Source organism: Callithrix jacchus, chromosome 8 (genome assembly GCF_049354715.1).
Source record: "Callithrix jacchus isolate 240 chromosome 8, calJac240_pri, whole genome shotgun sequence".
In the NCBI taxonomy this organism is placed as follows: Eukaryota; Metazoa; Chordata; class Mammalia; order Primates; family Cebidae; genus Callithrix; species Callithrix jacchus.
The window spans coordinates 26342938-26415026 of record NC_133509.1 but is presented as its reverse complement, the minus strand read 5'-3'; the positions used below and the strand labels follow the sequence as shown (position 1 = coordinate 26415026).

General features: G+C 43.9%; 2 pseudogenes; one reads left to right on the top strand and one right to left on the bottom strand.

Annotated features, from left to right (window-relative positions):
* The first annotated feature begins 13440 nt into the window (after nt 1–13440).
* Nucleotides 13441–14780, top strand: LOC100407314 (protein O-mannosyl-transferase 1 pseudogene; annotated as a pseudogene).
* A 44418-nt stretch (nt 14781–59198) lies between these two features.
* Nucleotides 59199–64171, bottom strand: LOC100408042 (coiled-coil domain-containing protein 3-like; annotated as a pseudogene).
* Nucleotides 64172–72089: the final 7918 nt, after the last annotated feature.

The following is a 72089-nucleotide window of genomic DNA, read 5'->3' as shown; positions in this document are numbered from 1 at the left end:
CAAGAGATCTGCTGTGAGTCTGATGGGCTTCCCTTTGTGGGTGACCCGACCTTTCTCTCTGGCTGCCCTTAGTATTCTCTCCTTTATTTCAACCCTGTTGAATCTGATGATTATGTGCCTTGGGGTTGCTCTTCTTGCGGAATATCTTTGTGGTGTTCTCTGAATATCCTGCAATTGAGTGTTGGCCTGTCTTTCTAGGTGGGGGAAATTTTCCTGGATGATGTCCTGAAGAGTATTTTCCAGCTTGGATTCATTCTCTTCGTCCCCTTCTGGTACACCTATCAAACGTAGGTTAGGTCTTTTCACATAGTCCCACATTTCTTGGAGACTTTGTTCATTCCTTTTTGCGTTTTTTCCTCTAATCTTGGTTTCTCGTTTTATTTCATTGAGTTGGTCTTCGACTTCAGATATTCTTTCTTCTGCTTGGTCAATTCGGCTATTGAAACTTGTGCATGCTTCGCGAAGTTCTCGTATTGTGTTTCTCAGCTCCTTTAATTCATTCATATTCCTCTCTAAGTTATCCATTCTTGTTATCATTTCCTCAAATCTTTTCTCAAGGTTCTTAGTTTTTTTGCATTGATTTAATACATGATCTTTTAGCTCACCAAAGTTTCTCATTATCCATCTTCTGAAGACTTATTCCATCATTTCGTCACAGTCATTCTCCGTCCAGCTTTGTTCCCTTGCTGGTGAGGAGTTTTGGTCCTTTCTAGGAGGCGAGGTGTTCTGGTTTCGGGTGTTTTCCTCCTTTTTGCGCTGGTTTCTTCCCATCTTTGTGGATTTGTCCGCTGGTCGTCTGCGTAGTTGCTAACTTTTCGATTGGGTCTCTGAGTGGACACCCTGAATGTTGATGATGAAGTATTTCTGTTGCTTGGTTTTCCTTCTACCAGTCTAGCCCCTTCACTGTACGAGTGCGGAGGTCCGCTCCAGACCCTGCTTGTCTGGGGTGCACCTCTAGCAGCTGTGGCACAGCGAGGGATGCTACCAGTTTCTTTTTCTGCTATCTTTGTCCCAGGATGGTGCCTGCCTAATGTCAGTCTTTTGGATATAGAGGGGTCAGGGAGCTGCTTGAGGAGACAGTTCTTACTTTATAGGGGTTTAATTGCTGAGCTGTGAGCTGTGTTGTTCATTCAGGGCTGTTAGGCTGCTATGTTTGATTCTGCTGCAACAGAGCTCATTAAAAAAACCCTTTTTTTTTTCTCAAATGCTCTGTGTTGAGGGGTTTGGGCTTTATTTTTGGATGTCCGTTGAGGTCCTGCCCAGCTAGGATGCAGACTAGCCACTGTTTGCCTGCGGAGGCTCCACCCTGCTGTTGTGAGGCCCGCACTGGCTACGCTGTTCTGCTGTTCTCCGCCATGCCCTGCGGCGGAGTCTCTCTGTTGTAGCGGGTTGCCTCGGCAATGGCTGGCTGCGTCAGCAGTGGGCGTGTATCTCAGTAGGGATGGGTTGCCTCGGCAACGGCTGGCTGCGTCAGCAGTGGGCGTGTATCTCAGTAGGGACGGGTTGCCTCGGCAACGGCTGGCTGCGTCAGCAGTGGGCGTGTATCTCAGTAGGGATGGGTTGCCTCGGCAACGGCTGGCTGTGTAAGCAGTGGGCATGTATCTCAGTAGGGACGGGTTGCCTCGGCAACGGCTGGCTGCGTCAGCAATGGGCGTGTATCTCAGTTGGGGCGGGTTGCCTCGTTAATGGTGGCCGCCCCTCCCCCTCAGAGCGTCTTGGGCCGTCTGCACGGGGCTTGTTTGAAATGGCGGTTTTGTTCGTCCCACTGGGACAATTCTAACGCTCTGTTCCTGCAATCCCCTGGGCTGGCCCACTGTCCAAGTCTAACTCAGTCTCAAGTCCAGCCCTCTCACGTCTCCGGTTGCCAGTTCAACGGGGCACCCGGACAAGTGCGCCCTGTGGGGAGCGCTGGGTAGGGCCGGCCGCCGCCACCCCGGCTGCCGGCTTCGCCAGGCGGAATATCTGCCTGGCGTCCTGCGTCTCCTCTTCACTTGGGAATTTCCCCATTCCGTGGGCAACAAAGATCAGTCTGGAAATGCAGCTCAGACTCACCTCTCCGCAGACACAATGAGAACTCCAATCCTGGGTTGTTCTCACAGCGCCATCTTGAGTCCTCCCCCTGAGCCAAGACATTTTGCATTCCAGCCTCGACAACAAGAGCCAAACTGCATTTCAAAAAAAAAAAAAAACTAAAAGAAAAACTTCAGGCCTGGTCTCCCATTCCCCTCTCACTCCCCTCTTCCTGGGGCCCAACCACCTTGGCTGAGGAGGGGGCTGAGGATATTTTAGCTCCTGACGGGAACCCCCTGCCTGGACCAGGTACTCAGCCCACAGGCCCTTTATGCCCACATCCAGTGAAGCCTCCCTTGGCCTCAGCATGTTCATGTGGAGGAACGTGGAGCCTGGCTCTGTGGCCATGTTCCCCTAGTACTCCGTGCTCTTTCTGACTCCACCCCCTTCCTGGCACCCACCAGTCTGACTCCTCCTGCACTGTGCAAGGCCCAGCAACCTGCTAGCCCCTTGGTGTCCTCCAATCAGAGCAAAGAACCTGCTGAGTCAGCAGCTGTTGCACATGAGCAGCCACCAGGTGGGACAGAGAGTGCTAACCCTGGACAGCCCCTGGATCCACCTTCTCTGAATGCTTAGGGCCAGGACCCCCACATACTTGGGGGTGGTGGAACCTGTAAAGGACTTGCCTCCCACCACAGAGGGAGCGGCCCAGGACCCCCAGGGAAGCCCTGGATAAACAGTGAGATAGAGAATGACAATGATGATGCCTTCTTTGTCATGCTTCCTGACACCACATTGCCTCTACTGCCCAGAAATTGTCAGACCCAGTTCCTCAGTGCCCTGCCCAAGGAACAAGACTCATCTTCTGGGAAGGATGGACACAGCCCTAACAAATGGGACAAGGACTACATCCAGCAGCCCATAAGTGGCAGTCATCATATTCAGCCAGCAGCACCAGGCCCTGGCAGGGGCCACCAGCATCACCCCAACCAGGACAACCAAACTGTCAGCCAGATCCTGGGTGAGTGGTGGACACCCTGGTGTCCAATGAGAAGCAAAAGTGCCACGACCTGCCTCCCAGTTGAAGGTGGCCCACTTGCAACATGGACCAAAAGAAGTCCAGTTTGGAGGCCAATCCCACTAGCCTGGGGCCAGCAGGAGTGCACAAGGGCTTATGGGAGCAGAGCTTGTCAGGGACGGGCACTGCCACTGCCCCTGGGGTGTCTTCTGAGATCCTGTCAGTTGCAGCCCAGACACTCCTGAGCTTGGATACCAAGAAGCAGCTTCTGTGAAAAAGAATGGCTGCACACTGTCAGGGAATCTGGCTCAGCCTGGCCCCAAGCCTTCTCCCACAGTGGGGTACACAGCCTAGATGATGGAAAAGTGGACCATCAGGCATACAGGAGCCGACACAGGTGGTGTCTGGCACTGCATCCTACTCTGGCCCAAAGGCTTCTACCCAGCATGGCACTACAGGCCCCTTTGCAGACCCTTGTGAGGGAGATACCTTGGTGGCCAGCAGGCAGCCCCACTGCTGCCCACCCAAGCTTCTTATTGCCAGCATATGGCCAGAGATGACACAGCCAGTATAAGGAGCACATGGTCATCCATGAAGAGAAAGGGGATGATCATATCTCTGCTGAAAATATGGCACCATTAACAATGAGTTTGTGTCCTTTGTAGGGACATGGATGAACCTGGAAACCATCATACTTAGAAAACTGACACAAAAACAGAAAATCAAACACTGCATGTTCTCACTCATAGGTGAGTGTTGAGCAATGACAACACATGGACACAGGGAGGGGAACACTACACACTGGGGTCTGTTGGGAGAAACTAGGGGAGGGACAGTGGGAGGTGGGGAGTTGAAGGGAGAGAGCATGGGGAGAAATGCCAGATATAGGTGATGGGGAGGAAGGCAGAAAATCACACAGCCATGTGTGTACCTATGCAACAATCTTGCATGTTCTTCACATGTACCCCAAAACCTAAAATGCAATAAAAAAACGATCTACAGTGCAAGGAGAAGGTGACCAACAGTGAGAGTGGGGACAGCTTTGAGGAGGACCCAGAGGGGAACAAGGACTTTTGTGGGAAGATGTTTTTACCTGTCATCTGTTCCTTCTTTACCCCTGCCACCCCTTGCTGGACCTTGAGCCTCCAGGTCCCCTGAATCTATCTGCAGCACTCGGCAACGGCTATGCTTCCACCCTATCTTCCTCCTCCACTCTCTGCCTGCTTCCTCCTCAACCTTGGCAGTCACCTGTTTCTCACTGGGCCCAGGAATCTTCAAGACCCAGGAGTCTGAACATGGCAGCACAGTGAGCCCCCTATGAGCCCACACCCTGGGGCTGGGGCCCAGTGACACCTTCCAAAACAATCTCGCCATGGATCCCTCCATCCTCTTGCTGGAGCAAGAGACCTGAAACTGTGGGCAGCCTGGAGCCACCAGGCCTCTCAGTCACCACAGCCCCTCCAAGCAGGGGAGAAAGTGGGGCAGTAGCACCTTCCTAGGCAGCACCTGGGCTGAGCTGCCCTGGGAGTGGAGCCTGCACCAATGAAAATGAGCTTCTGTGAGTGGGGCAAAGGGAACCCCACAGATCAGGATCCTGCACCCAAGGACCCCACCTCGCCCCAGTGCAGATAAAATGCTCCAGCTGCAGCTTAGAGTCCAACACCCTCAAGAGTGCCAAGTGCAAGGGGGACAGCCTCTTTTTTGCCTCTACAGTTACAGAAGCCAATGATAGGCTGGAAAGCCAGAGTCAGGGAAAGTGACACCCTCCTCACTGCGGGCTCCCTGGACCAGAGCCAGGCCCTGGTCATGCAGCTATTCCAGGACTACAGCATCTTCCTGTCCTCCAGGCCACAGCCACCCTCCCGTCTGCTACACACACATATTCCCCTCCAAGGTTTGTTTGAAGAATACCCTGCCCATGCTTCCCAGCAGCTTTAGGCTGCACCTGCCCCAGCGCCAGCCTCTGGGACCCAGGAAGTGGCTCTCAGCGGCCCTGTACCTGCCACCTGTATCTGTTCCACCTGCAGTTGAAGGCCTCTGGGTTCCCAGAAGATCATGCAGGCCACTCCACGGAGCAGCTCCAGGGCTGAGGCTCCTCTCCCCTAATTGCCTCCCACTGGCACCTCTGCTACCCCTGCCCTGACTTCCAGTTCCATGGGGGTCCTGACCACCTCACCCGGTTTGGACTCTTACACTGACCAGGCTGCCCCACCAGTGCCTCAACCCCAGAGTCCCAGCCTGGACAGCCTGGCTGGAGAGGGGCTACTGAGCACTGCCCCCAACCCCTGGGTCCCTTCACAGCTGCCACAGGCAGGTGAGGGACCCTGGAGAAGATTCCAGGACTCACAGAACCCCCTCAGGAAATGGACAGCATGTGGGGTCGCAATGGAGGGCAGGATGGTTATCTCCTCCTGGGTAAAGCCATTTCATCCTTTCCATTTGGGGCGGAATAAGGCCTGCTCCTCTTATATATCCTCCCACCCCCACAGCTCCCTCCTGGTGCCAGAGGACAGCTGGGGGACTGCAGGGGCAGTCTCCCTCCTCTTAGCTCCTGTACATAACCCAGAGTGTGTGACCTTCAGAGCTACTTACTTTATGCAAAATAAAGTGAGTAAGCTGGAAGGTGGAGTGTGGTGCCAGCCTTGGGCCACAGGGAGGCACCTGTGGAATAGGAGGAGTTCACACATCCCTTCTGTTCTCAGAGGCGCTAGATTCAGGTTAGTTTGGGAAGGGTAGCTCCTGCACTTTGCCACAGGCACTGAAAGGGTTTTCTCCCCACTCCCTCCCCCCCTCCCTTCCCCATCCCAACTTGGGTTGGACTTTCCAAGAAGGTGATTACCCTTGCCCTTGCCCTGTTCCCCAGAACAAACATGTCGATCATGTGAGATATTTATTACTTGGGGGAAAAGCTGTGATGACCCAGATTAAAGTTGTTTAACAAAATAATAAAATAAAATAGGCTGGGCGCAGTGGCTCACGCCTGTAATCTCAGCCCTTAGGGAGGCTGAGGTGGGTGGATCACGAGGTCAGGAGATCTAGACCATCCTGGCTAACACAGTGAAACCCAGTCTGAACTAATAATACAAGAAATTAGCCAGGCATGTTGGCAAGCACCTGTAGTCCCAGCTACTTGGGACACTGAGGCCAGAGAATCACTTGAACCCAGGATACGGAGGTTTCAGTGAGTCAAGACTGCATCAATGCACACCAGCCTGGGTGACAGAGCAAGACTCCATCTCAAAAAAATAAACAAAATAAAATAAAATAAAAACTTGACTTCATGCTGGTTTGGCCTGATCTATTGGGGCCTAGTGCAGAAACCCAGTCAGAAAAAATTACCTCCTACTATTTTATATAATGGTGACAACAATTCCAAAATTCCATACTTTTGGAACTGATACAAAAATGATAAAATCTTAGAGGCCAGGCCTGGTGGCTTACACCTGTAATACTAGCACTTTGGGAAGCCAAGGTGTATGGATCACCTGCGGTCAGAAGTTCAAGACCAGTCTGGCCAACATGGTGAAACACTGTCTCTATTAAAAATACAAAACTTAGCCAGGAATGGTGGTAGGTGAACTGTAATTCCAGTTACTTGGGTGGCTGTGGCAGAAGAATCACTTGAACCTGAGAGGTGAAGTTTGCAGTGAACTGAGCTTTCACCACTGCACCCCAGCCTGGGCACCAGAACAAGATTCCATCCCAAAAAAGTCAAAATTAACCTGGCATGGTGGCACCTCCCTGTAATTCCAGGTATTTGGGAGGCTGAGGCAGGAGAATTGCTTGAACTAGGGAGGTGGAGGTTACAGTTAGTCGAGATTTTATAATTGTACAGCAAAACTCCATGTCAAAAAAAAATCAAAACATATCACTACAAAAATACTAAGAAATCTCAAAGGAAGACAGAAAGAGAACAACAAAGGAACTACAGAACAGTCAGAAAACAATTAATAAAATAATAGTAAGTCCTTACCTTTAAAATTACTTTAAACGTACATAGATTAAACCCACGAATCAAAAGACACAAGATAGCAGAATAAAGAAGGAAACAATTCTCAACAATATGTGGCTGACTAGAGACTCGCTTTTGCTTTAAGGACACACTTAGACTAAAAGTTAAAGAATTGAAAAAGATGGCCAGGTGCAGTGGCTTCTGCCTGTAATCTTAGCAATTTGGAAGGCCAAGGAGAGCTGATTACTTGAGGTCAGAAGTTCAAGACCAGTCTGGCCAAATCTGTGAACCCCGTCTCTACTAAAAATTAAAAAATTTAGCTGGACATGGTGGTGGGTATCTGTAGTCCCAGCTACATGGCAGGCTGAGGGAGGAGAATCTCTTGAATCTCAGAGGTGCAAGTTGCTGTGAGCCAAAATCTCACCACTGCTGTACTCCACCCTATGTGACAGAGTGAGATTCCATCTCCAAAATGAAAGATATTCCAGGCAAATTATAGGCAAAAGAGGACAGGGCAGGTATGCTTATTGCAGACAGTTAGGCTCTTGGTCAAATTTTGTCATCACTATATGATAATTACTGCATAATAATAAAGAGATCAGTTCATGAAAATGTTATAAAAATTGTCAAATATATGACAACATTGGAGCACCTAATATATAAAGCAAATATTAACAGAACTGGAGGAAGAAACTCACAGCAATATACAAACAGTAGGGGACTACTGTATCCCACTTTCAACACCAGATAGTTAATCCCAACAGAAAGTAAGTAGGGAAACAGTAGATGTAATTAACTATTGACCAGATAGACCCAAAAGACATATATAGATTATTTCACCCAACAGCAGAAGAATACATTCTTCTCAAGGGCACAGGAACATTTTCCAACATAGATTACATATTGGGCCACGAAAGACATCTTAACAAATTTTAAATGTTTGAAATCATATTACATATTTATTTCCATGGTATCATACTAGAAATCAATAACAAAAAGAATTATTTTATTAGTGAAGCACTATTAAAATAGCCAAAATTTGGAAGCAACCTAACTGTCCACCAACAGATGAGTGGATAAAAAAGTATATCACTTATTCATAGTGGCCTACTGTCAGACATAAAAAAGAATGAGATCCTGTTACTTGCAACAACATGGATGGAACTGGAGGACCTTGTGATAAGTGAAATAAGCCAGGCATAGAATGATAAACTTCATGTGTTCTCACTTACTTATGGAAGCTAAAAATTAAAACAGTTGAACTCAGCCAGGCGTAGTAGCTCATGCCTGTAATCCCAGCAATTTGGGAGGCTGAGGAAGATGGATCACATAAGGTCGGGAGTTTGATACCGGCCTGGCCAACATGGTAAAACTCCGTATCTGCTAAAAATACAAAAATTATCTGGGTTTGGTGGTGCACACCTGTAATCCCAACTACTTGGGAGGCTGAGGCAGGAGAATCACTTGAAGCTGGGAGGCAGAGGTTGCAGTGAGCTGAGATTCCACTATTGTACACGCCAGCCTGGGGCCAGAGTGACACTTCATTTCAAAAAATAAAAAGGAAAATAATACAACCAATTGAACTCATGGAGATAGAGAAAGTTATGATGATTACCAGAGGCTTGGTAGGGTAGTTGGGGTGGGGGAAAGTGAGGATAGTTAATAGATACAACAATATAGTTAGAATAAATAAGACTGGGTATTTGATAGCACAACAGGGTGACTATATTCAATAATAATTTAATTGTATTTTTAAAAATAACTGAGTATAATTGGATTTCTTGTAACACAAAGGACAAATGCTTGAAGTGATACATACCTCATTTACCCTAATGTGATTATTACACATTGTATGCCTGTATCAAAACATCTAATGTACCCCATAAATAAGTATACCTTCTATGTACCCACAGAAATTAAAAATTAAGATTTAAAAATATACATATCTTGAAACAAATGAAGACAAAAAACCAACATCAATTGTTACTGGATACAGCAAAAGTTGTGTAAGAGTGAAGTTTATTGCAATAAATGCCTATATTAAGAAAAAAGAAATAGAACAAATAATGTAATTTCACACCTCATGGAAAAAGAAAAACCAAATGCAAGGTCAATAAAAGGAAAAACATAGTAAAAATTACAGCAGAAATAAATAAGATATAGACTAGAGGAACAATAGAAAAAAATCAATGAAAGAAGTCAGTTTTTAAAAAAGATAAATGAACAACCCTTAGATAAACTAAGAAAAAAAAGAGAAAACAAAACAAATAAAATCATAAATAAAAGAGGACACATTATCACTGAAACCAAGGAAATACAAATGACCATAATACTACTATGAAAAGTGATAAGCTGCCCAGGTGTGGTGCCTCATGCCTGTAATCCCAGCACTTTGGAAGGCCAAGGTCGGTGGATCACTGCAGGACAGGAGTTGAAGACCAGCCTGGCCAACATAGCAAAACCCTGTCTCTACTAAAAATACAGAAATCAGTTAAATGTGGTAGCATGTGCTTGTAATCCGAGCTACTCAGTAGGCTGAGGCAGGAGAATCACTGAAATCTGGGAGGCAGAGGTTGCAGTGAGTCAAGACCACACCACTGCACTCCAGCCTGGGCAACAGAGCAAGACTCTGCCTCAAAATAAAATAAAAATATTTGCTCTTAACTCTTTAGCAATATTTCCTCCCTCTATGTGGCATTTGAGGTTATTTACTGTCACTGTAGGGTAGGTATGATGTAATTAAATAGCACTGAATGAAAACCAGAAGTCTGTATCCTCCTTTGGCTCAGGATATCAATTTCCTTACCAGAAAACTGTGGATACGAATACCTTGCCCGGCTTACCTGATTGAGTTACTTTAAGGGTTAAATTTAAAAAATCTATGAGAAAATGTCTTGCAAGCTGTGAAGTATGGCATTGTATAATGAGCACATTTTACCTTTCAGCTTTCTGCAACTATGTGTGTGAGCTAATTGTAAAATGGATTATATGCAGATGATTGAAGTGCACTTCAGACCAGAAACTTAGAAGGAAATTTTGTCAGCTTTAAATCTGACCTTTGAATAGAAGATTCCAAGTCCACAGTCCTCATTACTGATTATTGTGGAGTTTTTTCTTTTGAGACAGAGTCTGGCTAGATCACTGAGATTGGAGTGCAGTGGCATGGCCTTGGCTCACTGCAACCTTTGCCCCACCTGCTCAAGTGATTCTTGTGCCTCAGCCTCTGAGCAGCTGGGGTTACATGAGTGCATCATAACAGCCAGCTAATTGTTTTGTACTGTGAGTAGAGACGGGGTTTGACCATGTTGGCCAGGCTGGTATCAAACTCCTGACTTCAAGTGATCCTCCTGCCTCTGCCTCCCAAAGTGCTGGCATTACAGGCATGAGCCACTGTGCCTGGCCACTTGTGGATTTTTTGTTTTGAGATGGAGTCTCCCTCTGTTTCCTGGGCTGAAGTGCAACAGCACCATCTTGGCTCACTGCAACCCCTGCTCCCCAGGTCTCAGCCTCCCAAATAGCTACCACTACAGGTGCATGCCACTATGCCCAGCTAATTTTTTGTATTTTTAGTAGAGACACGGCTTCACCATATTGGCCAGGATGGTGTCAATCTCTTGACTGATCCATCTGCTTCGGCCTCCAACATGTTTGGATTACAGGAGTGAGCCACCACACCCAGCCCACTTGTGGGGTTTTTGAAGGCATCCATTAAAAAGATCTATTCTGGACCAACTAAGGCAATTAAAATTGTCTAGGAGTAGGGCATGCACAGCATTGGTATGTTTCAAAAGTTTTCCCGGTGATTCTCATATACAACCATGACTGAGAACTGCTGTCCTAATTGATCTAAAGTCAGTTCAGTTCCATGGGTGCCCAATGTTACCAGCTTGCATAGACTGCTCATCACCCCCCAAAACTGATGGAGTTGGAATATTTCCATCAGGCAGTGAAGATAGAACAGAAATCTGCTCAGTCAAGCTGTTATGACAGCAGATGATATTGCTGTTTGACTAAATGAAATGGAAGGAAGATCACAGTCAAGGGAAGAATGCAGCAGAAAGGAGTAGCAGCTTGCCATGTGAGGGAAGTAGAAAAGTCCACTTTAAAGTTTTCTTTCTTGTGAAATTATAAACCATAAGTCTGCTAATAGCTCTTTGTTAAGCCCTATCCTATGTAGCTGTTAGACACGCCATGCTTACAGGCACGTAGTACATTCTATGTCCTTGTAATTCAACCAAGACATCTGTGCTGGACATGCTCACAGGCACATCCCAGCTCTCCATTGCTTTTACCTATTTAGAAAAGTATTAAACTGTTAGCCAATCAGGTTTTAGTTTAAATTGTGAGGTCTGGCTCCAGCCAGCGGAGATCAGACATAGCAGTAAGGACAACTTCAAATTCATAAGGGATAAATATGTCTGCTTTTCCTTTGTTCATTGTACTCTCTTGGCAAGATAGCTAGCGAGAGTACCCTTCCTGCAGTCCAGGAAGTAAAAATTGTGTTGCTGGAAGATCCTTTGTCTCAATGCAGGTTTTTTTTTTTGTGACACCAAGCATCTGTTTTCAACACCATGTAATGAGTTATCACTCTGCCATGGTAGAATGCTAGTGTATCAGAGAGGCTGCTCTGAGCTGTTGTTTAAACTCTTGCCTCTGTGTTTCAGTTGATCTTGTCTATCATTTTGTCTAATCTCTGTTGGGCGTCTGGACCTCAGTGCTGGGCAGACAAAAGCAATAACTAAGCTTACAAGTTAGTAAATTAACACTGTTCAAAAACAGGCCACAAAGGCCAAGGATGGTGGCTCATGCCTGTAATCCCAGCACTTTGGGAGGCTGAGGCAAGTGGATCACCTGAGATCAGGAGTTTAAAACTGGCCTGGCCAACATGGTAAAACTCCATCTCTACTAAAAATACAAAAATTAAGTATGTGTGGTGGTGCATATCTGTAATCCCAACTACTTGGGAGGCTGAGGCAAGAGAATGGCTTGAACTCAGGAGGCAGAGGTTGCAGTGAGCTGAGATCCCACTGCTGCACTCCAACTTGGACAACAGAGACTTCATCTCAAAAGGAAAAAAAGAGAGAGGGCAGTGGGCTGTGCGAAGAAGCATCTTGCTCCCTACTGTCGGCCCAGTCTGGCGGTTCCGAGGCCATGCCAGGCTCCGTGTGAGGCTCTGCCTGGACTTGGAGAAATGCGGGGCATCTACCTGAGCCTGCTTTGCTACAAGATGTGGGGATTTTTGAAGCGCCCTGTAGTGATAACCCTGACTGGGATGGGGTTACTGAGCCAGCTGTGGCAACTCACCTACCCGTGGGCTGTGGTAGTCTTTCTCTGGCACCCAGGCCATAGTGCAATGGTGCGATATCAGCTCACTGTGACCTCCACCTGCTGGCTTCAAGCAATTCTCCTGCCTCAGTCCTCTGAGTAACTGGGATTACAGGCACCTGCCACCATGTCTGGCTAATTCTGCTCTCTTTAGTAGAAATAGGGTACCAACATGTGGGCCAGGCTGGTCTCAAATCTCCTAACCTCAGTTTTATGGACCATACATCTCTTTTTACCTGAAACGAATCTTCTTCTTGGACAACAGTGGACCACAATTTGGCCACATGGTGCTGGCCTTGGGAGGTTATTTAGGAGGATTCAATGGCAATTTTTTGTGGAACAGAATTGGAGCAGAATACAGTAGCAACGTGCCTGTGTGGTCTCTGCACCTGCTCCCAGCACTTGCCTGGGCCTTGTCGGTCCCCATGGCCTACCAGATAGTGTTGGAGCTCCACTTTCCTCATTGTGCCACCATGGGAGATGCTTATTGAGAATGCTCTCATCACTCAGTCAAGGCTAATGCTCTTGGAATCAGTGTTAATATATATATATATATATATATTTTTTAAGGGCATTATGTATTTTATTTTTTATTTTTTATTGCATTTTAGGTTTTGGGGTACATGTGCAGAACATGCAAGACAGTTGCATAGGTACACACATGGCAGTGTGTTTTGCTTCCTTTCTCCCCTTCACCCACATTTGGCATTTCTCCCTAGGCTATCCCTCCCCATCTCCCCCTCCCACTGGCCCTCCCCTTTTCCCCCCAGTAGACCCCAGTGTTTAGTACTCTCCTCCCTGTGTCCATGTTTATCTATTGGCCGTGTTGTCCTACCTGAAGTTCTTCAACTGCCAAAAGCAGAGCCCCTTTTCTCTGAGCTGGTGGTTCTGGCTGACACTGACAGGGGTCGCTTGTTCCTGTGCGGTGGGCATCAAGTACATGGGTGTGTTCACGTACATGCTCATGATGGTTGTTGCAGCCGTCCATGCCTGGCACCTGATTGGAGACCAGACTTTGTCCAATGTCCGTGTGTTCTGTCACTTGCTCACCTGAACAGTAGCTTTGCTGGTCATCCCAGCCATCCTGTACTTACTATTTTTCTACATCCACTTGATTCTTCTCTTCGGCTCTGGGCCCCATGACCAAATCATGTCCAGTGCCTTCCAGGCCTGCTTAGAGGGAGGACTAGCTTGGATCACCCAGGGCCAGTCGCTGGAGATGGCCTATGGGTCCCAGGTCACTCTGAGGATAGTCTTTGGCAAACCTATACCATGCAGGCTTCACTCCCACCAGAACACCTACACCATGATATATAAGAACCGCCAAGGCAGCTCCCACCAGCAGTAGGTGACCTGTTACCCCTTCAAAGACATCAATAACTGGTGGATTGAAAAGGATCCCAGGAGGTACCAGCTGGTGGTGAGCAGACCCCCACTTATGTGGCATAGGGACATGGTGCAGCTGGTCCACGGCATGACCACCTGCTCCCTGAACATGCATGATGTTGTGGCTCCCATGAGTCCCCATTCACAGGAGGTCTCCTGCTACATTGACTATAACATCTCCATGCCTGCCCAGAACCTCTGGAGACTGGAAATTGTGAACAGAAGATCCAACACAGAGGTCTGGAAGACCCTCCTCTCAGAGGTCCACTTTGTGCATGTGAACACTTCTGCTGTCTTAAAGCTGAGCGGGGCTCACCTCCCTGACTGGGGGTTTCGGCAGCTGGAGATCATCGGGGAGAAATTGTCCCAGGGCTACCACAAGAGCATGGTGTGGAACATAGAGGAGCACCTCTACAGAGAGACAGCGGGAATGGGAGCTGAACTCACCTGTGCAGGTGGACGCCAGCAGGAACCTGAGCTTCATGGCCATATTCTCAGAGCTGCAGTGGAGAATGCTGGTGCTGAGAAGCGATAACTCAAAACACACGTACAGCTCCAGCCCACTGGAGTGAGTCACCCTGGACACCAATATTGCCTACTGGCTGCACCCTAGGACCAGTGCTCAGATCCACCTACTTGGAAACATAGTGATATGGGTTTCGGGCAGCCTTGCTCTGGCCACCTACATGCTGCTGTTCTTATGTTACCTGCTCTGACAGTGAAGAAACATCTATGACCTCCCCCAGGATGCCTGGCTGCACTGGGTGCTGGTGGGGGCGCTGTGTGCTGGTGGCTGGGCCATGAACTACCTCCCATTATTCCTGATAGAGAAGACACTCTTCCTCTACCACTACCTGCCCACACTCACCTTCCAGATCCTTCTGCTCCCTGTGGTCCTGCAGCACATCAGCAACCATCTGTGCAGGTCCCAGCTCCAAAGGAGTGTCCTCAGTGCCCTGGTGGTGGCCGGATACTCCTCTGCATGCCACGTGTCCAACACCCTGCACCCATTCACCTATGGGGAAGTCACTCTCGCCAGAAGAACTCAAGGCCCTTCCCTGGAAAGACAGCTGGGACATCTTGATCTAAAAACAGTAGAACAAGAGTATGGCAGAGAATGCTTTTGCTGGGATCGAGACGAGGTTTAAGGGTTTTGGTCAGTGTACTCAATGAGCAGGGTGCCCCCATGCTTGGAAGATGTGGGCCGGGCTCAGTAGGGTCTCCACTGGAACGTGTGGTCTCATTCCTGAAAAGCCCTCTTACGAGCACCTCCTTTTGTGCAGTTAATTTTTTCTCGACAGTGAAGAACATGTTCCCTCCTTGTCCTCATTCCTGAGAGGCCCTGAACTAAGACATAGAGAGCATTTCAGTGGCCAGTGTAAGAGTCATCAAGGAAGACAGCTGAGAACCCAGGGCTAGCAGTGGAGCAAGTGACAGCCTCACCAGACCAAGGCTCAGTCCTTCCTAATCACTGCAGACCGGAGTTTGATCTGCTGGCCCAATCTCCTTCATGAATGCCCTGAATGCCCACCAATGGGAGCAAGTCCCACCCTGGCCCTCAGCGAGCCCAGCAGGCATCCCTGGACAGCTCCTTGTCAGAAGAGCTACCTGCATGAGGGCCAGGCTGAGCTTGCGTGTCATTTTCTGACAGCATCGAGGCTGGCCTTCCACACTGTGCTGTGCAGAAACCCTCCCATCTGAGATGTCACTGAGATGTGGCTGAGTAGCATGTTCCTCTTCCATAGCCAAGGTCTGTGTCATCCATACAGCTCCTTGCCCCTATTTTGTCTTTTTTAATGTAATTTAAAAAGGACAAACTGGCAAAAGAAAGAAAAAGAAACCAATCAATTGAACTCTCATGAAGATAGAGAACAGAATGATGATTACCAGAGGCTGGAAGGGTGGTAGGAGTGGGGGACTGAGGATAGCTAATAGATACAAAAATATACTTAGAATGAATAAATATTTCATAGACAATAGAGTGACTATGTTCAATAATAATTTAATTATACTTTTAAAATAACTGAGTATAATTGGATTTCTTGTAATACAAAGGACAAACGCTTGAAGTGATATATACCCCATTTACCCTGATGTGATTCTTACGCATTGTATGCCTGTATCAAAATATCTAACGTACCCCATAAATATGTATACCTACTATGTAACCTAAGAATGTAAAAATTAAAATTAAAAAATATACTTTTCTTGACACAAATGAAGATTAAAAAACAACATATCAATAGTTATGGGATACAGCAAAACAGTTTAAGAGTGAAGTCATTGCAACAAATGCTTGTATTAAGAAACAGGAAACAGATCAAATAATGAAATTTCACACCTCAAGGAAAGGAAAAAAAAGAAGCATAAAGTCAGTAAAAGATAATACTAAAAATTATAGCAGAAATAAATAACACATAGACTAGAGAAACAACCAAAAAAATTGATAAAATAAGTCTTTTTCATTTTTATAAAACATTTATATTTTATTACCCTTTATGTTCTGGGGTACATGTGCAGAACATGCAGGATTATTGCATATGTACACACATGGCAATGTGGTTTGCTGCCTCCATCCCCGTCACCTATATCTGGCATATCTCCCCATGTTATTTCTCCTCAATCTCCCTAACCCCCACTGTTCCTCCTCTAGTCCCCCAGCAACAGATCTCAGTGTGTGATGCTCCCCTCCCTGTGTCCATGTGTTCTCATTGCTCAACACCCATCTGTGAGTGAGAACATGCAGTTTTTGATTTTTTGGTCTTGTGTCAGTTTGCTGAGAATGATAGTTTTCAGGTTCATCCATGTCCCTACAAAGTACACAAACTCATCATTTTTTTATGGCTGCATAGTATTCCATCTTGTATATATGCCACATCTTCCTTGTCCAGTCTATCATCAATGAACATTTGGGTTAGCTCCAGGTCTTTGCTATTGTAAACAGTGCCACAATGAACATATGTGTGCATGTGTCTTTATAATAGAGAGATTTATAATCCTTTGGATATATACCCACTAATGGAATTGCTGGATCAAATGGAATTTCTATTTCTCAGTCCTTGAGGAATCACCACACTGTCTTCCACAATGGTTGAACTAATTTACACTCCCACCAACAGTGTAAAATGTTCCTATTTCTCCACATCCTCTCCAGCATCTGTTGTCTCCAGATTTTTTAAAGATCACCATTCTAACTGGCATGAGATGGTATCTCAATGTGGTTTTGATTTGCATTTCTCTAATGACCAGTGATGATGAGCATTTTTTCTTATGTTGCTGGCATCATACATATCTTCCTTTGAAAAGTGTCTGTCCATGTCCTTGGCCCACTTTCAAATGGGGTTTTTTTTTTGTCTCATAAATCTGTTTTTGTTCTTTGTAGATTCTGGATATTAGCCCTTTTGTCAGATGGGTAGATTGCAATAATTTTTTCCCATTCTGTTGGTTGCTGGTTCACTCTAATGATTCTTTCTTTTGCGGCACAGAAGCTCCGGAGTTTAATTAGAACCCATTTGTCTATTTTGGCTTTTGTTGCCAATGCTTTTGGTGTTTTAGTCATGAAGTCCTTGCCTATGCCTGTGTCCTGAATGGTTTTGCCTAGGTTTTCTTCTAGGGTTTTTGTGGTGTTAGGTCTTATGTTCAAGTCTTTAATCCATCTGGAGTTAATTTTAGTGTAAGGTGTCAGGAAGGGGTCCAGTTTCTGCTTTCTGCACATGGCTAGCCGGTTTTCTTAACACTATTTATCAAACAGAGTCCTTTGCCCATTGCTTGTTTTTGTCAGGTTTGTCATAGATCAGATGGTTGTAGATGTGTGGCATTGTCTTTGTTAAAAGATAAATAAATGAACAATGCTTAGAGAAACTAAGAAAAAGAGAGAAACTCAAACAAATAAAATTAGAAATAAAAGAGGACGCATTATCAATGATACTAAGGAAATACAAATGACCATGAGACTACTATGAAAAATAATAAACCAACGGGCCAGGCACATTGGCTCATGCCTGTAATCCCAGCACTTTGGGAGGCTGAGACAGGCAGATTTCCAGAGTTTGAGGCCAGTCTGGCCAACATGGTGAAACCCAGTATCTACTAAAAACACACAAAAAATTAGCTGGGCATGCTGACATGTGCCTGTAATTTCAGCTACTCAGGAGGCTGAAGCAGAGGAATTGCTTGAACCAGACAGGTGGCAGTTACAGTGAGCCAAGATCACACCATTTCACTCCAGTCCAGGTGACAGAGTGAGACTCCATCTCAGAAAAAAAAAATTATAACCTAAAAAATATAACCTAAAAAAGATATTAGATAACCTTGGTTAATAAATTCCTATAACCACATAATCTTCAAAGACTGGATTGGGAAGAAACCAAGTATCTGAAAAGACTACTAATAGATAAAAAGATTTAATCAGTAACAACAACAACAAAAACCTACCAAAGAAAAGGCAGTACTAGGTGACTTTACTGGGGAAGGCTACAAAACATTTAAAATGGATTTAATAGGCCAGGTGCAGTGGCTCATGCCTGTAATCCCAGCAGTTTAGGAGGCTGAGGTGGGTAGATAACATGAACTCTCAGTTTGAGATCAGCCTGGGAAATATAGTGAGACCCTATCTCTTCTAAAATCACAAAAAATAGCTAGGAATGGTGGTCCATGCTTGTGGTCCTAGCTGAGGTCCCACCCAGAAGCTAGGGTGGGAGGATCACTTGAGCCTGGGAGGTGAAGGTTAAAATGAGCTGAGATCATGCTACTTCATTCCAGCCCGGGTGAAAGAGTGAGATCTTATTTGGATAAATAAATAAAATAAAAATAATACAAAAATACTTTACAAAAATACTTTCCAAACTCTTTTATACAATTAGAGATAAGAGTACACTTTTTTTGAGACAGAGTTTCACTCTGTCTCTAAGGCTGAAGTGCAGTGGCATGATCTTGGCTCACTGCAACCTCTACCTCCCAGGTTAAGGAAAAATCAACAATTATTCTGCCTTAACCTCCTGAGTAGCTGGGAATAGAGATTCACATCATCACACCTTGCTAAATTTCGCTTAGCCATGTGCTATTTAATGTGATGTCTAATTCAGTTTGATAGTATTTTGTGAGTACTTCTGTGCCTCTGCTCATCAAAAATGTTTGTCTATATATTTTTTCCTCATAGTGTCCTCTTCTGGCTGTGGTATCCCAGTAATAGATTAATATAACTCAGTTGTGTTCACAAGACCAGCATGATTCATTTGATGCTGAACTGTACTATAAGTGATAGAATTTTACTCTCCAAATTCAAATATTGGTAAAACAGCATATCAAGGTTGGGAGGAAGTAATATTTACTTTCAGTAAATTAGTCTCAAAGGCAAACAACTAAATTGACTAAAAAGATATGGTTCAATCTGAAGTCTTCATCTTCAGTTATAATACCTCTATTTCCACTTATCACTGTCTGAATTTTATATCAAAAATAATTTGGTATCTTCTCATTCTACCTAGTAGAAGTATATATTCAAAGTATGCAGAAAGGAAAGTATGCCAAAAGGAAGGACATGCACTAAGTTTATAGTTTGTTCTAATGACTACAGGGTGATGATGTTTAAATTAAATGCAGTTCAGCATTTGTAAGCCTCCTTCCTCTCCTCACCAGGCACTGTCGTGAGCAATGGAGGAGAAGCATGCACAGGCAGACATGGAGTTCAGTACACAGATGGCACCAGAATGGGAAACTGGACTTAAATCATTTTAAAATTTTGTGTCTGTGTGTTTTCCTTGTAATCACTTAATTTTGCAATGAATCCACTTTTCAACAATTGCCTAATTTGTCAAGCCTATGACTCTCAGCTGGATTATAGCCTGCTTATAAATAGCTAGTCTAGGCAAGTGAGAAACTTCCACAGAGCCTCCGATTGAAATTGTGTAAGCCAAATGTGGACCCCTCCCAGCCTACATCTATGGGACACACAGGGACTCAGTATCACCCATTCATTTGCCCTCCAAGAGGGACAGACAGACACACAAACACACTCACTGTACCTGTCCTTACATCTTGTACTAAAAAATCCATGTAGACATGAAATAGCTAACTGATTTTAATTTCAATTTGGCTGTCTTAGATACAGGGGAGAAAACACACACACACACACACACACACACACACACACACACACACATGCATGCATGCACACTTGAGTTGTTAGTGGTCCACTGCTGTCTTTCATTGTTGAATTCTACACTCTGAACTGCCACAGTAAAGGAAGCCCAAGTTTAATTTGTCTCATGTTCCTTTCCTCCAGCTTCACAAATTCTTTGTTCACCCCAAAGTATTTAAATATGTACATATAAACACAGGCATGGGCACAGTTTAAGACTAGGTATAGAGAAAGTACAGGTATTGCTGTAAGTAAAGGTAAAAGTATACGTATTGTCATTTGTATGGGGAAAGGTATAGATACAGGTGAAGGTAAAGACTAGGAGTAGGTAGAGATAAAAGTATCTATAGAAGTGGGGCCGGGCACGGTGGCTCACGCCTGTAATCCCAGCACTTTGGGAGGCTGAGGTGGGTGGATCACAAGGTCAAGAGATTGAGACCATCCTGGTCAACATGGTGAAACCCTGTCTCTACTAAAAATACAAAAAATTAGCTGGGCATGGTGGCACGTGCCTGTAATCCCAGCTACTCAGGAGGCTGAAGCAGGAGAATTGCCTGAACCCAGGAGGCAGAGATTGCAGTGAGCTGAGATCGTGCCATTGCACTCCAGCCTGGGTAACAAGAGTGAAACTCCGACTCAAACAAAAAAGTATCTATAGAAGTAAAGGTAAAGTTATAGAGGTAAGTATTGGTATTGGTATAGATAAATGTTTAGGTTACAAACAGGTAAATGTATAGATATAAGCAAAAGCAAATGTATAAGAAAATATATATGTAAAGGTAAAGATATAGGTACAGATACAGGTATACATATAAATATAGCTACAGATATGCAGCTATAGCTTCTTACTTCAAATCTTCAGCAACTACCTTATCAATAATGTGAAAATAATAAACCCAAAATACTCCACTAATTTCACCAAAACTTAGTCTCTCTAAAGGTTTTTGAATAAAAGGGAAATGTAACTTGAAGGCTGCAGAGGTTCTTTAGAAACGTATCTTTTTCATCGGGATCCCGTATGTATCCACAGGCAGTTACCTGTTAAGGTAGCGATTTTCCTTTACAAGTGGACTGTAAAATATACAAACCATTATAAATGGAACTTTATCTGAGTCTATCTTCTTTCAGTTTTTATAATACTGCTAATAAAATGCATTTAAGTAGCACTTGAAATTGTACAGAACATTTAAAACTAGGCATCTCCATCCTTATGCTAGTTCCTGACTCTGCAGGTGAGACGAGTAAGTCTCCAGGGGAAGCCGAGTCTGAGTTACCCACCCTGCACTTCTAAACCCCAGCAAGTCAATGAGACCATCTTTCTTCACTGAACAAGCCAGTTTTTCTACTTGGGATGCTTCTAAATAAGGCAACTCCTTGTGCCCACCCAGAGATGCTCTTTAAAGAAGCACTCTCTATTCTGGACACCATCTTCAGTGACTCTTGCATATTTATTTTTAAAATTATTTCTCCCTTTTCCTTTTGTCACACCAGTCTACTGAAGTTGCTGGTGACAAATTTGGCTAAGTTCAGTACTTTAAGTCCACAAATCTTGGTGCCTCTCACTTATCTTTATGCCTGGATGTACAGAAAATTAGACAACTTGCTAACAACTGAGAAGTTACAATAGGCTCAACAGCTCTGTGCAGAATCAGCAACATTAGACAGCACAGTTATAATCTGTGAGCAATAACTTTGATGGGTCTAAAACTCTGAACAAATCAGTCTTCTTCCATCTGCTCAAGCATAGAACAGGGAATCATAGAGCAAGGGAAGACATAGCAGAAAAATTCCTAGAAGACTTCTTATCTAGAAAAAAATCTATTTTTTCCCTAAATCTCTGAAATGGTTGTGATTACCAGGCTATTACATAATCATGGCCAGAGACGCCCATGGAAACTTCTAGGTCAATCAAGTGTAGGTACAGGTGTAGGCCTAGGTGAACAAAGCAAGTTAAAGAATACTCAAGGGTTCAGGAGCCCTGAAAGTTAATGGTCAGGCCTTGCTCCATCCCCATCATTTCATGAAGGATGGGAGCATGCTCAAGTGGTGCTCTTCTTGGGCCCCAGTCAGTTATGATGGTAACAGCATAATCTTTGAATAATATGTTTTCCACAATAGCAATAGACAATTAATATTTTTATAAGACATTCTTCTGATTAACCTGGCTTTAACTTTTCTGTTATCATTGGCTAGAATATCTGGGAACAAATACCATATAATGGTATTTTTTATTGTGGTAAAATATAAATAATGTACCATTTCCCATTTTCAAGTGTACAGTTCTGTGACATTAAGTATATTCACATTGTGGCACATGCTCTCTGGTTTAAAGTATACCTACCCCTACCCCTCCTTTTCCATCTCTTTTTAAAATTACAGATGTATTACTAACCTCTCACTTCCCATTGATGATACTCTTTGTTTTTGAGAATAAGGTGTAATAACCACATCCAGGGATGATGCTTGTGGAGCTGATGGAGGAGATAATATGTTACAAACCCCACAGCACCAGCCAAGGGAAATAGCATAATGCCGAGAAATGGCTGCAATAAAAATGGGCAGAAACACATTATTTAGCCTAGAGAATGGAGAGAGGGATGCCCATGAATACTACATAACATCATTGTCTTTCCACCATTTCCTCTTAAAAGACAGCCAAACTCAGTTCTTGTTTCAGAACTCTGAAAATGTCTTCCGTATGCCATTATATTGGTCCATGTGCTGGAAACCACTATGAGGGGAGAAAGAACTAGCCTATGGAAGTACAGAGGCCAATAAATTATGCCCCTTTTTAATACATTTTTAAAATTTTCTAATGAGGAGGTGAAGAATAACCCATGTAGTTCATAGACATTTCCTCATAAATAGGGGAGTTCATGGATGGACAATATTTGTATACAGAGACAGCAACTGTCCCTAAGTACCACAGCCAGGAATCCCATCTGGAGCTCCCACTTTGTTTTCAAAACTGAACATTTTTTTCCTGTAGTCCTTTTCACTCTGTGACCTCCACCTCACCCCTGACATGATGACTTGTCTCTTCTCTACTCATAGCAGAGCACTGTTAGCCTGCCTTATCACTCTTAACTGTCCTCACAGTGGATTTCACATGATATGCCATCACTCTTGCAAACAAAACAGCTCCCCAGAAGCAGGAAAGAACAAGGATAAGGCAATTGAATCCAGTCTGTGATGTGTACCAAATCACATCTTGGACATAACTGTTCACAGCACATGGATACATTCCCTGAGCCTCTCAATCAGCATTTTGTTTTCTTCCTCTGGTTTGTGTGTCTTGTCAGTACCCTGTATCTCCATGACCGCTTTGTTATTAAGGAGAATAAGGGGGCAGGAAAAGTACAACATTGGTGGATACATACTTGCAATGACAGGAATACAGTGTTGGCGCTGACTGCGAATAGAAGGCAGCACACTGTGCAGACAATGACATCCCATTTTAAGACATCCATCTGGAAAGAGACAACCAGCGGTAAAGACCACTCTTCATTTATCTCAGCAACTCTGTGTGACCTGGTAAATTAAGCAACAGGACATTGACCCAGGATAAAGTGCTTTTTCTGGCTCATCACTTACCTGACACACTCAGCGGCACACACTAGATGAGCTGTTCACTAGCTCCTGCTTAGGGGAGTTTATGAAGACTAAGGTGGGCTGGACTAGAGTGGTGGGGGAGAGGAAGCACACACAGCAAGATTAGTGCATGCGTGCTAATCATAGCAAGAAGAAAGGTTTTCTATGCAAGTAAGAGGCATGAGGTTTTTATAAATTCTTGTATATGATCTGTGTTTCCACAGAGACCAGATACAGGTTCCCAGAAAGCTCCCCAAAAGGACTTAAATTATTAAGATCTGATAAAGAAGCTCAAAATGCTAATCATCTCTACTTGGCTTTAGAGTGTCTTAGATTTTAACATGCCAACAACCTGGCTAAACCAAACAGAAGCCTCTTAGACATTTCTTATTGCTTTGGACTAGACCAGATTTTACATTTTAATTTATTAATCAGATCACTGGTGAATTAAATAAACCACTTCAAAATTATTACACACACACATACAAGAGGTACACACATTAAATGCAGATTATGAAATGTTCAGTAACTCACTAATAATTTTCCATACAAAATTGTAGTGTAAGCAGGAGCCAGGGAAAACAAAGAAAAGTTAAACCCAAGAATACTGTGAATGCAGATAGATGGAGAATGTCCTGTTTGCTCCGATGCAGCACCATATTGCTGGCTCAATAATCTAAAACAGACATTACTTCTTTTCTCTCTGTAGAGGTAGATTAGTTATAGTACACAATTATTGATTGTTTGAAGGTATCACACTGTTACCTGAAAATTCTGAAAAAAAATCAATACATTTATTTATCCCTTTCTCATATTGAAGGGAATTATGCCTCTTATCATTGTTTTGACTGTCATTTACCAGAAATTTATACAAAATATATACCTCCATTTTCCTGTACCCACCCTCTGACCATTTTTAGCTTTTCTTGTTTTCTGAATTAAAATGTGGGATTTCTTGCAAGTCATGCCCCTTCCTGGCTTGCTGACCATATTATCATCCAAAGTGATTAAAAAAAAGATGAAAAATTTGGGATCCTAGATTTATTCATAGTAACTTCTAGTAATCTGATTTTGAGCAAGGATAACCTCAGAAATTTAATTCTGAATCTAGAAAATGTCTGCCATCAGAGAAATTCACAAAAAAATTTACTTTAGTAACAGGCGATATATTGCTTCCTGTCATTCCAAATGCTTAAAACATCCAGACCTTTCTAGAGAAACATTCAGTAATTCTTTGCATCTTTAGGCTGTGGGGAGATATTAACTTTTCTCTCCTATTTTTTATTAACATGGTTTCATGTCATTTAAAGTTACTGATTATCTGAAAGAAGATAAACATTTTTCTGAATAGTTTAATTTAAAATCATATGCCATGTTTATAGTCACCAGTATGATTGGTAGGTTTGGATATGAAAGAAAGGGAACCTTATACACTGTTGGTAGAAATGTATATTGGTACAGCAATTATAGAAAGAAGTATGGGAAGTTTCCTTTAAAAAATAAAAATAGAACTACCATATGATCCAGCAAATCCACTACTGTGTATTATTTGAACTAAATAAAATCAGTATGTTGAAGAAATATCTGCACTCCCAGGCTTAATGCAGCTGGAATGGGGAAAATGGAAGGCTGCATTTCTAAGTTTTTAAAAGCAGGAGCAGAATGAGCTTGAATTGTTGCTAAATTTTTTCACAGCTGGATGATATATGGTAATTTCACTGTGATTTCTGTCAGTGTCATAAGTATTCTGTGTAAATATAGACTATTACAGAGCCTTTCTCTATTTGTGAAAATGTTCTCTCCACCCATTTCTTATCTATATTATAATTTCTAAACAGCTTTGAGATAAAATTGAGATACCAAAAAGCCAAATATATTTAAACTGCACAACTTAGGTCAAGCACTATGGCAAACATCTGTAATCTCAGCACTTTGGGAGGCCAAGATGTGTGGATCACTTGATATCAGGAGTTCAAGACCAGCCTGCCCAATATGATGAAACCCCTATTTCTACTAAAACACAAAAATTAGCCAGTTGTAGTGGCTCACACCTGTGGTCCCAGCTATCAGGAGGCTGAGGTAGGAGACTTGCTCAGTCCCTGGAGGCTGAGGTTGCAGTGAGCCAAGATCACACCACTGGACTCCAGCCTGGAGGACAGAGCAAGACTCTGTCTCAAAAAAAATTATACAACTTAATAAGTTTATACATATATTTTTACATATATATTTCCATAAAACCATAACCAGAATTAAGACAATTGGTACATCCACTATACCCCAATGTTTCCTCTTTTGCCTTTTCCTAATCTATCCCTTTTCTCACTATAGCTTTGACTTTGTCTCAAGCAATTCTCCTGCCCCAGCCTCTTGTTTTCATTTTCTAGGATGTTATATAAATAGATTCATAAAATATGTACTATTTTGCTCTGGCTTCTTTCACTCAGTGTAATTATAATGAGATTCATCTATGGTGTTGTCTGTGTCAATAGTTCATTCATTTTCATTGCTGAATAGTATTTCTCTGTATGGAAATAAACACAATGTGTTTATTTATTCACCTGTGGGTGGACATTTTAAATTGTTCCCAGGTTTTGGCTATTACAAATAAAGCTGCAACAAATCTTCATGAACATTTCTCCGGACATGTTATTTCTTTTCTCTTGTATAAATACCTGGAAGACTGGCTAGATTATGTGGTAGGTTTAGTCTTAACTTCTTAAGAAACTGCTATACTCCAATTAAAAATTGGGCAAAGGACTTGAATAGACATTTCTTAAAAGAAGACATACAAATGGCCAAAAAATATTTTTAAATGTTTGATGTCAGCAATCATTAGGAAAATGCAAATCAAAGCCACAATGATATACCATATCATCCCAATTAGGATTAGAATCTACAATGATACACCATCTCATCAATAAATGCTGGTATAGATGTGAAACAGAGGGAACCTTACACACTGTTGGTTGAAATGTATATTGGTTCAGCCATTATAGAAACCAGTATAGGGTGTTAACTTAAAAAATTCAAAATAGAACTACCATATGATCCAACAATTCCACTAGTACATATTATTCAAAGTAAATAAAATCAGTATGTTGAAGAGATATCTGCATTCCCAGTCTTAATGCAGCATTATTCACAACAGCAAATATATGAAATCAACCTAAGTAGCTATAAACCAATAAATATTATATAATCATATTTTCTATATATCACATTTTAATATACTATATATGACAGATATATATCACATATAGAAAATATATAGAAAATACAATACATGCACACATACACATATAGAAAATGTGATACACACACATACACACCACCATGAAATACTATTCAGCCATAAAAAATGTAATCCTGTCATTTTGCAGTAGCAACATGAATGAACCTGGAGGACATTATACTAAGTGAAACAAGACAGGCACGGAAAGACAAGTAATATATGAGTTCACATATTTGTGGAATCTAAAAAAGCCAACCTGATAGAAGTACAGAGTGAAATAGTGGTTGTAGAGGCAGGGGAGGGGAGAAGGAAGCTAGAGGAGAGAATGGTTAATGAGTACAAAATTATAGTTAGAAAGAATAAATTCTGGTGTCCTGTAGGATAGTAGGAAGACAATAGTAAAAACATCATAATGTATATTTCAAAATAACTAGAAGAGATGATTCTAAATATTCTTACCACATAAAAAAAGGTGAGGTGATATTTTAAATACCATCATTTCATCATTGCAAAATGCATACATGTATGCAAATATCAGAGTACCCCCATAAATGTGAACAATTAAGTGTCAATTGAAGGCAAAATTATAAAAAGAAACTGCCAAGCTGTTTACAAAGTAGTTGTAACTATTTTACATTCTCAACAGCAGCATGTGTGAGTTTCAGTTGCTCCATAGTCTTGCCAATAGTTTCTTTTTTTTTTTTAATTTTAACCATAGTAGTGAATGTATGCCTCCAAGGGCATATTTTGCAAAATCTGGAGACATTTTCGTTTTTACAGTTTGAGGAAGGGAAGAAATCATACAGCCATTTGGTGGACAGAGACCAGGGATGCAGCTAAACATCCTACAATGCACAAGGCAGGCACCCCAACCCCCACCTCCCTGCAACCAAGGATATATTGTAAGGCTCAAAATGTCAACAGTGCTGAAGTTGAGAAATCCTAGTATAGTGGTATCTAATTGTGGTTTTAATTTACCTTTTCCAATGGCTAATGATGAATTTTCATGTACCTAATTTAAAATACTATTTAAAATAGCACTAAAATATACTTAGGAATAAATTTTAGAAAAAAATGTACAGGATGAAAACCACCAAATATCTGTAAAGAAATGAGAGAAACTAAACAGAAAAACGAAAGAGGAACTAAAAAAACAAATGGGGAGATATACAGCATTCCTGGATTTCAGTATTGTTAATAACTCAATTCTCACAAAACTGATTGATAAATCCAATGCAATTATAATGAAAATTCTAGAGAATTTTTTTTAGAAATGCACCTATTAAATTTAAAATGTATATAGAAATGCACTAGACCTAGAATAGCTAAAACGACTTTGAAAAAGTTGGAGGACATACAATACTTGGGTTTCAAGGTTTATTAACAAAGCTATAGTAACTATGGTATTGATGGTATTGGTACAAATACATATCTAGATCAGTGGAAAAGAACACAGATGGCACCACTGCACTCCAGCCTGGGTGACAGAGCAAGACTCCATGTCAAAAAAAAAAAAAAGAATTCTTTATATATTCTGTATATGTTCAGCAAATAATTTCACCAAGACTTGCTTGCCTTTTAGTTTTCTTTCTTTCTTTCCTTCCTTTCTCTTCCTTTCTTTTTTTTTCCTCTGTCTGTCTTTCTTTTCTTCTTTCCTTTTTTCTTTTCTTTGACAGGGTCTCACTCTTTCACCCAGGCTGGAGTGCAGCAGCATGATCATGGCTCACTGCAGCCTTGTCTCCCAGGCTCAGTAATTCTCCCACCTCAGCCTTCTGAGTAGCTAAGACAAAAGGTGCATGCCACCACTCCTGCCTAACTTTTGTATTTTTTGTAGAGAATGGGTTTTGCCATATTGCCCATCCTGGTCTCAAACTCTTGAACTCAAGCGATCCACCTGACTTGGCCTCCCACAGTGCTGGGATTATAGGCATGAGACACTGCACCTGGTAACCTTTTAATAAATGTAGCTCCACAATAAGACACATGATATTGAAATTTCAGAACACTGGAAACAAAAAGAAAATCCTATGAGCTTAAAAAAAAAAGAAACCAACGGGTCATATACAAAAATGATGACCCAGAATGGCTTCAGACTGCTCAGTAGAGACAGTAGAAGTAGGAGGATGATAGAGGAATGCCTTCACATTCCTGGAAGAACCTCATTTCAATGTAGGATTCTATGTCTAACCAAACTACCAATAAAGTATAAAGAGGGACACAAAAACACTTCAGGCACACAAGTGTCTCCACAATTTTATTGCCCAGGCACTCTTTCTCAGGAAGCTACTGAAGGATTTTGCCACCAAAAAGATTAAGTAGAACAAATAAGAAGTCATGAGAGGCCAAGCGCGGTGGCTCACGCCTGTAATCCCAGCACTTTGGGAGGCCAAGGCAGGTGGATCATGAGGTCAAGAGATCGAGACCATCCTGGCCAACATGGTGAAACACTGTCTCTACTAAAAATACAAAAACTTAGCTGGGCATGGTGGTGCGTGCCTGTAGTCCCAGCTACTCAGGAGGCTGAGGCAGGAGAATTGCTTGAACCCAGAAGGCGGAGGTTTTGGTGAGCCGAGACCATGCCACTGCACTCCAGCCTGGCACCTGATGATGGAGAGAGATTCTGCCTCAAAAAAAAAAAAAAAAAAAAAAAACCTAAACTCTCAGACCCACCTACACCTCTATCTGTGTTCCTGATCTGACGGTTAACTTCCACCATCCTCTGAGTGTCTTAGGCCATCTATCCTCAAACCATGGTCAGAGACACAGCATCAACCTGACTGAGTTTTTCAGAAATGCAGATTCCCAGGTGCCACCCCACACCAAGACAGAACCTGCAGTGTAAGCAGACCCCCAGGGGACTCACGTGCACATTCATTTGTGAGAAGCACCATCTTAGGTTATACCAAGGGAACATTCTAGACTGTTTTTCCCTAACTCACAGGTCATCAGGTACTGTGACTTCTTCCGTAGTTACATTGCACATCCTGCTTCAACTGCCTCCAGGATGGCTCCTCTTGGAAGTCCCACAACCTCTCAGACTGAACATACACAGACCTGAGTGCCCTGCCCTCTTTTTCTCCCAGGTCATCTATTCCCCCTGCTCCTCCTCCTACCCCTTTTTCTTTCCCCTCCCCCGAATTTTTCAAGGACCTACCTGTCCAGGTGAACTGAGCCAGCCAAGCCAGGTACCCAAGGAGTGTTTCAAGTCCTCCTCTGGCTCACCTCCCTCTACCTCTCACTATTCCCTTTGAATCCCTGTCTCCCAACCTCTATAACCACAACCACTCATTCTCCAAGACGCAGCCACCAGTATATCTCACTTCAGCCACATCCACCATCCTGCACTGGCAGTGGAGTGATGATATCACTCCCTAGAACAACCCCTCCATGGCTCTCAGCTCAGGGCTGTTCTGCACTCCCACCCCCTCTCTGCTTACTAAATGCTTACACCATCACTATTGCTTCCAGCTGTCACAATGAAGCCTGACCAGCTCCTCCTCCACAGCCTTCCCTGGCTACTGCTCTGCCTTCCACCAGCAAAATTTCTGGGCTCCCCTCAGCCACAGCCCTGCTCCAGCTGTGGTCTGCATGTCTCCCACAGCAGCCTGGAAGCTCCTCTGGGAGGGACAGGGAACTGCCTGATTCAGTCAACTTTATGGTGTTCTGCCTGGGGCCATACAAACAATAGGGGTCCTGTGTTTGAATAGATAAAATCCCAGTGAGGGCCTGGTCTGCAAAAGGTGCAGAGAGGGGGCAGAAGATAGGGTTGCACAGCAGAAGTGGAAAAAGGTGTTGCAGAGGTGCCCTGTATACCCAGTTACAGGGGGGAGGATTGCTTAAGCCTAGGAGTTCAAGACCAGCCAGGGCAACACAGCAAGATGCCATCCCTTAAAAATTAAATTTAAGGGGGGACTCAAGATGGCGCTGTGAGAACAACCCAGGATTGGAGCCCGCGTTGAATCCGCAAACGGTGAGTCAGTGCTGCATTTCCAGACTGATCTTTGTTGCCCACAGAACAGGGAAACTCCCAAGTATAAAAAGACACGGGACGCCAGGCAGTAGGTCTGCCTGGCGAAGCCGGCAGCCGGGGCGGCGGCGGCCGGCCCTACCCAGCAATCCCCACAGGGCGCGCTTGTCCGTGTGCCTTGTTGAACCGGCAACCTGAGACTTGAGAGGGCTGGACTTAAGACTGAACGAGACTTGCACAGTAGCCCAGCCCAGGGGATTGCAGGGACAGATCGTTTGGGATACCCAGTGGGACGAACAAAACCGCGATTTCAAACTATCCCAAGCAGACGGTCCGAGACGCTCTGTGGGGGAGGGGCGTCCACCACTACCGAGGCAACCCACCCCAACTGAGATACACGCCCACTGCTGACGCAGCCAGCCGTTGCCGAGGCAACCTGCCCCAACTGAGATACACGCCCACTGCTGACGCAGCCTGCCGTTGCTGAGGCAACACACTACAACGAAGAGACTCTGCCACAGGGCGTGGCGGAGACCACAGCAGAGCCTGCAGGAACAGGGCGAATCACACAACAGCAGGGCGGAGCCTGGAAACCAAACAGTGGCTAGTCTGCCTTCTAGCTGGGCAGGACACCTCATTGAACATCGAAAAATAAAGCCCAAACCCCTCAACACAGAGCATTTGAGGAAAAAAAAAGGGTTTTTTAATGAGCTCTGTTGCAGCAGAATCAAACATAGCAGCATAACAGCCCTGAATGAACAACAGAGCACACAGCTCAGCAATTAAACCCCTATAAAGTACAAACTGTCTCCTCAAGCAGCTCCCTGACCCCTCTATATCCAAAAGACTGATATTAGGCAGGCACCATCCTGGGACAAAGATAGCAGAAAAAGAAACTAGTAGCATCCCTCGCTGTGCCACAGCTGCTAGAGGTGCACCCCAGATAAGCAAGGTCTGGAGCGGACCTCAGCAGTCGTACAGCGAAGGGGCTAGACTGGTAGAAGGAAAACCAAGCAACAGAAATACTTCATCATCAACATTCTGGGTGTCCACTCAGAGACCCAATCGAAAAATCAGCAACTACGCAGACGACCAGCGGACAAATCCACAAAGATGAGAAGAAACCAGCGCAAAAAGGAGGAAAACACCCGAAACCAGAACACCTCGCCTCCTAGAAAGGACCAAAACTCCTCACCAGCAAGGGAACAAAGCTGGACGGAGAATGACTGTGATGAAATAACGGAATTAGACTTCAGAAGATGGATAACGAGAAACTTTTGTGAGCTAAAAGATCATGTATTAAATCAATGCAAAGAAACTAAGAACCTTGAAAAAAGATTTGAAAAAAGATTCAAGGAAATGATAACAAGAATGGATAACTTAGAGAGGAATATGAATGAATTAAAGGAGCTGAAAAACACAATACAAGAACTTCGCGAAGCAAACACAAGTTTCAATAGCCGAATTGACCAAGCAGAAGAAAGAATATCTGAAGTCGAAGACCAACTCAATGAAATAAAACGAGAAACCAAGATCAGAGAAAATAGCGCAAAAAGGAATGAACAGTCTCCAAGAAATGTGGGACTATGTGAAAAGACCTAACCTACGTTTGATAGGTGTACCAGAAGGGGACGAAGAGAATGAATCCAAGCTGGAAAATATTCTTCAGGACATCATCCAGGAAAATTTCCCCCACCTAGCAAGACAGGCCAACACTCAATTGCAGGAAATACAGACAACACCACAAAGATATTCCGCAAGAAGAGCAACCCCAAGGCACATAATCGTCAGATTCAATAGGGTTGAAATAAAGGAGAGAATACTAAGGGCAGCCAGAGAGAAAGGTCGGGTCACCCACAAAGGGAAGCCCATCAGACTCACAGCAGATCTCTCGGCAGAAACACTACAAGCCAGAAGAGAGTGGGGGCCAATATTCAACATTCTTAAAGAAAAGAACTTTCAACCCAGAATTTCATATCCAGCCAAACTGAGCTTCAGAAGTGAAGGAAAAATAAAATCCTTTGACAACAAGCAAGTACTCAGAGATTTTGTCACCACCAGGCCTGCTTTACAAGAGCTCCTAAAACAGGCACTACACATAGGAAAGGATCAACCAGTACCAGCCATTCCAAAATCACACTGAATGCTAAAGAGCTTCAACATAATGAAGAATCTACAACAACTAACAGGCAAAACAGCCACTTAGCATCAAAATGGCAGTATCAAATTCACACATAACAATATTAACCCTAAATGTAAATGGACTAAATGCACCAATCAAAAGACACAGACTGGAAAATTGGATAAAAATCCAAAACCCATCAGTGTGCTGTATCCAGGAAACCCATCTCACATGCAAGGATACACAAAGGCTCAAAATAAAGGGATGGAGGAAGATTTACCAAGCTAATGGAAAGCAAAAAAAAGCAGGAGTTACAATTCTCATCTCTGATAAAATAGACATTAAAGCAACAAAGATCAAAAGAGACAAAGAAGGCCATTACATAATGGTAAAAGGATCGATAAAACAAGAAGAGCTAACGATCCTAAACATATGTGGACCCAATGCAGGAGCACCCAGATACATAAGGCAAGTTCTTAATGACTTACAAAAGGACTTCGACTCCCACACAATAATAGTGGGAGACTTTAACACTCCACTGTCAATACTAGACAGATCAACCAGACAGAAAATCAACAAGGATATCCAGGGCTTGAACTCAGACCTGGAGCAAGCAAACCTGGTGGACATTTACAGAACTCTCCACCCCAAATCCACAGAATACACATTCTTCTCAGCACCACATCACACCTACTCTAAAATTGACCACATAATTGGAAGTAAAGCACTGCTCAACAAATGCAAAACAACTGGAATCATAACAAACAGCCTCTCAGACCATAGTGCAATCAAGTTAGAACTCAGAATTCAGAAACCGACCCAGAACCGCACAGCTTCATGGAAACTGAACAACTGGCTCTTGAATGTTGACTGGGTAAACAACGAAATGAAGGCAGAAATAAAGAAGTTCTTCAAAACCAATGAGAACAAAGACACAACGTGCCAGAACCTCTGGGACACATTTAAAGCAGTCTCTAGAGGAAAGTATATAGCAATAAGTGCCCATATGAGAAGAATGGAGAGATCCAAAATTGACACCCTATCGTCAAAATTGAAAGAGCTAGAGGACCAAGATCAAAAAAACTCAAAACCCAGCAGAAGACAAGAAATAACTAAGATCAGTGCTGAGCTGAAGGAGATTGAGACACGAAAAACCCTTCAAATAATCAATAAATCCAAGAGCTGGTTTTTTGAAAAGATCAACAAAATAGACAGACCACTAGCCAGATTGATTAAAAATAAAAGAGAGAACAACCAAATAGATGCAATAAAAAATGATAAAGGGGAAATCACCACAGATTCCACAGAAATTCAAACCATCATCAGAGAATATTACAAACAACTCTATGCACATAAACTAGTAAACCTGGAAGAAATGGATAAATTCCTGGACTCCTGTGTCCTCCCAAGCCTAACCATAACAAGGTCTGAAGTTGAGGCAGCAATTAAGAGCCTACCACACAAAAAAAGCCCAGGTCCAGACGGGTTCACAGCTGAATTCTACCAGACACACAAGGAGGAGCTGGTAGCATTCCTTCTAAAACTATTTCAAACAATCCAAAAAGAGGGAATCCTTCCCAAATCATTTTATGAGACCAACATCATCCTGATACCAAAACCCGGCAGAGACCCAACGAGAAAAGAGAACTTCAGGCCAATATCCATGATGAACATAGATGCAAAAATCTTCAATAAAATATTGGCAAGCCGATTGCAACAGCAAATCAAAAAACTTATTCATCATGATCAAGTAGGATTCATCCCGGGGATGCAAGGCTGGTTCAACATACGCAAGTCTATCAACGTAATTCACCACATAAACAGAACCAAAAACAAAAACCACATGATGATCTCAATCAACGCAGAGAAGGCATTTGACAAAATTCAACAGCCCTTTATGCTAAAAACCCTCAATAAACTCGGTATCGATGGAACGTATCTCAAAGTAATAAAAGCTATTTATGACAAACCAACAGCCAATATCATACTGAATGGGCAAAAACTGGAAGCATTCCCTTTAAAATCTGGCACTAGACAAGGATGCCCTCTCTCACCACTCCTATTCAATATAGTACTGGAAGTTCTAGCCAGAGCAATCAGGCAAGAAAAAGAAATAAAGGGTATTCAAATAGGAAAGGTGGAAGCCAAATTGTCTCTATTTGCAGAAGACATGATAGTATACCTAGAAGACCCCATCGCCTCAGCCCAAAAACTCCTGAAACTGATAAGCAACTTCAGCAGTCTCAGGATATAAAATCAATGTGCAAAAATCACAAGCATTCGTCTACACCAACAACAGACTTAAAGAAAGCCAAATCAAGAGTGAACTGCCATTCGCAATTGCTACAAAAAGAATAAAATACCTTGGAATACAACTCACAAGGAACGTAAGAGACCTCTACAAGGAGAACTACAAACCACTGCTCAACGAAATCAGAGAGGACACAAACAGGTGGAGAAACATTCCATGTTCATGGTTAGGAAGAATTAATATCGTGAAAATGGCTATACTGCCCAAAGTAATTTACAGAATCAACGCTATCCCCATCAAGCTACCACTGACTTTCTTCACAGAATTGGAAAAAACCACCATGAACTTTATATGGAACCAAAAGAGAGCCCGCATAGCCAAGTCAATTCTAAGCAAAAAGAACACAGTGGGGGGCATCACACTACCAGATTTCAAACTATACTACAAGGCTACAGTAATCAAAACAGCATGGTACTGGTACCAAAACAGAGATATAGACCAATCGAACAAAACAGAGGCACCGGAGGCAACACAACATACATACAACTATACAATCTTTGATAAACCTGACAAAAACAAGCAATGGGGCAAGGATTCCATGTTTAACAAATGGTGTTGGGAAAACTGGCTAGCCATGTGCAGAAAGCAGAAACTGGACCCCTTCCTGACACCTTACACTAAAATTAACTCCAGATGGATTAAAGACTTAAACATAAGACCTGGCACGATAAAAACCCTAGAAGGAAATCTAGGCAAAACTATCCAGGACATAGGAGTAGGGGAGGACTTTATGAACAAAACACCAAAAGCATTGGCAACAAAAGCCAAAATAGACAAATGGGACCTAATGAAACTCCACAGCTTCTGCACGGCAAAAGAAACAGTCACTAGAGTGGATCGGCAACCAACAGAATGGGAAAAAATTTTTGCAGTCTACCCATCTGACAAAGGGCTGATATCCAGAATTTACAAAGAACTCAAACGGATTTACAGGAAGAAAACAAACAAGCCCATTCAAAAGTGGGCAAAGGATATGAACAGACACTTTACGAAAGAAGACATATATGAGACCAACAATCATATGAAAAAATGCTCATCGTCACTGGTCATCAGATAGATGCAAATCAAAACCACATTGAGATACCATCTCACGCCAGTTAGAATGGCGATCATTAAAAAACCTGGAGACAACAGATGCTGGAGAGGATGTGGAGAAAAAGGAACACTTCTACACTGTTGGTGGGAGTGTAAATTAGTTCAATCATTGTGGAAGACAGTGTGGCGATTCCTCAAGGCCTTAGAAATAGAAATTTCATTTGACCCAGCAATCCCATTACTGGGTATATATCCAAAAGACTATAAATCGTTCTACTATAAGGACACATGTACACGAATGTTCATTGCAGCACTGTTTACAATAGCAAAGACCTGGAATCAACCCAAATGCCCATTGATGATAGACTGGATTGGAAAAATGTGGCACATATACACCATGGAATATTATGCTGCAATCAGAAATGATGAGTTTGTGTCGTTTGTAGGGACATGGATGAATCTGGAGAACATCATCCTCAGCAAACTGACACAAGAACAGAAAATGAAACACCGCATATTCTCACTCATAGGTGGGTGATGAAAAATGAGAACACATGGACACAGAAAGGGGAGTACTAAACAGTGGGGTCTATTGGGGGGAAAAGGGGAGGGCCAGTGGGAAGGGGAGGTGGGGAGGGATAGCCTGGGGAGAAATGCCAAATGTGGGTGAAGGGGAGAAGAAAAGCAAAGCACACTGCCATGTGTGTACCTACCCAACTGTATTGCATGCTATGCTCATGTACCCCAAAACCTAAAATCCAATAAAAAATTAAAAAAAAAATTTAATTTAAAATTTTATTTAGTTTTTCAGATGGAATTTTTACTCTGTTGCTCAGGCTGGAGTGTAGTGGCGTGATCTTGGCTCACTGCAACCTCCAGCTTCCACGTACAAGCAACCTCCTGCCTCAGCCTCCCTAGTAGCTGAGATTACAGGTTCCCACCACCATGCCCAACTACGTTTTGTGTTTTTAGTAGACAGGGTTTCACCACGTTTGGCTGGTCTTAAACTCCTGACCTCGTGATTCGCCCACTTTCCCAAAGTGCTGGGATTACAGATGTGAGCCACCACACCTGGCCAAAAAATTAAATTTAAAATTGTAAAAAGGTCAGCTCAGGTTGAATAAAAAATAAGAGTAACGGCTACAGGATGCCTGGTGTCGAGTCCTTATCCAGAGCCCTGGAGGACAGCAGGACTCTCTCTGTCCACCAGGTGGCCCCAGGATCCCAGCTTCTGGCTGCCCAGTGCTCAGTCCCCACTTTCCTGAGTGTTGGATGGATGAAGCCCTAGGGAAGCTGGAAGCCTAGCATGCAGGACACACAGCAGTCTTTGAGGGAACTTGCCTTACTTGCCTTCCCTGCCTAAGTGTCCACCATCAGCACCCTCTGCAGTAAAGGGAGGAGGGCTGTGGATGATGGGTGTGTCATGGGAAAACAGAAAAGAACCCTGAGAGTCTTGCAAAGCCACTCAGCTGTGGAGTGATGGAGCCCAGACATTTATACACCTGCAGGTTGGGGCACATCCTGTTTTCTGAAGGTGCTCACCATGGGACCTGTCTGCATGGCCACTGGAGCCAGGATTGAGCCCAGACAGTCCACATTCATAAGCACCAGGCTTGCCTGCTGCCCCTCCCTGGGGTCAGATGCCCTCCTGTTACAGATGGGGAAGCTGAGGCACAGGGACGGGAATCACTTGTGGAGACTTTCACCCCAACACACTGGAACAGAACAAGCCAGACTTTTGGAGGCTAGTGGAGAAGGGAGGGATGGTGAGGGTTCCCTAGGTGGGGGCCAGAGAGGAAGACCAGGATTCAAATCACAGCTCCACTAGATGACAGCTCTATGACTTTGAGCAAGCCATGTGGCTCCTCCGTGTCTCAGTTTCCTTTATTTCTAAATGGGAAGAATTTCTTGTGTAAATAGTCCCTTGGTCTCCAGTCACTTTAGGGTGGTTTTGGAGGTTGAGAGAGCCTCAGCACAGCCTGTGCCTCTGTATTTTCTTTGTTCTCTATCTGCCAGGGGCCTTTACATCTGTCTGGCTGCACCTGACCCCACTAGGGTAATGCCCCAGACCTGTAGCTAAACCAAAGGGCTGTGGCAGACTGGCCTTGAAGGGAGGAGCCCAGGGCAGGGCATGGTACCCCTAGGATCTGGAGCCTCATGGTGCCAACAGTCTGTATCCTGATCAAACTCTGGGAGTCCACGGTGGATCTGCAAGAACAGCCCCAGTGGCAGGGCCAGACCCTACGTCTCTGAGACAAACCTTTGCCACCTTTGAAATGGACCTGCTACAAATAGTGTGCCCTTCCCCCACTGGTGTCAGTTAGTGCCAATTGGCCCCTGGCTGAGAGTCTGGGCATCAGAGTCTGAGTTGCCTAGGCTCCAGCCTGGCTTTGCTGCTGGCTAGCTGGGGCCTTCGGGCAAGCTCTTTAGCCTCTGTGAGCTTCAGTTTCCTGATCTGCAAAGCAGAAGTTTCCAGGGTTAATGTGAGACTGAGTGAGTTAATTCACATGACACCCTTGGCATGTAGTAGGCCCTAATGTGTGTTGCGTCCACATAGAGCCAGCCCCACAGATCCTTGCATCCTCCCCGGTGGCACCCCATGTCCCCTCTCCAGCTCCCCCATGCTGAATGCCCCATCCCAGGGCAGGAATGGTGCTAACAGATCTCCCATGGTTTTCCCATAAAGGGACTGGACTTGGGTTTCCCTGGACAGGGAATATCCTGCTCTGCACTGGGCATGGGGAGAGGGAGAGAAAGAGGAGTGCAAAGAACGTGGCCACTCTGCATTCCGGGCATTCTTCATGGTGCCCTGTCCAGCTGCCTCAGCACTGCTGGGGGCCCTGGCCTACTGCCACACTGACCCGACACAGCACAGCAGCACCCCACTTGGGGTACCCTTTGGACTTGGGGTGATAGGAAACCACTCTAGTTTCAGCCTGACCCATTGCAGACTATCACAAAAGCAAATGAACCACAACACTGGAAGCAGAGATTCAGGGGCTGTGGGAGGAGTCAGTTAACAGGGGTTTCTGCTTTTAGTTCTACCATATGGGGCTTCCAAGACCACCTACCTTCCCCAGGGAAGCTCTGAGGGTCAGCACAGGAAGAGGAAGAGGGGAGAGGGAGAAGACTCCTGGCTTCCAGTCTCCAGTGCCCAGGACAGCCACTTTTCCTCTCTGGGACTCAGTGTCTCTATTCGCAAGATGGGAAGCTTTGCTCCCTGCTTTGGGCAATCGCAACCCTTGTCACAATCTATAGCATCATCACTGCTTCTCTGCAGAGTCTGTGCCTCTGACCAAGGGCAGGCGCCCATCCCTTCTCTGCACTGGGCTGGGCCTAGTGGGTTACAGTGGTTTCCACTGCCATGCAGACACCATCTGCAGGATCTGAACATTCAGAGGGGATGGCCTGGGGGCAGTCAGAAAGAAAGCTGGACTGCACCCAGGGAGCCAACCCAGTCTCCAGGCATGACCACCACCATCTCCCTGAAAACTAGGAAATCTACCCTTCTCTCCAGCCTCAGAATAAAGAAATGGAAAGAGGAGCTTTTTCTTAGAGCAGATGAGTCATTTAGAAAGGACCTAACAAGTTACTCTCTGGTGCTGGGTAAGAATGTTCTCCCTTCATTTTTTATTTTATTTTTTTTGAGATGGAGTTTTGCTCTTGATACCCAGGCTGGAGTGCAATGGCGCAATCTTGGCTCACCGCAACCTCCATCTCCTGGGTTCAGGCAATTCTCCTGCCTCAGCCTCCTGAGTAGCTGGGATTACAGGCACGCATCACCGTGCCCAGCTAATTTTTTGTATTTTTAGTAGAGACGGGGTTTCACCATGTTGACCAGGATGGTCTCGATCTCTTGACCTCATGATCCACCCACCTTGGCCTCCCAAAGTGCTGGGATTACAGGCTTGAGCCACTGCACCTGGCCTTCTCCCTTCCATTTATTAATGTGCACACTGTTTTGTGAAAGTAAATAGAATCTCAGGACCCCACACTCATTATGTCAGAGGGAAAGGTCATCTCAGTAACCGAGTCAAGCAACACTGCCTTCCTTGTGTTCCCAAATGAGAGCTGTCATTTCTCAACCCTGTGTCATCTCCTCATCCATAAGCCAGGTTCCCACAGTGACAGGTCACGTGTCTCCACAGAGGGCCTCCCTCAGAACTGCTCACAAGGAAATTCCTTGTAAGTCCCTAACTCTTTCAGGATACACATCCCTCTCTATAAACTAGCCCTGAAGCTGAGTTCTGCTGAATCTCACCCTGACCATGTCAATTACCAGTTTATCTTCACAGGAAGAGAATGAGGGCAAGACCAGAAATCATCCTCCTGCCTACGCTTAGACAAATGCATCACTGACTTTTCACATGAAAGATGTGGATTTACTGACTGTTAACCAGGAAGCACTCACTGTCTACCCTTTTTTTTTTTTGAGACCGAGTCTTGCTCTGTTGCCAGGCTCTAGTGCAATGATGCGATCTCAGCTCATTGCAACCTCCACTTCCTGAGTAACTGAAACTACAAGCACACACCACCATGCCCGGCTCATTTTTCTGTATTTTTAGTAGAGATGGGGTTTCACCATGTTGGTCAAAATGGTCTCAATCTCTTGACCTCGTGATCCACCCATCTTGGCCTCCCACAGTGCTGGGATTACAGGTGTGAGCCGCCATACCCAGCCCCTCCCTTTCTTTTTGTTCTTTCTCCTTCAAATACAGAAGTTCCCCAAGCCCTCCGTTTTTGTTTTTGAGAGGGTGTCACTCTGTCACCGAGGCTGGAGTACAGTGACATGATCACAGCTCTCTGTAGGCTTGACCTCCTTGGCTCAAGTGATCCTCCTGCCTCTGCCTCCAGAGTGGCCAGGATGACAGGCACACACCACCATGCCTCGCTAATATTTGGTAGAGACGGGGTCTTGCTGTGTTTCCCACGCTGGTCTCAAACTCCTGGGCTCAAGAGATCCTCCTCCCTTGGCCTTCCAAAGTGCTAAGATTACAAGCATGAGTCACCACACCTGGCCCTCAAAACCCTCTTTGGAAAAGCAGAGGTCACACACAGACACTCTGGTGACTTGTGTTTTTCCTGGTGCATCCTCAAACTTTGGCTAAATAAGCCACTAATGACTGAGAAAACTGCCTCAGTTGCTTTCCAAGTTTTGATTTTTTGGTTAATGATATGGATGACGGTCACCTGAGTTGACCTTCAGTATAACAGTTTTGCTTTACTACAAAGCCTTGGCAAAGGGCACAGTCCTGTGAACTTTTGAAACCCTGTGCTAGTTTCTACTGATAGCCTTAAACAGTTTTGTTATTAAAATGATGATAATTGCCCTTAAAGTCAGAACAGCATCACTAGGCCACATGCTGATAGTTGTAGCTCTGGGTAGGTCCTTATTTTCCTATGAGATTCTTTTGTGATATTACATGAAGGGGTGGGACTAGACAGCCTCCTGGGTCTCTTTCAATCCTGACATTCTTCATCCTGTCTCTCTGAAAAGCAAACAAACTGGCCTCAAGTGCATCGGGTGATCTCTGAGGCCCCAAGTCCCTGGAAACTGCCACAAGCATCTGGGCTTGCTTAGACCCCTGGGAGAAGCATGGCTCTGCCAGGTGTCACAGCTGATTTAACTAAAAGAAAGATGAGAACCAGCCAGGGGAACTGAAGCTTGACAGCATCCCTGAGGGTGTGTCCAGTGAGAGCCAAAATAGCATGGGGAAGACAGGAGGAAATCCTCTCCAGCCCAAGATTCACAGGCTGTGCTTGTTCTAACTACAGCCATCAGTCCCCAGAAATGTCCCTGCAGGTCTGTAAAACCTCAGTGCAAGCTGAGAAAGGGGAGAGGTGCATCTGCTGGTATCAGTGAGGGATGGGACAAGGCAGAAACACAGGGCAGACAGGGAGGAGGGGTGGGGGAAGGAAGGAGGTAAGCAAAGGTCTTCTCAAGAGATGTTTGCATGAGCTAAGATGTCCACCCAGAGAGCTCAGAGAGTAGCAGACTTTCTGTTTCCAAGACAGAGGAGAGATAAATGATCATTTCCTATTTAAAACCATAGCTTTATGGCCAGAGATCCTACAAACCTTTCATTTGTCTTTACATAGACCCTGCAAAGCCAGTGTACATATTCAGAACCCATGTCTGCATGGAGACAAGACATGGAGTGAATTCAATGAAGCAAACAGCTGCAGGGGACTTTGGGAACAGAACCCAGAAACTTCTATCTCCTAGAGTGAGAGACTCTCAGAATGCAAGACTCTTTCAAGCTTTGTTTCTAGTACCATAGCACATTTCCATAACAATCACCCTAGCATAGATTACCTCATGAGGCCAGAGGAAGGCTGGCTTGAGGAGTCTCTCTCTGGGGGACACTGCACATACTCTCTTTAAGAAAGACAGACTTTTTTTTTAGGAGACAGGGTCTTTCTATGTTGCCTGGACTGGTCTTGAACTCCTGGCCTTAAGACATCCTCCTGCTTCAGCCTTACAAAGTGCCAAGATTACAAGTGTGAGCCACTGCATCTGGCCTAGGATCCTTTTTCTTATTTTCTTCAGATGCATTCTGTTGCCCAGACTGGAGTGCAGTGACATGATCTCAGTTCATGGCAACTGCAACCTCCCAGGTTCAAGCAATTCTGCTGCCTCAGCCCCCCAAGTAGCTGGAATTACAGGCACTCACCACCATACCCAGCTACTTTTTGTATTTTTAGTAGAGACAAGTTTCATCATGTTGGCCAGACTGGTCTCAAACTCCTTACCTCAGGTGATATACCTACCTCAGCCTCCCAAAGTGCTGGCATTACAAGCATGAGCCACTGCACCCCGCCCACCATCCTTTTGAATCCACCTGAATGTATCATGTACTGAGGCTCTCTGGAAAGGCTTGGGGGACTAAGAGTAAACTTAGTGTTACAAGAAAAGTAGGAAAAATTCAGGAAGAATGAGTCCACTCAGTAAAGCCTCTTCAACCAGGCAGGGTGAGAATGTTCTCAGGCTGGCTTCTGACCTTTTGGCACAGGCACTACCACTGAGGGCATCTATGAAGTAGTCCACAGGAAGAGTCCCAGTTATTTACAAAGCTGTGACTTTAGTTACTCCCAGATTCCATCCCCTGTGACTTACAATGGAGAAAGTGAGTTGTGGTGACACCACGTGATTATCCATGAGATAAAAATGAGAAGTGAGTGGTCGGGCATGATGGCTTATGCCTGTAATCCCAGCACTTTGGGAGGCCAAGGCAGGTGGATCACAAGGTCAAGACATCAAGACCATCCTGACCAACATGGTGAAACCTGGTCTCTACTAAAAATCTAAAAGTTAGCTGGATGCAGTTGTGCACACCTGTAGTCCCAGCTACTGGAGAGGCTGAGGCAGGAGAATCACTTGAACCCAGGAGGCAGAGGTTGCAGTGAGCTGAGATTGCATCACTGCATTCCAGCCTGGCAACAGAGAGAGATTATCTCAAAAAATAAAAGACAGAAGTGAGCTACCATCAATTAGACAGCCATTGTCACACACTACAACATGGAGGACAATTGAGGACATTAAACTAAGTGAAATGAACCAGTCATAGAAAGAGACATAGTGCATGATTCTGCTTATGTAAGGGATCTCAAGCAGTGAAACTCACAGAAACAAAGAACGGTACTTGCCAGGGGCTGGAGAAATGAGTACTAGGATGGGGAAAGGGAAACAAAATAGAGTTTCACTCGTGCAAGATGAGTAAGTCCTAGAAATCTGCTATACAACAGTGTACATACAGTTAACAAAACTGGAAATTTTGTTAAGAGTAGATTTCATATCGTGTTTTTTACCATAATTAATAAAGAAATCAGCTGGATGTGGTAGCTCACACCTGTAATCCCAGCACTTTGGGAGGCTGAGATGGGAGTATTACAGGATCAGTATTTCAAGACCAGCCTGAACAACATCGTGAAACCCCTAAAAACTGAAAACACAAAAATTAGGTGAACATGGTGGCACATGACTGTAATCCCAGTTACTCAGGAGGCTGAGGCAAGAGAATCACTTGAACCTGAGAGGCATAGGTTGCAATGAGCTGAGATTGTGCCACTACATTCCAGCCTGGGCAACAGAGCAAGATTCCATCTCAAAAAAAAGTCTGTGGCTAGGCAGGACATGGTGTCTCATGCCTATAAACCCAGCACTCTGGGAGGCCGAGGCTGCCAGATAATTTGAGGTTAGGAGTTTGAGACCAGCCTGGCCAACATGGTGAAACCCCATCTCCACCAAAACTACAGAAGGTAGCTGGGCATGGTGGCAGGTGCCTGTAATCCCAGCTACTCAGGAGGCTGAGGCACAAAAATTATTTCAACCCAGAAGGCAGAAGTTGAAGTGAGCCAAGATTGTGCTACTGCACTCCAGCCTGGGTGATGGCTGTCTCAATAAATAAATAAAACTGTGTTACAGATTCAATGCTATCCCCATCAAGCTACCATTGACTTTCTTTACAGAACTGGAAAAAAACACCATGAACTTCATATGGAACCAAAAGAGAGCCCGCATAGCCAAGTTAATTCTAAGCAAAAAGAACACAGCGGGAGGCATCACACTACTGGACTTCAAACTATACTACAATGCTACAGTAATCAAAACAGCATGGTACTGGAACCAAAACAGAGATATAGACCAATGGAACAGAACAGAGGCATCAGAGGCAGCACAACATATCTACTACCATACAATCTTTGATAAACCTGACAAAAACAAGCAATGGGGAAAGGATTCCCTATTTAATAAATGGTGTTGGGATAACTGGCTAACTATATGCAGAAAGCAGAAACTGGACCCCTTCCTGACACCTTACACTAAAATTAACTCCAGATGGATTAAAGACTTAAATATAAGACCCGGCACCATAAAAACCCTAGAGGAAAATGTAGGCAAAACCATTCAGGACATAGGAGAAGGCAAGGACTTCATGACCAAAACACCAAAAGCATTGGCAACAAAAGCCAAAATAGACAAATGGGACCTAATGAAACTCCACAGCTTCTGCACGGCCAAAGAAACAGTCACTAGAGTGAATCGGCAACCAACAGAATGGGAAAAAAATTTTGCAGTTTACCCATCTGACAAAGGGCTGATATCCAGAATTTACAAAGAACTCAAACGGATTTACAGGAAAAATACAAGCCCATTCAAAAATGGGCAAAGGATATGAACAAATACTTTTCAAAAGAAGACATACATGAGGCCAACAAACATGAAAAAATGCTCATCATCACTGGTCATTAGAGAGATGTAAATCAAAACCACATTGAGATACCATCTCACGCCAGTTAGAATGGCGATCATTAAAAAATCTGGAGACAACAGATGCTGGAGAGGATGTGGAGAAAAAGGAACACTTTTACACTGTTGGTGGGAGTGTAAGTTAGTTCAACCATTGTGGAAGACATGTGGCGATTCCTCAAGGCCTTAGAAATAGAAATTCCATTTGACCCAGCAATCCCATTACTGTGTATATATCCAAAAAACTATAAATCATTCTACTATAAGGACACGTGCACACGAATGTTCATTGCAGCACTGTTTACAATAGCAAAGACCTGGAACCAACCCAAATGCCCATCCACAATAGACTGGATTGGAAAAATGTGGCACATATACACCATGGAATATTATGTGGCAATGAAAAAGGATGTTTGTGTCCTTTGTAGGGACATGGATGAATTTGGAGAACATCATTCTCAGCAAACTGACACAAGAACAGAAAATGAAATACCGCATATTCTCGCTCATAGGCAGGTGATAAAAAATGAGAACACATGGACACAGGGAAGTGAGTACTACACACTGGGGTCTACTGGGGGGAACAGGGGAGGGACAGTGGGAGGGAGGAAGGAGGGAGGGATAGCCTGGGGAGAAATGCCAAATGTGGGTGAAGGGGAAGAGGGCAGCAAAACACACTGCCATGTGTGTACCTATGCAGCTATCTTGCATGATCTGCACATGTACCCCAAAACCTAAAATGCAATAAAAAACTGTGTATATATATACATATATACACATATATATATACACTTGTATATGTGTACATATACACATATACATATATAGATACGTATATACATATATATATGTATCAAAAAATCTATAGCTCTCAAAGTTTTTTGGTAGAATTGAAAAAAGAAATCTAAAGCCATGAGTAGCTTAATAGTTGTGTCTCTAATCCATCCTAACACTGCTGCAAAGCAGAGTTTGAAAATGGCAGAGTGGTGGCTCATGCCTGTCATCCCCACACTTTGGGAGGTTGAGGTGGGCAGATCACTTGAGGTCAGAATTTCAAGTCCAACCTGGGCCATATGGTGAAACCTCATCTCTACTAAAAATACAAAAATTAGCCAGGTGTGGTGGTGTGCACCTGTAGTCCTAGTTACTCAGGAGGCTGAGGCAGGAGGATCACTTGAGCCTGGGAGGTAGAGGTTGTAGTGAGCCAAGAGTGTACCACTGCACTCCAGCCTGGCTTATGGGAGTGAAACTCTGTCTCAACATTAAAAAAAAAGAGAGTTTGAAAACTTTCAACATCCTATAAAGGGAATGCTTCTGGTCATAGCTCTAATGAAAAGAAATGGCAAAAAAAAGGGCCAAATATATGAAGATTTCACCAAACAGGCCATATGGATGGTAAATGTGCAGATGAAAAGATGATTGACATCATTAGCCATGAGAAAAATGCAAATTAAAACCACACAGGATGGGCGCAGTGGCTCATGCCTGCAATTGCAGCATTTTGGGAGGCTGAGGTGGGCAGATCACTTCAGGTCTGAGATCAGTCCAGAGGTCGAGACCAGCCTGTAAAACACGGGGAAACCCTGTCCCTACTAAAAATACAAAAATCAGCTGGGCATGTTCGCACATGCCTGTAGTTCCAGCTACTAGAGAGACTGACACTAGAAAACTTATTCAAGCAACCCAACACCATCCGTTCCCCCAGAACTTATTGAAATAATAATTTTTTTTGAGATGGAGTTTCGCTGTTGTTACCCAGACTGGAGTGCAATGGCAAGATCTAGGCTCACCGCAACCTCCACCTCCTGGGTTCAAGCAATTCTCCTGCCTCAGGCTCCCAAGTAGCTGGGACTACAAGCATGCACCACCATGCCCAGCTAATTTTCCTATTTTTAGTAAAGACGGGGTTTCATCTTGTTGACCAGGATGGTCTTGATCTGTTGACCTAATGATCCACCCGCCTCAGCCTCCCAAAGTGCTAGGATTATAGGCGTGAGCCACCATGCCCGGCTTGAAATAATAATTTTTAAACACCATTGGATGGTTATATAAGAAATGAATAACACTGGCTACTTATTTGGAGGGCAGGTGGGGAGTGGGTGGATGGGTGTCGGAGGTAGTGGAGAACCCATGCGAGTGTGCTGTTGATAATCCAATACATGCTATTTTTACATGTAGTCCCTGCACAGAACACAATCAATTATGTTGAAAGAAACAGTACACAAGACAGCTTCCCCTTTGTCCGTTCCCATCTCCAGCACAAACCCCCATCACTACTGCTGTTGCCACTCTTCCATGGGATGTTTCAGGACTCCCCTGGACAGCAGCAGGCTCCTTTTTAAATTTTTGTTTAAAAAGGGGGTTTTAAACAATGAGATACCATCTCACACCAGTTAGAATGGTGATCATTAAAAAAATCAGGAGATAACAGATGCTGGAGAGGATGTGGAGAAATAGGAATGCCTTTACCCTGCTGGTGGAAGTGTAAATTAGTTCAACCATTGTGGAAGACAGAGTGGCAATTCCACGTGAATCTGGAACCAGAGATACCATTTGACCTAGTAATCCCATTACTGGGCATATACCCTAAGGATTATAAATGATTCTATTATAAAGACACATATACACATGTTTATTGCAGTACTGTTCACAATAGCAAAGACTTGGAACCAACCCAAATACCCGTCAATCACAGACTGGATTTAAAAAATGTGACATGTATGCACCATGGAATATTATGCAGCCACAAAAAAGATGAGTTCATGTCCTTTGCAGGGACATGGATGAAGCTGGAAACCATCATTCTCAGCAAACTAACACAAGAACAGAAAACCAAACACCACATGTTCTCACTTATAAGTGGGAGTTGAGCAATGAGAACACATGGACTCAGGGAGGGGAACATCACATACCAGGACCTGTCGGAGGTGGGATTATTGGGGAGGGAGAGCATTAGGAGAAATACCTAAAGTAGATGACAGGGTGATAGATGCAGCAAACCACCGTAGCACATGTATAACTATGTAACAAACCTGCATGTTCTGCACATGTACCCCAAAACTTAAAGTATAATAAATTTTTTTAATGTAGTTTTTAAAGCAATACTTAAGAATGATCAGAACCTGAAGTCAGGATTTTGAGACCAGCCTGGCCAACATGGTGAAACCCTGTCTCTAATAAAAATACAAGAATTAGTCAGGTGGTGGAAGATGCCTGTAATCCCAGCTACTTGGGAGGCTGAGGCAGGAGAATCGCTTGAACCTGGGAGGCAGAGGCTGCAGTGAACCGAGCTCGTGCCATTGCACCCCAGCCTGAGCAACAAGGAGGAGACTTCATCCCAAAAAAAAGAAAGAAGAAGAATCAGCTTCCTGTACTAAGTCCTTGCCTCACTCTAGAAAGTGCTTTCAAAAGTATGTTCTAATTAGGTCATTACAACATAAGTTTATCTGTTCTAGGCTCTATTTTTCAGAAGGGAAAACTGAAGTTGTGAAAAATTAATGGATCTGCTCAAGGTCATTCCTCCAGAAATGGCAGAGCTAATCGAGGTCTTCTGATTAAAAGTGTACAGTCCTAAGGTGGCTGAGAGAAGGGTAACACCCCCATCATTCTTTCCCTTTCCAAAAGAAGAAAATGGTGGCAGGAGCTCCACAGAGTTACTTTCTGTGGAGTAACTTTTCCATGACATTGTATGACAGACATTTTATGTAAGTCTGGGTCAGTCTGGGTCTTGGTCCTATGGGACAGTACTGGCAGAGTGGGAAAAAGATCCAAATTCTGTTTTGACTGTTATACTTGTCCAGCAAGAGAGAAATGAGGAAGGATAAAATGTCCTTGGCTGGTGTAGAGGGAATTCTGCCAGTAAATCTGGTGGATGTTCCAAGGATATCCCCCAAGTCCTATTAACACCATGACACAGAACGAGAGAGGCACTGAATACTTGCTAACACTGCTGACATCTTGGCAGCTTTTGAAAGAAAGATCACTTTGCTATTTACTAGTGTGTGGGTAGGATATTTGAAGATGAAGAGGCACTGGAAAGGAACCAGAGTGTTCTTTCCAAGGAGTTTCCAAGAGTTCCCAAGAGTTCCTAAGGACTGAATTGAATGTCACCCTGCATACCTTTTGCAAAAGTTGTCCTCCACAAGCTTTTCCTCCTCTTCCATCTCCTACCCTCCAAATCTACTCCCGAGTTTCAGATCCGCCAACAGGGAGAAACTGTGAACTACCAGGGAAGAGAATGAGATGTGGTCTTCATAACTATAGCCCAGATCTATGCCCAAATGGAATGGAAGCTCAAGAACAGCAGCATCAACAGCATCTAGAGGCAGGGCATGGTGGCTCACACCTGCAATCCTAGAACTTTGGGATGCCAGGGCAGGAAGATCACTTGAGGCTGGGAGTTCGAGACAAGTCTGACCAACATGGTGAAACCCCACCTCTACAAAAAATACAAAAATTAGCTGGGCATGGTGGTGGGTGCCTGTAATACCAGGTACTTGGGAGGCTGAGGCAGGATAATCACTTGAACCCAGGAGACAGAGGTTGCAGTGATCTGAGATCACATCACTGCACTCCAACGTGGATGACAGAGCAAGACTCAATCTCAAAAAAACAAAAACAAAACAGCACGTAGACAGTACAGGCACACAGAGGATGCCTGCAGGGTCTGTAATGAAGACATGGCACATAATATAAGAAAGTCTTCCAAGCATAGTCCAGGGCCTTTCATAACTGCTCTTAGAGCATGCAGAGTGTGTGTTCTAATTAACAGAAGTCTAACATCTATTCTGACTAGAAATAAAAGGGTGATTATAACAGCAATTCTGATCCCTCCTAAGGTTAAGGAACAATGTTGACTGCTTCTGACATAATGTGGTGTATTTATCCTGGGCAGGATAATTTGATGCTTACCTTCCCACAAAAATAGAAAAGTTTAAGGCTTTTTTTTTTTTTAAAGAAAGAAAAGCAAGTGGACTGGGCACAGTGGCTCACGCCTGTAATCCCAGCACTTTAGGAGGCCAAGGCAGGCAGATCACCTGAGTTCAGGTGCTCAAGACCAGCCTAGCCAAACTGATAAAACCTCCTCTCTAGTAAAAATACAAGAATTAGCCAGCCATGATGGCATAGGTTTGTAATCCCAGTCTCTCAGGAGGCTGAGGTATGAGAAATCACTTTAACCCAGGATTTGGAGGTTGCAGTCAGCTGAGATCATGCCATTGCACTCCAGCCTGGGCTACAGAGCAAGACCCCATCTCAAAAAAAAGAAAGAAGTAGTTGTCAATAATTCACAACTATTTTAATTACTCCGGGGTATGTAAAAATCTCAGGGAGCATTATGAAACTTTAAAGAGTGTATTTTAGTTTCAAATTCAATTGTAAACTAATGGGCTAGTTTTTCTTGTTTGTTTTGAAACAGTCTTGCTCTGCTGCCCAGGCTGAATCTCGAGGGGCACAATCTCAGCTTACTGCAACCTCCACCTCCCAAGTTCAAATGATTCTCCTGCCTCAGCCTCCCAAAGTAGCTGGGATTACAAACACATGCCACGATCCTCAGCTAATTTTTGTATTTTTAGTAGAGATGGGGTTTCACCATGTTGGCCAGGCTGGTCTCAAACTCCTGACCTCAAGTGATCCTCCCACCTCAGCCTCCCAATGTGCTGGGATTACAGGTGTGAGCCACTGCGCCCAGTCCATAATGGGCCAATTTTGTGTAGCTTTGATATGGTCCCTTTCCAAGTGGGTAGGGAATAAAACTGGCATAATCAGAGGTCTGGAAATGTGCAGGGTCCCCCAGATTGAACTAAATTTTGCTACACAGTGGCTCAGCAAAGTGAAATAATTGTCTTCCTCCGCTCAAGTTTCCACTCTTCTTCTGAGGCTGGAATGCACCCATACTGTGTTATCTAAGAGGCCAGGGTGATTCAAGGGAAAGGAAAAAGGAATTCGCCCCCAAGATCAACATCTGATCAACAGAAATAAAGCTGCCTTCACACTAAAACAATTCTCCACGGTCCTACTGTTCTCATTTTGTTTTTCCCAAATGATGGAAAAATCTTATTCCAGAAAAATGTTAGCAGCTAGATTATATGACCATAGGGCTAAAAAGTTATGTAGCTTAAATTTTTAGGGGCTAGCATATTCAAATATTTTCAGAATAATATCTTCTCTCTTGGCATCAATCATCTAGTCATATAAGCAAAGGGCCCACAAAATGGAGAATGAAAGGGCCAGTCTAAAAGAGATTTCACTTGGAAGATACTAAGAGTGACTTAGGCTTGGGACACATAGGCTTAGACTTGCTGGGTCCAATTCAACATGGAGTGGGCAACAGTAAAAATTAAAAAGGGGAAAAGCAAGAAAAAAACAGGCACTTGGAACCATGTTGGGAGCAAAATATAAGACAAGCATTCAGAAAGTCCTAGCAAACCATCAGGAAGGGGTTAGAAAAATCTAGATTGCTGTAAGTAGAGTAGAGTTGAGGAAGTAACCCTTTTTTTTGAGATGGAGTCTCAATCTGTCACCCAGGTTGGAGTGCAATGGTGCGATCTTGGCTCACTGCAACTTCTGCCTCCTGGGTTCAAGTGATTTTCCTGCCTCTGCCTCCTGAGTAACAGAGATTGGAGGCACGCACCACCTTGCCTGGCTAATTTTTGCATTTTTAGTAGAGATGGGGTTTCGCCATGTTGGCCAGGCTGTTCTTGAACTCCTGCCAACAGTGCTGGGATTACAGGCATATGTCAAAGAAAAACAAACCATTTCCCTTAGTTGGACGTACCTGCCCTTCACAGGAATAGCTTCTGTGCAAAAGCATGAAGAAGGCCTCAAGGTACAGGGAGCTCTGGACAAAGCTCCCTTTGAATCTCCCTCTAAATGGGGTTTGAATCATGTCCTTTGCTTACATGGATGAAGCTGGAGGCCATTTTCTTAAGCAAATTAATGCAGGAACAGAAACCCAGATACCACATGTTCTCACTTATAATGGGAGCTAAACATTGAGTACACATGGACACGAAAATGGCAACAATAGACACGGGGCCTCCTTTAGGGTGGAGGATGGGAGGAGGGTGAGGATGGCAAAACTACCTCTTGGGTACTGTACTTAGTACCTGGGTGATGAAACAATCAGTATACCAAAAACCCCAGTGGCATGCAACTTACTCACATCACAAACCTACACATATACTCCCTGAACCTAAAATAACAGTTGGAATGAAAACAACATAAAAACAACAGTAAGGGGATTCAGAAGAACAAGGCAGCTACCCTAGGCCATCCCACAAGACAAGAAAAAGACTCTTCCCTCAAACCTTTCATGATGGGTGGAAAGAAGAGAGTCTCTTAACATGTGCAAATGGGTTCATTAATGCCAAAAAAGAGGCCTTATTCTGTATGATACCCCCATCAGAACTCTCTTTCCAGCCATCTGTCACATTGCCCTAAAAATGTCCTCAATCAAGGACTGGAAGAGATGGGTCACTGCCCCAAAGGCCTACACTCATATAGCCCCAGTATCATCCCAACTTGGCTGTGTCAATACCCACTGCTTTGGAAAAGTGGTGATCATCAACATTTTCCTGCACCTCTGGCATCTGGCCCAGATCCAGAAGATTCTCTAACTCCCCAAATGATCCCAACCCTTCCATCCTGTGACCACCACGGCCATCCTGCACCTCTGCGTTTACTGGCTGTAGTTATGAATCACTCACGAGTGGTAGCTATGACAGCAGTTTCACTTCATTCCCCTGAGCACTCTCCCTTTCCTCTATGACAATTCCTTAGAACCCCATGCTGTCAATAACAATCACACAGAACAGTCAGAACTGTTCACATATATCCAGCACTTACTCTTTCAAGCATGATGTTAAGGGATTTACATATGTATGTTTTTTACATATTTAAGTCATATTGCATCAGCCCTCTGACAAAGATAAGAGGTGTCCAATCTTTCGGCTTCCCTGGGCCCCATCAGAATTGTCTTGAGCCACACATAAAATACACCAACACTAACGACAGCTGATAAGTCAAAAAAAAATCTCATAGTGTTCTAAGAAAGTTTACAAATCTGTGTTAGGCCATTCAAAGCTGTCCTGGGCTGCATGTTGGACCAGCCTGATATAGCTGCCACTATTGCCCCTGTTCTGCAAAAGAGGAAACTGAAGACGAGGACTCAAGATGGCACTGTGAGAACAACCCAGGATTGAAGCTCTCGCTGGATGCACGGAGAGGGTGAGTCGGGGAAGCATTTCCAGATGGATCTTAGTTGCCCACAGAACAGGGAAATTCCCAGGTATAAAAGAGACGTGGGACGCCAGGCAGAGGTCTCCGCTGGCGTAGCCGGCAGCCGGTGCAGCTACGGCCCGCGCCGGAGCACAGAGGTGCTCCACAGTGCTCCATACAAAAGCGCACTGTTACGGGTGCCCTGTTGAACTGGCAAACTAAGACCTGAGAGGGCTGAACTTGAGACTGAATGGGTCTTGAACTGTGACCCAGCCCAGGAAATCCCAGGGACTCAGCGTTTGGGGGAGCGCAGTGCGACAAACAAAACGGCGATTCCAAACGCTCCCGGTGAATAGGTTTTTTTTTTAAAGTGCAGCTCCGCGGGGGAGGGGTGTCAGCCATTACCGAGGCAATCAGCCCCTACTGAGGTACACGCCCATTGCTGACGCAGCCTGCCGCTGCCGAGGCAACCCAGTACAACAGAGAGACTCCGCCGCAGGGCATAGCCCGAGGCAACAGGGCGGAGACCACAGCAGAAGGGCGGAGCCTGCAGGAAAAGGGCGAACCTCACACCAGCAGGGCGGAGCCTCGGCAGGCAAAAAGTGACTAGACTGCCTCCTAACTGGGCAGGACAGCGAGGCGGACACTCACAAGGAAAGCCCCAAGCCCCCCACAGACAGAGCATCTGAGGAAAAAAAAGGGGTTTTCTTACGAGTTAGGTTGCAGCAGAACTAAACATAGCAGCCTAGCAACCCTGAATGAACAACAGAGCTCACAGCTCAGCACTTGAGCTCCTACAGACTGTCTCCTCAAGCAACTCCCTGACCCCTCTATATCCATAAGACTGACATTCGGCAGACATCATCCTGGGACAAAGATAGCAGAAAAAGAAACTGGTAGCATCCCTTGCTGTTCTGCAGCCGCTACAGGTGCACCCCAGACAAACAGGGCCTGGAGTGGACCTCAGCAGTCATACAGCGAAGGGGCTAGACTGGTAGAAGGAAAACCAAGTAACAGAAATACTCCATCATCAACAATCTGAGTGTCCACTCAGAGATCCAATCAAAAAGTCAGTAACTACACAGACGACGGGTGGATAAATCCACAAAGATGGGAAGAAACCAGCGCAAAAAGGAGGAAAACACCCAAAACCAGAACACCTCACCACCTAGAAAGGACCAAAACTCCTCACCAGCAAGGGAACAAAGCTGGACGGAGAATGACTGTGACGAAATGACAGAATTAGACTTCAGAAGGTGGATAATGAGAAACTTTTGTGAGCTAAAAGAACATGTTTTAAATCAATGTAAAGAAACTAAGAACCTTGAAAAAAGATTTGAAAAAAGATTTGAGGAAATGATAACAAGAATGGATACCTTAGAGAGGAATATGAATGAATTAAAGGAGCTGAAAAACACAATACGAGAACTTCGTGAAACATGCACAAGTTTCAATAGCCGAATTGACCAAGCAGAAGAAAGAATATCAGAAGTCGAGGATCAACTCAATGAAATAAAACGAGAAACCAAGATCAGAGAAAAAAGCACAAAAAGGAATGAACAAAGTCTCCAAGAAATGTGGGACTATGTGAAGAGACCTAACCTACGGTTGATAGGCGTACAAGCATGTGATGAAGAGAATGAATCCAAGCTGGAAAATACTCCGCAGGACATTATCCAGGAAAATTTCCCCCACCTAGCAAGACAGGCCAACACTCAAATGCAGGATATACAGAGAACACCACAGAGATATTCCGCAAGAAGAGCAACCCCAAGGCACATAATCATCAGATTCAACAAGGTTGAAATAAAGGAGAAAATACTAAGGGCAGCCAGAGAGAAAGGTCGGGTCACCCACAAAGGGAAGCCCATCAGACTCACAGCAGATCTCTCAGCAGAAACCCTACAAGCCAGAAGAGAGTGGGGGCCAATATTCAACATCCTTAAAGAAAAGAACTTTCAACCAAGAATTTCATATCCAGCCAAACTGAGCTTCAGAAGTGAAGGAAAAACAAAATCCTTTGCGAACAAGCAAGTACTCAGAGATTTTGTCACCACCAGGCCTGCTTTACAAGAGGTCCTGAAAGAGGCACTACACATAGAAAGGAACAACCAGTACCAGCCATTCCAAAATCACACTAATTGCTAAAGAGCATCAACATAATGAAGAATCTACAACAACTAATGGGCAAAACAGCCAGCTAGCATCAAAATGGCAGTGTCAAACTCACATATAACAATATTAACCCTAAATGTAAATGGACTAAATGCACCAATCAAAAGACACAGACTGGAAAATTGGATAAAAAGCCAAAACCCATCAGTATGCTGTATCCAGGAAACCCATCTCACATGCAAGGATACACAAAGGCTCAAAATAAAGGGATGGAGGAAGATTTACCAAGCAAATGGAGAGCAAAAGAAAGCAGGAGTTGCAATCCTCATCTCTCATAAAATAGACTTTAAAGCAACAAAAATCAAAAGAGACAAAGAAGGCCATTACATACTGGTAAAAGGATCGACAAAACAAGAAGAGCTAACGATCCTAAACATATATGGACCCAATGCAGGAGCACCCAGATACATAAGGCAAGTTCTTAATGACTTTCAAAGAGACTTAGACTCCCACACAATAATAGTGGGAGACTTTAACACTCCACTGTCAATATTAGACAGATCAACCAGACAGAAAATCAACAAGGATATCCAGGGCTTGAACTCAGACCTGGAGCAAGCAAACCTGATAGACATTTACAGAACTCTCCACCCCAAATCCACAGAATATACATTCTTCTCAGCACCACATCATACCTACTCTAAAATTGACCACATAATTGGAAGTAAAGCACTGCTCAGCAAATGGAAAACAACTGAAATCATAACAAACAGCCTCTCAGACCATAGTGCAATCAAGTTAGAACTCAGAATTCAGAAACCCACCCAGAACTGCACAGCTTCATGGAAACTGAACAACTGGCTCCTGAATGTTGACTGGATAAACAATGAAATGAAGGCAGAAATAAAGAAGTTCTTCGAAACCAATGAGAACGAAGACACAACATGCCAGAACCTCTGGGACACATTTAAAGCAGTCTCCAGAGGAGAGTATATAGCAATAAGTGCCCATATGAGAAGAATGGAGAGATCCAAATTGACACCCTATCATCAAAATTGAAAGAGCTAGAGGAGCAAGATCAAAAAAACTCAAAACCCAGCAGAAGACAAGAAATAACTAAGATCAGAGCTGAACTGAAGGAGATTGAGACACGAAAAACCCTCCAAAAAATCAATAAATCCAACAGCTGGTTTTTTGAAAAGATCAACAAAATAGACAGACCACTAGCCGGATTGATTAAAAATAAAAGAGAGAACAACCAAATAGATGCAATAAAAAATGATAAAGGGGAAATCACCACAGATTCCACAGAAATTCAAACCATCATCAGAGAATATTACAAACAACTCTATGCACATAAACTAGTAAACCTGGAAGAAATGGATAAGTTCCTGGACTCCTGTGTCCTCCCAAGCCTAAACCAGGAGGAAGCTGAAACTATGAATAGACCAATAACAAGGTCTGAAGTTGAGGCAGCAATTAAGAGCCTACCACACAAAAAAAGCCCAGGTCCAGACGGATTCACAGCCGAATTCTACCAGACACACAAAGAGGAGCTGGTACCATTTCTTCTGAAACTATTCCAAATAATCCAAAAAGAAGGAATCCTACCCAAATCATTCTACGAGACCAATATCATCCTGATACCAAAACCCGGCAGAGACCCAACAAGAAAAGAAAACTTCAGGCCAATATCCATGATGAACATAGATGCAAAAATCTTCAATAAAATATTGGCAAGCCGATTGCAACAGCAAATCAAAAAACTTATTCATCACGATCAAGTAGGATTCATCCCAGGGATGCAAGGCTGGTTCAACATACGCAAGTCTATCAACGTAATTCACTACATAAACAGAACCAAAAACAAAAACTACATGATTATCTCAATTGATGCAGAGAAGGCATTTGACAAAATTCAACAGATCTTTATGCTAAAAACCCTCAATAAACTCAGTATCGATGGAACGTATCTCAAAGTAATAAAAGCTATTTATGACAAACCAACAGCCAATATCATACTGAATGGGCAAAAACTGGAAGCATTCCCTTTGAAATCCGGCACTAGACAAGGATGCTCTCTGTCACCACTCCTATTCAATATAGTACTGGAAGTTCTAGCCACAGCAATCAGGCAAGAAAAAGAAATATAGGGTATTCAAATAGGAAAGGTGGAAGCCAAATTGTCTCTATTTGCAGACGACATGATAATATACCTAGAAGACCCCATCGCCTCAGCCGAAAAACTCCTGAAACTGATAAGCAACTTCAGCAAAGTCTCAGGATATAAAATCAACGTGCAAAAATCACAAGCCTTCCTCTACACCAATAACAGACTTAAAGAGAGCCAAATCAAGAATGAACTGCCATTCACAATTGCTACAAAAAGAATAAAATACCTTGGAATACAACTTACAAGGAACGTAAGGGACCTCTTCAGGGAAAACTACAAACCACTGCTCAACGAAATCAGAGAGGACACAAACAGATGGAGAAACATTCCATGTTCATGGTTAGGAAGAATTAATATCGTGAAAATGGCTATACTGCCCAAAGTAATTTACAGAATCAACGCTATCCCCATCAAGCTACCATTGACTTTCTTCACAGAACTGGAAAAAACCACCATGAACTTCATATGGAACCAAAAGAGAGCCCGCATAGCCAAGTCAATTCTAAGCAAAAAGAACACAGCGGGGGGCATCACACTACCGGATTTCAAACTATACTACAAGGCTACAGTAATCAAAACAGCATGGTACTGGTACCAAAACAGAGATATAGACCAATGGAACAAAACAGAGGCACCGGAAGCAACGCAACATACATACAACTATACAATCTTTGATAAACCTGACAAAAACAAGCAATGGGGAAAGGATTCCCTGTTTAACAAATGGTGTTGGGAAAACTGGCTAGCCTTAGAAATAGAAATCCCATTTGACCCAGCAATCCCACTACTGGGTATATATCCAAAGGACTATAAATCGTTCTACTATAAGGACACATGCACACGAATGTTCACTGCAGCACTGTTTACAATAGCAAAGACCTGGAATCAACCCAAATGCCCATCGATGATAGACTGGATTGGGAAAATGTGGCACATATACACCATGGAATATTATGCAGCAATCAGAAATGATGAGTTCGTGTCATTTATAGGGACATGGATGAATCTGGAGAACATCATTCTCAGCAACCTGACACAAGAACAGAAAATGAAACACCGCATATTCTCACTCATAGGTGGGTGATGAAAAATGAGAACACATGGACACAGAGAGGGGAGTACTAAACACTGTGGTCTATAGGGAGAAAAGAGGAGGGCCAGTGGGAGGGGGAGGTGGGGAGGGATAGCCAGGGAAGAAATACCAAATGTGGGTGAAGGGGAGAAAGCAAACAAAACACACTACCCTGTGTGTACCTATGCAACTGTATTGCATGCTCTGCACATGTACCCCAAAACCTAAAATGCAATAAAAAAAAATGAAAGATAAAAAAAAAGAGGAAACTGAGGCTCAGTCTTCATTCCCTCTTGTTCTCATACTTTGGAAAGAACTCCTTATCGAACAGTAAAGCTTCAGGGATCCAAAGTTTCTGAGTGGTATGTTGTAACAGCTGGGAGGTAAGGGGGGATAGTAGGCGAGAGAGGGGCTAGGATAATACTCTTTGGTCTGGGCTTTTGGAAGAGTTTTCTCTTTTTTTTCTTTGAGACAAAGTCTTGCACTATCACCCAGGCTGGAGTGCAGTAGCACAATCTCTGCTCACTGCAACCTCTGCCTCCTGGGTTCAAGTGATTCTCCTGCCTCAGCCTCCCAAGTAGCTGGGATTACAGGCACCCACCATCATACCTGGCTAATTTTTTGTATTTTTAGTAGAAGCGGGGTTTCACTATGTTGGCCAAGCTGGTCTTGAACTCCTGACCTTGAGATCTGCCCACCTCGGCATCCCAAAGTGCTGGGATTACTGGCATGAGCCACCGTGCCTGGCTCAGAAGGGTATTCTTGACTCCATTGGTCATAAAATTTACACAAGATGTTGCTATGCTATTGTTTTGCTGTGGTGCAAGATTTAGCCAATTCTTACCCTATTGTCTCCCTGGATTTCCCAGTCACTGGAGAAAGTCACCAGCTGTTGTCCTTGGGAATAGTTTGAAAACTGGAAAAGGCTAGAAAACATCCTTCTGTTCTCTTGAGTGTCTTGGAAGATGGCATCTTGGAAACTGACTCCGTGAGGCAATAGGTTATAATTTTCATCCATCCTAATGGAGAAGAGGGGAAAAAAGCAGACATGTAGACTCAACAGTCAAGGGTGTACCAGCTTCAATCAAGAGTCAGAGACAACTGTGGCAGGCTTGCCAATTTCACATCAATGTCTGGCATGGCTCTCATTAGAGAAGTTACTACAGTTACTAATTCTAATTGTTTCTTTGTCTCATGCTACATGAGTCTATCCTTCAAGTATCCAAAAGATAAGTTTGAGCAAAGTATGGGGAAAAGCATGTGTGTGGTGCCTGTTTGTCTATTGGTCTTCCAAGTCCCCCAAAGGGTCTTCCTTCTCATTGAGGATTCCTTATTTCCTGGTGAAAGGAAAGCCAGCTGTCATGACCTAGGTTTAAGTTCTGTCATTGGTATTTATCTTCTATATAACATGAAACAAATATCTTAACTCCTCTAAGCCTCAGTATTCTAATCTGCATAAAGAATATAGTGCTGGCCCGGTGTGGTGGCTCTCGCCTGTAATCTCAGCACTTTGGAAGGGTGAGGCAGGTGGATCACCTGAGGTCAGGAGTTCAAGATCAGCCTGGACAATATGGTGAAACCCCTGTCTCTACTAAAAATAAAAAATTAGCTGGGTGTGGTGGCAGGTGTCTGTAATCCCAGCTACTCAGGAGGCTGAGGCAGGAGAATCATTTGCACCCAGGAGGTGGAGGTTGCAGTGAGCCGAGATCACATCACTGCACTCCAGCCTGGGAGATAATAACAAGACTCCATCTCACTAAAAAAAAAATTTAAAAAAGAAAATAATAGTGCCTACTTTCTTGGTGATGTCATAAGGATGGCATCAATAACATAAATACATGAAGCACTTAGTGCAAAGTAAATGCAGTACACATTAGTGAACATATTTACAGGGCCTGGCATAAATCAATTGGAATGATTCTTAAAGAATTCAAGAAGAGATGAAAGTTACACTTCAGTCTAGAAACAGGACACATAGGGCTCACCAGTGAGTCTCAATGTCCCCCCTCACCTCTGATACTGACCAGAGGCCCCATCTCATCTCAGTGGGTCCCAGAAAAGCAGAGGAGGAATGATGTGTATGCAGTTGTTAACATACTCCAAGGCAAGACAGTCCTGTGAAATGAAAATGTCAGACTACTGTCTTTGTATTTCTGCCCTAACTTGTGTAAACATGGTAGAGCAAAAAAGATGAGAATTGGCTAAGCACCCTGGGACCACTGGACAAACTGTATTTCATGATAAAAATTTCTTTAAAAATCCTGCTCAAGTACTTGGGCTCCTTTTTCTTTGGAGAACCAAGTTACGGTTTTGAACAGTTTTATAGATGGGTTCTCAGAATTTTTCCTAATTAAAAACATGAATCCCCTGACACCTTACACTAAAATTAACTCCAGATGGATTAAAGACTTAAACATAAGACCTGGCACCATAAAAACCCTAGAAGGATATCTAGGCAAAACTATCCAGGACATAGGAGTAGGCAAGGACTTCATGAACAAAACACCAAAAGCATTGGCAACAAAAGCCAAAATAGACAAATTGGACCTAATGAAACTCCACAGCTTCTGCACGGCAAAAGAAACAGTCACTAGAGTGGATCAGCAACCAACAGAATGGGAAAAAATTTTCGCAGTCTACCCATCTGACAAAGGGCTGATATCCAGAATTTACAAAGAACTCAAGCAGATTCACAGGAAAAAAACAAACAAGCCCATTCAAAAGTGGGCAAAGGATATGAACAGATACTTTACGAAAGAAGACATATATGAGGCCAACAATCATATGAAAAAATGCTCATCGTCACTGGTCATCAGAGAGATGCAAATCAAAACCACATTGAGATACCAACTCACGCCAGTTAGAATGGCGATCATTAAAAAATCTGGAGACAACAGATGCTGGAGAGGATGTGGAGAAAAAGGAACACTTTTACACTGTTGGTGGGAGTGTAAATTAGTTCAACCATTGTGGAAGACAGTGTGGCGATTCCTCAAGGCCTTAGAAATAGAAATTCCATTTGACCCAGCAATCCCATTACTGGGTATATATCCAAAAGACTATAAATCCTTCTACTATAAGGACACATGTACACGAATGTTCATTGCAGCACTGTTTACAATAGCAAAGACCTGGAATCAACCCAAATGCCCATTGATAATAGACTGGATTGGAAAAATGTGGCACATATACACCATGGAATATTATGCAGCAATCAGAAATGATGAGTTCGTGTCGTTTGTAGGGACATGGATGAATCTGGAAAACATCATCCTCAGCAAACTGACACAAGAACAGAAAATGAAACACCACATATTCTCACTCATAGGTGGGTGATGAAAAATGAGAACACATGGACACAGAAAGGGGAGTACTAAACACTGGGGTCTATTGGGGGGAAAAGGGGAGGGCCAGTGGGAGGGGGAGGTGGGGAGGGATAGCCTGGGGAGAAATGCCAAATGTGGGTGAAGGGGAGAAGAAAAGCAAAGCACACTACCATGTGTGTACCTACACAACTGTCTTGCATGCTCTGCTCATGTACCCCAAAACCTATAATCCAATAAAAAATTAAAAAAAAAAAAACATGAATCCCTAAGTTTCTTGTATCAAGAAGGGCACTCTCAGTCCTTGCTGGCTTTATTTAGAAACTATACTTCTCTGGAAATTAAAAAAAAAAAAGTCAATAATCTAGCTGAACCACTCAAGTCAACACAAAGCAAACATGGTTTTTAAACTTAGGTATTCTGTCTTCGATACAAAAAACGTGTGTTGCCATGCAATTACAAACACCACTTTGTAGAACTGTTTTTTCTCAGAGAAATGCGAGCTAAAAGTGAATCTGCAGACCCAGGTCAGCCTCGTTCCAAATATCCTTAGTGCTACGTCACAGACTGGGAAAACTACAACTACTGCTGATCTCCACAACAGTGGATTAATTCACTCACCATCTTGATATATAGGTTAGATTCCATTTTGATGCCTTCCTCAGTTGTTTTATATCCCTCTCCAAATTCTACTGAAGCCAACCAAATAATTTAGGGTTCTACCTGGAGCTCACTAGTCAAATTTCAGAAAAATTCAGTAGTCAATGAGAATTAACTGAATTCTTATGCAGATGCATTTCATCTCTACCACAGGACAACGCTGATGGAACTTTAGAAGATTCCAGTGGTCTAGAATCAAGAGAACCTCCTGCCTGGTTCACCTCTCCACTCCACAAAGCTCTGTGACCCAGGATTTTACCCGCAGCAGAAACCCCTAACCCCCAATAAACCTTTGCTATTTCATCTAATCTGGCAGCTGATATGAGATAATGAAGCGATGCTGGACTGCATTCCACACAATTCACCTCTTGGCATTTGAGCGGGATGAGGAGTGGGCAGACAGCTGGTCAGCCACTACCCTGCACCAGGTGCTCTGCATGAGTTACGTTTCCTGCTCAACCAGCCCTGCTTCTCACTTTACACAGGTGAGGCTATGGAAGTTCTTGAGAAAGTGAAAGAAATGTTCTCAGAATCACGATTAGAAAGGGCAGAGCCAAAATGCCAGCTGCAGACTGATTTCAGAGATTGTTTTTCTCACCGTCCCAATCCGCTCCCACTGAGGCCAGTTTAAAAACCCGAGTCACAGGGACTGCTGGAGCACGCTTTGAGCTTTTGTCTGCAATGCTCTTTCTTCTGTTTACAAAGCACAGAAACCCTCCCTGTCTTTTAAACAGCCTTAAGCAGGGGTAGCCAGGGTGTCTGTAGAGACGTCACACGGAGCAAGAGAGAGCCAGGAAGGCAAGCGTGAGGCGCCCCAGGCGCATTCTCACTGGGCACCGACAGGCTGCCCTGGGGAGTTCCCGGCCTGGCTCCAGGTAACCGCGACCTTGGGAGGTGGTGCAGAGAGTTGGCGGCGGCGCCCGGCTCACCTGAGGAAGAAGAAATAGGAGTAGTCCTGGACCACGGTGTGGGAGTGGCACGAGAAATAGCCCAGGCCGGTGAGGTTGAGCCTGGAGCCGGCGGGCACCTCCAGCATGCTGCCCCACGCCTGGTCGCACAGCACCTCCAAGAGGCCCCCTGGCCGGCGTGGTACTGCCAGGGCAGGTGGTTGTAGAGGCCGGGCGCCTCGGGTTGCAGCCCCAGCACCAGCGCGTACACGATGGTCTCGGCCAGCTCCGCGCGGCAGCGGTCGTTCAGGGGCCTCCACGGAGAGGGCACCTGGCGCCATGGGACCCGCCAGGCAGAGCACGGCGAGCAGCAGCGAGCGCAGCATGCCAGGCCCTCCCGGGGTGCGCGGGGAGCCCGGGAAGCCCTCCGGCCTGGGAAGGACACCCCTAGGCCTTTGGCTGCTAGCACGGCTCCTGGGAGCTGGGCGAACCGCTGTCTCCACCGCAGGGTTCCGTGTGCCTGGCCCCGGCGCGCCATGCTTTAAAAAGGGTCCGGGGGACTGGACGCGCCTCCCGCCCGCCTCCTGCCCTGCCTCCTGTGGCTGGGGCGTGGGTGGCGGAGGGGCGGGGAGTCGGGCAGTCCCGGAGCCGGCTGGGGCGGGGACACCCGGGACCCAGCCCTGACATGGGGACAGAGGCCCAGCCGTCTCCTGGCGCCCCACTATGGACGGGGTCCGAGCTTCCCAACCATAAATCCTGTTTGCAACCTCATGGCACTCATAAAAGAATGACTTAATTTGGACAATTACTGCCTAAGTTTTGACATTTTCTGTGCATTTCAAAGTAAAAATACATAGAAACCAAATGTGACTTTGTCTTCCCAGAGATTAACTATGTAATTCAGAGTGGGCTGAAAAACTTTTTAGATCTCGTGCTTACTCAGATTTGCTGATTATTTAATGAAGATCTTAGAAAAGCTTTGATAAAAGAGTCCAAAAAGCAATCACTTGGCCCTGATTTTCTTACACCCAGATGGTTTACATAATCCCTACTTGAATTTTCTGATCACTGTACACCTGAGAAACACACTCAACAGTAAATTCCAAACAGCCTTTCACATCAGAGTGAATTTGAGGATACCCAAACTCCACAGTTCCATCTTCATCTCTAAAGGCAACAGAGGTTTTCTGGTTTGATTTTGGGTTTGTGCTTTTTTTTTTTTTTTTTTTGAGACAAGGTCTCTGTCTGTCATCCAGGCTGGAGTACAGTGGCTCGATCAGGGCTCACTGCAGACTCGACCTCCCCTGGGCTCAGGTGATAATAGGTCATCCTCCCAAGTAGCTGAGAATATAGCACACTACCACTCAGATAATTTTTTTTGTTTGTTTTTAGTAGAGACAGGGTCTGGCTATGTTGCTCTGGCTGGTCTCAAACTCCTGGGCTCAATCGATCCTCCCACCTCAGCCTCCCAAAGTGCTGAGATTTCAGGCATGAGCCACCACATCTGTCCTGAATATTTAAATAATGCAATTTCATAATGCTATTAGTCTCCCAGGGCTGCCATAATAAAATACTCTAGACTGGTGGCTTAAATAAGAGACATTAATTTCTCAGAGTTCTGGAGGCAGGAGGTCCAAGATTCCAGTGCCATGGTTGGTTACTGGTGAGGCCTCTCTTCCTGGCTTACAGACAGCCACCTTCTGGCTCTGTCCTCTCGTGGTCTTCTCTTCTCTCTCTGTGTGATGGAGAAAGAGTGAGCTCTGGCCTCTCTTCCTCTTCTAATAAAGTCACCAGTCCTATCAGGTTATCACCCATCTTTATGTCCTCATTTAATTAGCTCCCTAAAGGCCCTAATTCCAAATACAGTCACATTCTGGAGTTAGCACTTCAACATATGAATTTGAGGTGGGAGAGGATGCGGGATTCAGTCTATAAGAGCTACTTAGCAGGTGTTCTGCAGGTTTGCTAAAGAAAGAGAGCAGGAATCCCAAATGGCTTATATTCCTGGCAGGCAGACTCAGAGCACATATCGCCAAGTTACAATAACAATTGCTAAACTATATTCACTGTTGACCACGGGCCAAACACTGTTGTAAGGATTGCACATATATCATCTTAATTAATTCTCCAAACAACATTAGAAGTAGATATAACTATTGTGCTTATTTTACAGATAAGGAAACAGGCATAGAGAGGTTAATTGACACCAAAGATCACACAGCTGCAAAATGACTGAGCCAGGATTCAGCCCCACCCCTGGCCCCTGCCATCAGAATCCAGAGCCCATGTACTTAACCACAACACTTAGAATAGGGCCAAATATAGGAAATGCTCTAAAAACACAGGTCGGCCCTTTAACCACGATGTACACAGAGCAAATGAAGAGCAAAACCTCAGCAGAATCACCAGCGCTGGCCCGAAGAATGTGCAACTGACTTAACATTAATTTTGTATCACCCAGGATCCCTCCTCTGTTTTAGTCCTATACTGTAACTTATGCAGATAAGATACTAAGAAAGTTTTTCTTATCAATCGCATCTTCAAGTGCCTTGGAGGCCTGGAAAAGATGAGTCTACCCCCACAGACTGTAAAGCCCTGAATTTTCTTTCCACGTTGATGAGCAAATAAATAAAATCAGCATACATGGTTGTTTTTTCTCTTCTTGTATAAACTTGACTTGACAAAATCAAAACTCTTCAAGTACTACCCAGAATGTATGTTGCAGAAGTGAGCACCTGCAAGAAATTGTCCTCATGGATTCAGCAGACACATCGGTCATGCTTTTCTCCTCTGTAAGATCTGGCAGTGCCTTACTGATTGTGTTTCTCTTCCTGATGGAGCTATTACTGTGTATCCTGGTGAGCAGTTCCCCTTTGTGGACTAAGACCTCCAAACAAGCAGAGATCAAGGTAGCCAGAAGGAGAAACAGACATTCTGTTAGGGAATTATTGGTTTTCATAGTGACGTGAGCCATTTCCATCTCTTGATTCCAAGACCCACATGTCCTGGCTGTGGGGTGGATGGATGTTCTATTTCAAAGCACACACAGTACACTTTAAGATGGACTCCATCATTTCAGTGTGGTGACTCCCAAATGACAATATAATTAAGTCTTCACTAAGCAGTTACACCTTTCAAAATCTGCCCAGTTGCTTCCAGGTGACAGGACATGTGGTAAGACCAGTTAATTCTATGGCCTTGAGACTCTGCTGCACTTCACTGCTGAGAAGAAGCAATGCTATGGGAATCATTGATTAGAAACATCATCATGGAAATTCCATGATGGTGGATAAGGTGCCCAGCGAGTTCCATAGATGGTGCTCCCGGCAGAAGCATTATGGCAGGAAAGGCATATCCTATTTCAGTGAGAACAAATCTCTGACCACCCTCCCCCTACCCCAAGATGGAAAATGTCCAGTGGAATCAAGCTGCCACAAGAAAGCTGATTAGTTCCCCAGGTGAATGAGGCTGTATCAGGGGATCCATGTTGGCCTCCATTGTTGACATATTAGGCTTTCAGTAGTAGCATTGGCCAGGCTAGGCATGGTAAGAGAAAGTCCACATTGTTGAGGCAATAAATAGACTCTATTCCTACCACCATGGACCCTCTGTTTATGGGTTCATTGAGTTGGAACTAGGGTGGCCAAGAATAGAGACTGACACCCACTGAGTACATGAATTTCTCACCTAACCACTAAGAACTTCCCCTCCAGTGAATGCACTTGGGTCATCATTCACATGGAACATAAATATCTTCTGGTAACCATCATGAGATGTCCATTCATTCACCTCTTCCCAAGATGTTTTTGTCAACAATTTTCTGATGCAATTTCTTTCAGGTCCCTAGCCATCCAAACCACTAGCAACTGTCCACGAATCAGTGTCCATTTGTACTACCAGTCATCTCTCAGTCTAGACATGGCATACAATGAAATCTGCCAAAGTTCTATCAACTGGGAGCATTTTTCTTCACCAGCGCCCTTCAGGATCACCCCTGAGTGGAACTGAGTAATACCTGTGTGTAATGCAGAAAAATCTGCAAACCAGTCTTGTCATTTTATTGTAATTCAATTGATCATAAGGAGTATCCCAAAGAGGCCATAAACCATACAAGTGGAAGGGGCAAAGTACCTTCAGAGACAAAGGAATCTAAGCCACTTGCCATGCAACGTGCTTGTGCCACCTGGATCTGCCCAATCCCAGTCTCTTGGATTCCATTTTGATTTGATGATAAATTGCTGCTGTACACACATGGCCTTATGTCTGGGAGGGTCAAACAACACTCAGTTCATGAAGAGAAGTTCATATCACATGATCACCCAGCATACCCCTGTTAGGCATTCAATCTCTACAAGGCCTAATAGCAAAGTAGATGTCATTTTCCAAAAGACAAATAGCCATATTCAGAATAAGGCATAGATGTGCACTAAAATCCTAGGGTTTGGTGCTGTAACTTTCCTTTTGGTGCTTGCTAATGACTCCATATTGCATTCCTATTTGCCATAAATACTTTATCAGTGGACCTCCTGGATGACAAGGCTCAAGTGATACAATGGCTTGTACACAGCCTGAACTTGCCACAGAGACTTCTCAGAACTTGCTCAACACCACTTGAAACTGGCAGCCTGATAGATAACTCTACAGATGAATCCAAATTACATTTAAATGTGGCATATGTTTCCTTCTAAATACAAAAAGGCTGAACACACATTTTTCCTTTTTTCCCATTGTGGATCATCCAAGGACCAGCAACTTTCCTTTCACCTTAGAGAAGTAACAACTGAGCCCCCAGAAACTTCACTGAGGTAGCAGTTTTCTGAATTTTTGTGAGGCCTACCTCCCACGTTATATCTTACCAAGGCCTCTAAAGTATATGGTGTTTTGTGAATGTCAGATCCATTCATCTTAATGTCATCCATGAGGTCATCCAATGTGGTGGTTTGTGGAATGTCAAGACAATAGCTCTGCAGAATAAATGTGATAGAGAGCAGGAGGACTGACACAGCCTGGGGCAAAACTGAAATTATACTGATAGGCCTCACAGGTAAATGCAAATGTTGCTGGCAATTTTTGCAAATCAGTGAGGAATAAAAAGCAGGTGAGTAGCTACAAAGCAAATGCTGAGAGGCACATCAATTTGCCCCAGGAAAGATACTACATCTAGGACAAAAGCTAGAATTTGAGTCACCGCCTCATTCAATTTATAGTAGTTTGAATTCTTCAAGACCCACATGATGTTTGCACAGACCAGACGATGAGTTCAATGGAGATGTGATAACAGTTAACACTTTTTTCTAGTCTTTGATGACAGCATCAATTTTTGCAATCCCCTCAAGGATGCAATATTGCTTCTGATTTATTCTCTTGGTAGAAATGAAAGTTCTAGGAGCTTCTGCTTAGCCCTTCCAACAATAAAAGCCATCACCCATGGGTCAGAGAGAAAATGTGGGTGTTTGTTATTTGTCAACTCTGGTCCCTTTGGAGAAGTCTTAGAGGAGGTTTTATGCATGTGGCAATGGTTCAGGGTCCTTCCCCAAGGGCACCTGGCTTACCTTTCAGTCAAAAAGCTCTGTGTCTATAAATTTTACTAACGTCTAAAAGCTGGGTAAGGGGCTTAAGTTCCTGTTACACAGATCGGGCACTACACTAGCACACTGCCCATATATTTAGTTTCAAGAGACATCATGATCAATTATCCACTGTTAAAGATTTCTGCCAATCAAGCATTCTGATTACTTGTATGCCCCACCTGACCTTTATGGGAGAGGTACCTACCTCGACTTTGGCAGTTTAGTGCTGCCACTTGGCCTCTGCTACCTTAGAATTCCATCATTCCTTTGAAATCTGGGGACCCATTTCAATGGCATCATCCTGTACTACAGTCATAACTTTTCCAGAAAGAGGAGAAACCACAGAGATGTTCAAGAATGCAGCACTCCCTTCATTAATATATTTCTTATTGCCATTGTGAAGGAAATATTTCTTTGGGTCATCTTGTGGAATGTAGCTGTGAGGTGGCTGTACAGGTCACACATCAAGCATTCAGTTCAACCTTCCTAACTCCCTAAGCCTTTGGATTTCTGCCTCTACATTATTTCAAGGAAGCTCTGGCATCTCAACCTCATTGGATAGAGGCCACAATTGAATTCAGATTTTAGTCAACCAATCGCCTAAGCTAATAGAGCCACCTCTAGAAATACATTTTTACTCTCAAATGTATCAAAACAAGAATTGCTGCCAAAATTAGTATTATATCCTGCCCACTTTGGTTCTACCTGGAGTCTGCTGACATGCATTTACAGTCTTGCAATTTCTTGAGTGTCTGGGCTATTTCCTTTTGGATTATAGTGTGTACCTGTCTCCCTGGACATACTGAGCTTTGACCTTAATTATACCACTAGTTGACCTTAATTATGGCTACAATTGCCTTATAAGAGATGCTTCTACAACAATGAAGCTACACCCTCTTAAAGATAGACCAAGTACTGTCACATATGTCCTTTCTTTCTAAAATAATTTTTTTAATCTCAATAAAAAATAGTGAAAAATATCTGAGTTATGTATAAAAGTATTCTAAGTTAGTCATGAAAAATGAATGAGTTCTTCCTTTTTCTTCTTCTCTTCCTATCTCTTCCTAAAAAACTTAGCTCTTAAAGTCTAACTGTGGACATGGAAGTTAGGTCTCCAAGCTGGCGCAGGATAAGAGATGGAGGAGAAATGCAAAATAGGAGGAGCTTCTCTATGGGGCATCCCCTGGCAGGTAAGAGCCACAAGGGGTGAGGAGGGCATCAGTGCAGATGAGTGGCCACCACCAGATGTCAGAACCTAACAAGGGTAAAGGAGAGTCCCTAAATAGGAGGAGCTTGTCATGGGGTCTCAGGCTCCAAACCCCATGACAGGAGGAGCCTATCACAGGGTTAGCCATGTGGCAGGGCAACCTTCACAGAGATTCAGTGTCCAGATAAAGACTGGTCTCCCAGGCATGCAGCCCAGCATGGGTTTCAGAAGCCAATAGGTGCAACATCCACAAGGATGTCAGTGCATGAGCAAGTACAAGGGACTTCCATGTGAAAAGGGCATGACCCAGTTGAGAGAATCAGAGCATGGTTAGGGTAAGATGAGTGTCCATACAGATCAGCATTGCAGGCCGGGGAGTCAGAGGCCAAGTAGGGGAATAAGGATGTCTGTGTTGGGGAGGGCAGCAGCAGTGCAGTAAACACCAGACTCCGAGTGTGATGTGGAAGGTATGGCATGAGCTATAGGATGGGAGTTGTGATGGGAGAATGGTTACACCCAAGAGGTTGATCAAATAAGCAAATATATGAAGGAGGATAGAAACCAGTTTTCTCACTATCAAAAAAAGGGAGTTACATATATGGAAAGGCAGAAAACTAGAATGGATCCTGTGGTGTTGAAACATGAATTCATATATTTTAATAATAGATATAGAAATCAATATAGTTGCATGTGAATTTGTGTGTAGATACACACTTTTGTCTGTCCCACAAGTCTTTGAAATATATGTTATATGCTTACAAAAAGAGAATTCTTAATAAAGCTCAGCAAGTTAGCAACAGAAGGGAACTTTCTCAACCAAATGAAAAGCATCTATGCAGTCTACTGCTAACATTATTACACTTAATGTGAAAGACTGAGTGCTTTCCCCTAAGATTAGGAACAAGACAAGGACATTCAGTCTCATCACATGTACTCAACATAGTACTGGAGGTTCTAGACAGTACAGTAATTCGATAAAATAGAAAGCATCCAGGGTGGAAAAAGAAACACAGATGTAAACCTCTATTTACCCATGACATGATCATCTATTTAGAAAATGCAGGCCAGGCGTGGTGGCTCATGCCTGTAATCCCAGCACTTTGGAAGGCCAAGGTGGGCAGATCACAAGGTCAGGAGTTCAAGACCAGCCTGGCCAACATGGTGACACCCTATCTCTACTACAGATACAAAAATTAGCTGGATGTGGTGGCAGACACCTGTAGTTCCAGCTACTCGGGAGGCTGAGGCGGGAGAATTGCTTTAACCTGGGAGGTGGAGGTTGTAGTGAGCCGAGATCATGCCATTGCATTCTAGCCTGGGTGACAGTGTGAAATTGTCTCAAAAAAATATATCAAATGAATCTACAAAAAAGCTACCAGAACTCATAAGCAAGTTTATCAAGTGGAATACAAGATTTATATACAAACAGCAATTGTATTCTCTACACTAACAACAACTGGATATTGACAATTAAAAAATATACTATTCACAATGGCATCAAAATATATGAAATACTTAGAAATAAAT